Consider the following 70,273-nt stretch of genomic DNA (forward strand, 5'->3'; position numbering starts at 1 on the left):
AGATGGAACCGTTCAGTGTGAACTCTTTGGGGTCCTCCTTCCTTTTTTGAGCAATTTTCTTGAGCTTTTAGGGCCTCCGTTTCCCTGTTTTAGATGGGATTAAAAGGACCTGTGTTGGGCTGGAGCTGTGGCTCAGTGGCAGAGCGCTTGCCTCACCAGTGTGAGGCACTGGGTTTAGTTATCAGCACCACATATAAATAAATGAAGAAAATAAAGGTCCATCAACAACTAAAAAAAATTTTTTTTATAAAAAGTACTTGTGTTAAGTAGTAGCTAGCAATGAGCAGTGAATGCCTCCCAAGGTCACAAGTGTTCCTTAAATTACTTTAGGGTCTTCTTCAAACTACTTCCAAAGTAGACAAGAAAGAGGAGGGTTATAGTTAGTTTGCAGGCCACTAAAGTAACCTCTGACCAGCTACTGACCCCAGCGCCCACGACTTACTTGTAGGTGAAGCGCACCCCTCCCCGCCCTGAGATAGCCACCTTGACAGTTCTGAAGGCGACCAACCAAGGTCAAAAACTCCACCTCCCGAGGTGAAGGAGGAGTTAACACCTGATCAGCAAAGAGTACAGAAGGTGGTCCCCAGCTCTCCTGGTGAACATAAAACAGTAATAAATCTGGAGGCAGCATTGTCTCCTTGGTCATTGTCTGCACAGAGATGGCCCACTCTCTTGAGAGTGTTCTCTCTTGAGCCTCACTTTGCTTATACTTTACTTTCATCTCATTTTCTCTTTACTTTCACTTACAATAAAGTTCTCTTTTGGTGTCTTTCAATTTTCTTTCCTCGGAACACAAGAACCTAGGTTTGCAGTTTCGGCTCCCTGCTTTTCTGTGACACCTGCATTAGGCGCATGCATGTAATCCTAGACTGAGGAGGCTGAGGCAGGAGGATCACAAGTTCAAAGCCAGCCTCAGCCACTCAGGGAGGCCCTAAGCAACTTGGTAAGTCCCTGTCTCAAAACAAAAAAATAAAAAGGGCAGGGGAGGTGGCTCAGCTGTTAAACACCCCTGGGTTCAACCCCTGGTACCCCACCTCTCATTCTCCCAAAAATGTACCGGCCTTGATAAGGGGTCTGGGAAAGTTAAGTGACTTAAATACATGCATTTAGGACTTAAGTACATGCAGGGCGCATAAGAAGCACTCCAAAACTGTTAGCTCCCACAGAGCATGCACCAGCACTGCCTCAAGCACACGACAGAAATCAAAGCAAGCAGAAGTCGTTTTCCCACAGGGCGTGGGAATCGTCAGGAGGAATCTGATTGGCTCAGCTTTGATCATGTGGCCACCCTTGAACCAATCTCTGTGGCCTGGGTAATGAAGCCATATGATTGGTCAGGCCTGGGTCATGTGCTCACCGTTTTGAGTGGGAGGGTTAGTATAACACCTGGGACTGACAGACACCACCCAAAACTCTTAAAGTGGGCAGAGAAATTCCCCCAAAAGAAAAAGGGTATAAAAACTTGTGAACAGGTGACAGGTTACCAGCCATCTCAGCATATTTGTGTCACTTTGGGTTCAGACTCAATAATGCTTCTGGGCATTTGAAGATCCTTCTTCCCATTATCTATTGTTGCAGAACAAATCCCAGATTTAATAAAATACAACGATCACTCATGGCTCTGTTTAGCCATTCACCACCTACTGAAGGACTCGCGGGTGTCTCCAAGAAAGAGCCCTTGATGATGTCATTCATATGTGAAGGCCACCTGCCAGCAGAGTTCCTTTTAGCTGGAGGAGGTCAGTCTTTGGGCCTTTCAGGCCTTTAGCTGATTGGATGAAGTGGACCCACGTTATTGAGTGTAATCTGGTTCACTGGAAATCCAGCTGATGCAAATGCTAATCTCATCCCCAAAACACCCTCACAGAAGCAACCAGAATAATGTGGAGCCAAATGTCCGAGAACCACCACCCAGCCAAATGAACACCATGGAATTAACTATCATAAGTGGTCTCATGAGCTGGAGGGGTGATGCATGCCTGTAATCCCAGCGACTCAGGAGGCTGAGGCAGGAGGATCTTGAGTTCAAAGCCAGCCTCTGCAACTTAGTGAGGCCCTGTCTCAAAGTAAAAATACAAAGGACTTGGGATGTGGCTCAGCAGTCTAGCACCCCTGGGTTCAATTCCTGATATGTATAAATAATAAATAGAGAGAGAGATAAATAAATAAATATATAAACAAATGGTCTGGGGATGTAGCTCCTGGGTTCACTGCCCTGGGTTCAATCCTCAGTATTGCAAAGGAGGAAAAAGTGGTTTCATGAGGGGCTGGGGTGTAGACCAATGGTAGAACACTTGTCTTGCATGTGAAAGCCCTGGGTTTCATTCCCACCCCTGGAGGAGGAGAAAATGCAAATGGTTTCACAGGGGGATTTAGCTGATAGCCATTGGAACCAACTGGTGCCATCAAGCAGTTGTCTAAGGAGCACCAGAGATCATCTCAGGGATGGTACAAACAGACTTTTTCTTAGTCTTTCTTTTTGAAACCGGGTGCCAAACAATTCTATTTTGTAATGGCCTCCTTGGATTCCTCCAGAGATAAATCCTTGGAGGATATAGATAGGAGGGAACATTAGTGATTAAGGTTGCTGGTCTGAAATAATGATCGACCAGCACATTTAGCTTGCATTTTATTCCTTTCTGTGTGAGCCTCACCCAGTATAATAGCCACCTTTTGAGGAAATAGGAGTGATCCTAAGGTTCCTTCACTTGTCCTTTATTTGTTTATTTATTTGTCATTTTTTTGTGACAGGATCTCACTATGTTACCCAGGTCAGCCTTGAACTCTTGAGCTCAAGTGATCCTCCAGCCTCAGCCTCCCCAATAGCTGGGACCACAGGTGCACATAACCATGCCAGCTTAGGTTGTTCATGTTTTTCTTTTCTTTTCTTTTTTCTTTCTTTCTTTTTTGTTGTACTAGGGATTGAAATCAGGAGCCACACCCCCAGCCCTATTTTGTGTTTCATTTAGAGACAGGGTCTCACTGAGTTGCTTACTACCTAGCTTTTGCAGAGGCTGGCTTTGAACTTGCTGTTCTCCTGTCTCAGCCCCCAGAGCTGCTGGGATTACAGGCGTGCACTACCTGCCTGGCTTACCTTGTCCATTTTTGAAGGACATTCCAAGGAGTCTAGATAGCCCTTTTGTGAGTGTAACTCGGTGGTAGAGCTCTTGCCTAGCTTGCTGGAGGCCCTGGGTTCAATCCCCAGCACAAGGCAGGCAGGCCGCTGGATTCCCTCTGTTTCCAAAGCATCCACTACTCCAAGAGCATCCCCACTGTGTGTGTGTTTGCTCTCTGGTGGAGAGATTGACAAGCGCTAGTAATTGCTAAATTTTGCCCTTTGGGTGAATTTGCCTCAGGCAGAGAACTGTGTGTGTGTGTGTGTGTGTGTGTGTGTGTATGTGCATGTGTGAGTGTGTGTGTGTGTGTGTGAGAGTGTGTGTGTGTGTGCGCGCACGTGTGTGTGTGCGCACGTGTGTGTGTGTGTGTGTGTGTGTGTGTGTGTGTGTGTGTGAGAGAGAGAGAGAGAGAGAGAGAGAGAGTTGGTACTGATGATGGAACCCAGGGTCTCTGTCCCTGAGCTCCACCTCCAGCCCCTGATAACAGTATTTTAAAGGACATCTAAAATGAGTGATAACATAACCTGGATGGTTACATCCACTTTCAGCTTTAAATCGCGCTGTACCAACAGGCAGACACCTCTGAGAAATTTGAGTAAAGGAAAAAAATGTTCTCCCCAACTGGAGGTAAGACAATCATGAGGGTCCCCTTCCGGAAGGGGTAGGGGACTGGCAGGATGCAGGGCATTGCACAGTGAATGGGAGCGGACCAGAGGAACCGCGTGTCAGAGGAAGTCCACCAGCCGGCAGGAAGTGCTGGGTCCCTGAAAGTCAGGGGCAATGTCCCTACTGTGTGAGGAACTAGGAGGACAAGCAAGGGCCAGGGGAAGTTCCCGGGGTTTTGTGTTTTCTGCTCTGCGAAGGGGAGCCCAGGGCCACTGGCCGGCTAAGCAGGTGAACCCACCCATCCCGCCCAAGCTTCCAGCTGCAGTTTGGTTTGGTTTGGTTTGGAGGGAGATGCTGGGGATCGAACTCAGGGGCACTCGACCACCGAGCCGCATCCCCAGCCCTATTTTGTATTTTATTTAGAGACAGGGTCTCACTGAGCGGCTTAGTGCCTGTTTTTGCTGAGGCTGGCTTTGAACTCGCGATCCTCCTGCCTCAGCCTCCTGAGCGGCTGGGATTATAGGCTTGCGGCACAATGCACAAGCTCCAGCTGCAGTTTTGCAGCTGCCCAGGACTAGGAGAATAATGAATCTTGGCCCCTGTGATTATTTACTTCCTGGCATAGAAATAGCTCTATTTATTTATTTTGTTTAAATAAATTTTGACACTGGGGATGAAACCCAGGACCTGGTGCACGCCAAGCATGCACTCTACCTCTGAACCACACCCCTGGCCTATTTTATTATTTTAACAACTCATATGACAGAATTAAAGTGAACCAGATGAATATCTGGTGTGACAGTGTCCAAATAGGGTTTCCGCTGAGTTGTTCTCATTTTTTTATGAGTAAGATAACTTAGTTGGGCTGGGGATGTGGCTCAAGCGGTAGCGCGCTCGCCTGGCATGCGTGCGGCCCGGGTTCGATCCTCAGCACCACATACCAACAAAGATGTGTCTGCCGAGAACTAAAAAATAAATATTAAAAAAAAAATTAAAAAAAAAAAAAAAGATAACTTAGTGGCGGTATCTAATGACATCTTTTTCCTTTTTTATGTTGAGCCCCTAAGACATGAGCTTTTCTTCCTCCCCAGTTCAGTAGTCCTACTTTGGAAGGATGGGGTACTGGAGACTGAGCCCAGAGGTGTTTAGCCACTGAGCCACATCTCCAGACATTCTGTTTTGAGAAAGGCCCTGGCCAAGTTGCTGAGGCTGGCCTCAAACTTGCAATCCTCCTGCCTCAGCCTTCCAAGTCTCAGGGATTACAGGCATGGGCCACCATACCAGCCTGGCTAATTTTCACATTTGAAAGCACAGGTAGGGTTTGGATAATGAGAATGCTGCACTCCCCAGTCTGTCTGGAATAGAGCCTGAGAATTTACATCTCCAAAAAGTTCCAAAACGATGCTGAGCTTGCAAGGAATTTCCCTGGAGAAGCTTTGTTCTAAAGAAAACATGATAAGGCAACAAACATGTAGGAATTTTCTGGATAAAACAACACATAAGAGTTTTGAAGAATACTACAGACTTGAGTTTCCTTTCTGTGTCTCAACTGTAAGACAGTCTCTTGGGAGGGAAAGCCCAGGGTTTGCAGTACAGAGTGACAATTTATGACGTTCACCTTTTCTTTTTCTTTTTTTTAAAATACTATTTTATTTTATTTTTATTTTAATGTGGTGCCAGGGAGTAAACCCAGTGCCTTATATATGCTAGACAAGTGCTCTACCACTGAGTCACAACCCTGGCCCTGAAGTCCACCTTTTCTTAAGGGAGAGAAAAATTATTGCAGAAGGAACCTACAAAACTCCTTTCTGTCTGTAAGGATTGCCTATGTGTGTCCAGAAACATCTGCCCAAGAGGTACCTCTCTAAATGGTGATACCCTCCAGAGATGGCAGCACCCAGGTTCAAACATGAAACCCTATGGGGATTCAATCAGGTCAAAGATCCTTGGCCATCTTTTCACTAATCAATTGCCTGTGAGTGGAGGGATTTGGGCTTTAACCATGGCTGGATGCAATGTTGCACGCCTGTAATCCCAGCAACTCAGGAGGCTGAGGCAGGAGGATGGCAAGTTTGAGGCCAGTCTCAGCAATTTAGCGAGATCCTGTCTCAAAATAAAAAAGGACTCAGGATGTATTTTAGTGGTTAAGTATTTCTGGGTTCAATCCCTAACACTGGAAAAAAAATGTACAAGTATTTGCACCCCAGTATCTGGCATGCAGTAAATGCTTAATGAATAGACATGTTGATTACTGAATTCATTCCTTCACTCAATCTGTGTAAGAGCATTTTATTCTAGGCTGAGCTCTGAGCTGCTGAGTTGCTTAGGGCCTCGCTAAGTTGCTGAGGCTGAGTTTGAACTTGCAATCCTGCCTCAGCCTCCCGAGCTGCTGAGATTACAGGCGTGCGCCACTGCACCCGACTCCTCTAGGTTTTTGAAGCCAGTTTTCTGCCAATCTTGAGTCAAAACCTTCTTTCTTGTCCTCCATTCATTTGCTTTCCTAGAACCTTCCAAGTTCTAGGATGCGGCCCTGCACTATTCTAGCTGCCCTTTCCTTGGGGCTCTCTGTGCTCTCTCGCCCTCTCGTGGCCAGTCTTGAATCTGCATGGAAAAATATGCCTTGAAAATTCTCCTGGAAAAGTGCTGGTAGCCAGGTCCAGTGTGGAGCGCCTGGAATTCCAGCTAGAGAAGCTGAGGCAGGAGGATCGCAGGTTCGAGGCCAGCCTGAGCAATTTAGCAAGGCCCTCCCACCCGGTGCAAGGTCACTCTGGGCTTTTCTCTCTTTGCACTGGACCCTGGGAGACTGCCCTGTTTATACTTCACCCACCAGCGTCCCTTGCCCTCCGCTTTCAGGTTGGATTCTGCAGATGAAAAGCAGGAAACTCAGGGGCGAGTGGAGAGAGACGGAAGCATCTATTTCCTGGGCACTCTCCCTGCACCCTGCAGTAGCCACAGTCCTAGCGCCTCTCTAAATGCGAGCTATCCCTGGGGCCTAGTAAGCAGCCCCAACCTTGTCCCTCTACCCTGAGGGTGGTATGGCTTGGATCTCGCAGTGGTTGGGCCACCCAGTAGGGTTCCTTTGTGGATTCCTCCACCTCGTCCATCCCTGTAAAAATTGTCCCTCTACAATTGCTCCCAGTGAAATTCTTTGATGGGCTCTTCCCCGCCGGGATCCAGACTGAATCACAGCATAAATTTAGGATGAGCCCAGGAGAGAAGCGGACCCTAAACCCACCAATAAGCACTCAGAATGGCTCTTTAGAAGGAACTTGAGATGACCAACTGGCTGCCAGGAGGGTTCTGGGAGGCTTGAAGCTGGTAGGACTCATACAGGATCATCATGATACTTCCCTTGGAGCTATCCTTAACTGTCCCCAATCTGTAGATTTCTCATGTCCTTGGTTAACCTTCTCGTTTTCTGTCTCCCTCTCCTGAAAGAGAATAATGTGGTTCAGAGAGGTTAAGTCACTAGTCTAAGGTTACACAGCAAGTGATTATAATACTAACTCCCTTTTGTTTGTTTTCAGCTGTGACTCATTTATGTGATGGTCTAGAATAGGCAAAACTAATCTCTGGCTTAAAAAAAAATAGTTGCCTCTGACTGAAGTAGAATATGTTGCCTAAAAAGGACCATGAAACACTGTTCTGGGGTCATGGAAGCATCTTGTCTTGATTTGGGTGTGTAGTTTACATGGGTATATTTATTTGTCAGGACTCGTTGTGCTCTTCCTGTAAGATCTGGGTATTTTTACTTTAATTGAAAATTAGGGGCCTCCTGGGCGCAGTGGCACATGCCTATAATCACAGCTAGTTGGGAAACTGAGGCAGGAGGATTGCAAGTTTGAGGGCAGCCTGGGCAACTCAGTGAGACCCTCTCTGGAAACAAAAGTAAAAAGGGCTGAGATGTGGGTCAGTGGGAGAGGGTCCCGGGTTCAATCCTTTATACTGTAAATACGGGCTGAGAGTGGGGGTCAGTGTTAATAGACACCCCCCAGCACCCCTGAGTCTGTGAGTTTGATCCCAGCACCACAAAAAAGAAAGGAAGGAAGAAACCGCAGTACCCACTCACCCACAATATCAGCCCTAAAAATGACTGATATTAGAATTTTAAGTCTAATATCAGTCATTTTTAGGGCTGTATGAAGGTCTACCTAAAAGTCCTTTGACCAATAACAAACTCTCACAACTAACTTTCTTCTTTAATTTTCTTCTTTTTTTTATCCTTTTTTTTAAAACCAGGGAATTAACCACTGAGCCACATCCCAGCCCTTTTATTTTATTTTTTATTTTGAGATGGAGTCTAGCTTCTGGCTGCTTTACAAGCATTTGTTTTTTAAATATTTTATTAGTTATAGATGGACACAATGCCTTTATTTAATTTATTTTTTTATGTGGTGCTGGGCCACAACCCCAGCCCCACAACTATATTTATTTATTTTTGGTGGTGCTGGGGATTGAACCCAGGGCCTTGTGCATGGGAAGCAAGCACTCTACCAACTGAGCTATAGCCCCAGCTCCTCACAACCACTTTTTGAAGGACATGATGAGAGTAATGATAAAGATAATGATGATGATGGGAATGATGACGGTAAGCAAATGTGGGCTGGTTTTTCATTTCGTTTGTTCTCTTGAGCATTTACCATTAGAAACGATGTGTATTTCACACTATGGAGAGCCAAGCATGAATGACTCTCCCCCTAGTGGGCAGGCAGATAATTAGAAAAAACAGGGCAGTCCTAGAATGTTAGCTGGTGACAGGGCCTGGGGGTGGGGGGCAGTAAAGCAGAGACAGAGATGGGGAGCGTTGGGCAGCAGAGGGACAATGACTGGGCCACACGACATCCCCTGGAGAGAAGGGCCCAAAGGACACAGGCCTGAGGAGGTCGCTAGCCTAAAGTCTGGCTAGGGGGCTGGTTGGAACCGTGGGCTGCAAGGGCTCCGTCCAGGAGTGGCCCTGACCTTGGAGGTGGGAACCTGACAGGCCTCTGTCGCTCTCTTGGTGATGGGGGGGGGGCATCCAGGTGGTTAATGACTGACTTAGGCCCGGGGGTCTCTAAGGCAGGAAATGAGTCAGCCCAGGTCAAGGGCAGAGCTCTTGTCCCCCTGAGGGTTTAATAAAGTTGCAGGTGTGTGTGTTTGGAGAGAGGGTGACCAAAGGGTTAATAAGGTGAGGTGGGGGCTCCGGCTGGGGACCTTGAGTGATGGGGGTGTCCAGCGGCGGGTGTGGCTTCTCGGGACTGGAAGCCTTTAGTGGGGTGACGATCGGTGTAAGGGGGTGCGGCAGAGGAGGGGTTAACGGGGGCGGACCTGGCGGGGCGGGGCCTGGGCCCGGCGGCCGGGGCCGGAGACCCGGGGAGTCGCCGCCGTCCTGCCCCGCGGGGGCGCCCGCTGGGTCCCCGCGCCGCGGTGGAGCGGGAGCCGCGCGCAGCAAGAGGCGCCGCCGGCCGCCCCGTCCAGCCGCCGCGCAGGTAGGTGCAGGTCCCGGCGCAGCCCAGCTCCTGGCTCCCGGCCCCTCGGGGGGCTCCCGCGCCGTCCCGGGCCGCCCCTCTCGGGTGCCGGCTGTCCCCGAGCTCCGCCGCTGGCTGCCTCCAGGTCGGTCCCCAGCGCCCGCGGGTGTCTGACGTCTCTGCGGCGCTGGTCCCCGGCCTCGGCGTGACTCGCCCTCTGTGTCTCTGCACGTCTCTGTGCCCGTTCTTTCTCCCGGCCTCTCTCTCCACCTCCTGTCCCTCTGTGCCTCTGCGTCCCTTCCCTGTCTCTGTGGCCTCTGTCGCCCTGCCTCTTGCGGAAGGCTTCATCTCCGTGGGTCTCCCTGCCTCCGTCTCCATCTCTCTTGGGATCTGAACACCTACCTCCGTGCCCTTCGCGTCTGCCTCTGTGTGGCTCCCTCTCCATCGCTGGGGTTCCTCTCTACCTTGCACCCCGTTTGTGGCATCTTGGGTCCCGTGGTCATCTCCATCCAAATCTTAAGGCATCCTGGAACTTTCTGGGGAGTGGCTTGGGACTGAGGTAGGGGGCAGTGGAATTATGACCTGGGACAAATGGACTCCAAGTGACACTGTGACTCCATTCCCCCTTCACAGTCACCCCACTGCTCCTGAGCTCCCACCCACCCCACCCTCTGATTTCAGGAATTCCTGGCTGAGGGGTGGACTTCCTCCCCCACTTCCTCCCTTCCAGGATTTGGCTGGGCAGCTCTTAACTCCTTCCTGCCTCTGCCTCACTCCCCTTCCCCGTAAATGGGACACCCCTACCCAAAACCAGGCTGAAGGGCGGCTCTAGAAAGCAAAGTGTGATGGTCTGTGGGTGTGTGTGCAGCCACCTGCCGGCATGCTCCAGCTGCATATGCATTGGGGAATTTGTGGGCACAGATGGAGAAGATGAGGGTCACCCCTAGGACCCCCTGAAGGACCCCACCTGCCCTACTCCACTGGAACCCACTAACAGAGATCCCACCATCTTTGTCTCTGAATGAACTTGACTTCATATTTGGGGTGAAGATGGGAAGATTTTCCTTTTGGGGGGGGGGAATCCCAGTAGAAAAGGGTGAGAGAGATGGAGGGGGCGGGACTCCCAGGACTCTAGGAATCCTGTTAGTAAGAAGACTTGAATGTGGACGACTTTCAGTGGAAGGACCCAGGACATTGGAGGGGAAGAGGAGGGATTTGAGATCCTCACATCAAAGCTCTCAGCATATTCCCATCCATCCCTCCAAGCAGATGAGTCTTGAAATCTGGCCATTTGCAGTGTTCACAGCTGAGGACTCTAAAGGACCCTCAGAGCCATCTAGGCCAAGCCCCCCATTTTATAGATGGGGAAACTGAGGCCCAAGAGCAGACATCCCCTTAGTGTGTCAGTACCAGGCTGGGGACTCTTGTTCAACTGAAGCCTAAATCTGGAGATCTGGCTTTCTTTGCCCAAGATCCAGAGAATTGGCTTCTTTTACTGTCACTAAGTCAGATTAATTAAGAAGGTCTTGGCAGTAAGAAGGGAGGGGTGTCAGGGTGAGCATGAACAGCCACAGTCCAGAAGGGAGGGTTTCAGGAGCAGAGAAAAGAAAATATTTCCATATTTCCAACACCATGCTGGCAAGGGACCGAGAGGGGCCGCAGCAGCTTGGGTTTCAGAGAAGGAGGAAAGAGAGGAAGAGAGGTGGGGGAGTGGGGGAGTGGGGATCTCGACTGTCCTGACCCTCCCCACGAAGCCCACTGTGCCCTTGGGACAGGGCCTATAATTTGGTTTGTGTCTAGACAAATAATAACTCAGCTGGAGCAAGCAGGGAGGGACAGGGGAGCCCGCTGAGCGAGGGTAGGGAGGCAGCCAGCTTCGTGTTCCTGGGGGTGAGAATTTGGGGGCAGGCGGAGAGGCCAGCATCGCCCCGGCCTCCGGGAATGAGTATCTCAGACTCCCGCAGTCTTGCCTTCAGGCTGCTGGAAGGTTAAAAAACGGAACAGATCAGGGGGAAAAAAGAGGAAGTGGGGCTCACCTATTTAGAGTATGTTCCCATTTCTGTAAAAAATAAAAGGGAAATGCGTATTCATGTTTGCTGGGCAAAGATAAAAATCACCCAGGTTTTAATAATAGATTATGAAAGTCATAGAATGTTTTTTCAAAAAATCATAGAGCGTTCTAACAATAGAACTTTAGAATCTTGGAATGCGAGTGTCCTGGAATATTGGAAACTTAGAAGGGCGCGCTCACAAAGCCGCCGTGATAATAATAATCGCATAGGGAGCGCGAAGGCTCTAGAATGTTATAATAGAACTAAGCCGTGAACGGGCTGAAGATAGAACCTGAGGATCTGAGAACCACTGGCGTCTGGAACATCAGAGGGGGACATCTGAGCATTCCAGTACCCCTGCTGGGTGCCGAGGGTACAGGGGAGGATAGAGACTGCCCCCCAGGTAGAAATGGGGAAACTGAGGCCCAGCAGGGAGGTTGGGGTGGCCCGACTGTCCCCTGGTTTCCGCCAACCGGCCGCCAGGGCACCAGGTGGGGAGCGAGGCTCAGTGATCACATTTCGTCCCTAATGAGCAGACCGGAGCTGGCCAGTCCCCTGGGGCTGCTGGGGGAGGGGGGTAAGCAGGAGCCCAGAGAGGAGGCTAAGCGGGAGCCGGCTGGTGGCGCGGGTTTGGGGACAAGGCTGGTGAGTGTTGAGGGGGGGTGTGGGGGGGCGGCATCACTTCTTCCTCTTGTCCTCTCCACTCTCCAAGTCCTTGAGCTTCCTGGATGTGGGGTGGCTGGCCAGCCCAGGGAGTTATTTGGCCTGAGCAGCTGAGTGGGGGGGATCCGTCTCCCCTGTCCCCCAGTGTCACCCCACCAAGAGTTTCTCTCTCTTGCTCTTCTGTAAGGAGAGAGTGAGGACCCAAGTGGGGGTGGGGGTTGTGGGAAGCTTCCTGTGGGCTTGAGATTTGGGGGTTTACCTTCCCAACAAAGCCTGAATAGGGGAGGTGACATAGATTTCAGGGTCTTGGCCCTGGAACTGAGCAGGTGAGGGTCACTGAGATACTGCAGGTCACTTGCTTTTTTTGTGGTGAGAAGCTCCATATTTTCCAGAAGATTCTCAAAGGGGTCAGAGACGTCTTTCCCCCCAAATGTGAAAAATGACAGAAATGCAGAAATAAGAAAAGAAAGCCATTTAGGAAGGAAAGTGCTTAACCGGCTCATTTTCTTGGGCCTCAGTTTCCCCCTCTGTCTCAGAAAGAGGTCAGAAATAGCTGTGCACCCGGTTGTCACATACGGGCCTGTGGCATGGTGGAATTCTAAGAGTCTGACATTTTTTGCTGACTTTGGGGGGGTTTCATGGTGGACAGATGCTGGGTGGAGGAGGACAGAGGGTTGACTTGGAACACCCTCCTTCTGCCCAGCACCCCCAAGACGTAGGTTGGCTGGGGAAGGAGAGGGGTGGGCAAGACTGGCTCTCGGAGGAAATTAGCAATGGGAAATGTATTTCCTCTGACTGCCGGAAATGTCTCCGGTCTGTCTCAGCAGAGCCCTGGGGTCTAGGGAGGGTGGGGCAAGGGGCTTCCCGCTCTAGTGGGTGTCCCCTGCCATTACCAACTGCCTCACGCCTGTCTCTGGTCTCCAGTGACTGTGGAGTAATAATTGTTCAAACGCTGCACGCTGCAGTGGCTGGCCAGTCTCCACTCAAAAACTGTGCCCCCTTTTGCAAAAGGACACACTGAGGCTCCCGAAGGAAAAGTAATTTCAATATGTCACAGAGGAAGGAGGGAGAAATCAGGGGCAAACAGAGGGGCGACCCTGGGGTAGAGAGAGGGAGGGAAAGGGAACCCAGGAGTGACAGTATTTTGAATGACTTGGTCTGGGTGGGGGCTTCAAGAGGAGCGAGGGACTGGGTTGTACTGGTCTAGTCAGGAACAACCACAGTCCCTGCCCATTGCCACAGGACTTAGAAGTCTCCGTCATGAGTCTAGGGTGGGGACAGCAGCTACTAGAGGACCCCACAGGGGGCAGGAGTTACTGAGCAGGGCTTAGCACTGACCTTTCCAAGTCAATTAGGAAGCCATAGATCCTGCCTTTTCCTTCCTCCCTCCCTGGAGCCCCCACAGGGACTCCTCTGAGCCTGGGGTGCAGCCTTACAGGGGAGGATAGGGAGGTGTAGTGGGGGATGGGTCGGCCAGCACTGAGGTCCTCCTTAGGGCCTCTGAGTGGCTAGAATGGCTTCTGTGAGTACTTATTGAGCACCAACTGTTTGCTGGGCCTGTCCTGGGTCCTGGCCATAGGGAGTCAACAAGACCCACAAGGTCCCCGCCCTCCTGGAAGGCCCATCCTAGACAGATGGACAGATGCAAACAGACCAGCCACGGGAGATGTCAGGAGAGGGTCCTGGGGTGGTGGGGACAAAGTGGAGAGGGATGCCCTCAGAGCCTGGAAAGATGGGAGAGGTAGCCGGAGGAAGCAGCAGCCAGACGGAGGGGAGAGTAAGAAGAAAGGGTCTGAAGCTGGGAGGAGGGTCACGGAGGAGGTGGGACTGGAGGAGGGGACAAGGTGGGCTGGGCAGAACCTTGCCATCGGGGCCAGGAGTTTGGATCTTACTGCAGGTCCATTTGGAAGGCACCGGAGGGTTTCAAGCAGGAAAGTAGCAAGCGCTGGTTTCCACGTTACAAGGTCTTTCTGGCTGCCAGGTGGGAGGTGAGCCAGGCGGAATGGCAGTCAGAAAGCAGGTGGCGCAGGGCTGGCATTCAGGAATGCGCGTCAGGGTGGTCCATCTGTTCCTCTCTCTGGGCCTCAGTTTCCTCCTCTGTCCAGTGCACTCAACCAGTGTTTGTTTGTTTGTTGGTACCAGGTGCTTAGCCACTGAGCCACATCCCCAGCCTTTTTCCTAATATTTTATTTAGAGATGGGGTCTCGCTGAGTTGCTCAGGACCTCATGGAGTAGCTGAGGCTGGCTCTGAACTTAGATCCTCCTGCCTCAGCCTCCAGAGCTTCTGGGATTACAGATGTGTGCTACCACAGCTGGCTAACCAGCGGTTTTCTTTTCTTTTTTTTTTTTTTTTTTTCTTTTTGGTACCGGGGATTGAACTCATGTGCACTCAACCACTGAGCTACACCCCCAGCCCTATTTTGTATTTTATTTAGAGACAGACAGGGTTCCACTGAGTTGCTCAGTGCCTTGCTTTTTGCTGAGGCTGGCTTTGAACTTGCGATCCTCCTGCCTCAGCTTCCCAAACTGCTGGGATTACAGGTGGCGCCATCGCACCCAGCCTAACCAGTGGTTTTCAAAGTGTGACCTGGGGATTCTTCAGAGGTGGCCTCTTCATCCACCTCATTTCACCCAGAACATGGGGCGCTTTCTTCTTTGGTGTCTTAGATTTCACTTACAATTAGGATCTTTTTTTTTTTTTCCCCTTCACATTAAAAAAAATGAACCATGTGCAGACCTAGACCCTTCAAAGGAATGGCTTTCAAAGTGCCTGTAACTCAGGACATCGCTGTCCTTCTCTCTGGGGCTGACGATGGTTGGGGACATGGTCCTTGACTGTCTTTTGCCTTGAATTTGGATCATCTCAGAACCAAGGAGATGGTGGGCCTGTTTCTCCCTTGAGAAGGTGGAGAAGAGACAGTGAGGCACATGCTCCCTGGGAGACCGTGGCTGGCCAGCCTCCACTCAGGACTTGCCCTTGCTCCCTCACCCTGACCTTGATCAAGTCCAGAGGAGGCTCTGTCCTTCCCCCAGCCCTCTGCTATGGTTCCCAGTCCCTTTTCTATCCAGTTATTCTGGAAACGGAACAAATTGGAAAAACTGGTCAAAGGGCTGAGAGCAGAGACCCCCCATCAGGACCCTGGACAGGTCTCCAAATGACTCAGTGCCTCAGTTTGCCAAAAAGGGAGAATAACTACTCTCCTTCTGCCCTTCGGCAATTCTTCAAAATTTAAATGAAATAATGATAGAAGGGCTTGGATCAGGGCCTGCCTGTGGGTGTTCTTACACCATTACCATCATCATCAAGAATGGGGTGCCCTTCCTGGGTCTCAGCACCAAAAAATGGGGTGCCCTGACACTGTATCCATAAATGTTTACTTATTAGGTGTCAATTAAAAGTAAAATAAAACTTAAAAAAAAAAGAACAAGGCTCCTTGGTCAGGGCTAGGAGGCTGGTCCCAGGCCCAGTTCATCACTGCTTTGCTGTGCAACCTTCAGGAACTGACCATCCTCTCTGGACCCCTTCTTTTACCTATGAAGGGATAGGGTTGGACCAGTTTGGTGTTTCCTGAAGTATGATTCATGTGCCTAATTTTTGGCATCTTGGAGGAAGTTCTAAAATCTGAGTCGGTCTTTATTTGAGTATCTGTTTTGGCGGGGAAACCTGGCTCTTCAAATCAGTGTTCTCAGCGCTCTGTTGCTTAGGATGGGGTTCAGGCCGACGCTGTCCAGGGTCTGCCTTCTGTCATGTGCAGGAGTTGGGGAGGGGGATGGGAGAAGTGGGTGGGATGTCCACGCTGCCTCATCACTGTCCTCTGTCCCCACAGGCCCTACAATGTCAACTCTGCCTGGAGTCGTGAGGTAGGGCCACTTCATCCCAACCCCTCCCACCTGGCAGGCCCCAGCTGGAGTCCCTCCTCTGCCCCCTGACCCTCCTCTGATCAGCCCCTCCTCACCTCCTTCCTGTTCCTAGCAGCCCTTCCCAGTCCTGGCCTCCCTACTTGCCCACAGGACCCTCTACTTCTTGGTGACCATAGTGATTTCCTTATTTCCTGCCAGGATCCCGGGAGATGACAGCACTCCTGCCGGTACTGCCTCATCTTTTCAATTCTCCTGCCATCTCAACGCTGTCCCATAGATTTCCTGTGCGTTCTAGAACATTTCATTCCACCAGTACACTTAACTTCCTAGGTCCTCTATAAGCATCACCCTCTTACCACCACCGGTGGATGCCTTCATCTCCTCCACGACCTCTTCCCCCATCGGGTTGTCCCCTAGCCCAGACTTCCTTATTTATGCCCTGCTTGGTTCTACCGACACCCCACAGATAGACCTCTATTGATCCCACCATTCCCAGATCTTTCTTTCGGGGTAGCTCCTCCTCTCTCCTCTCAAGCTTTCTCCTTCCCTGCCAAGCCTGCCTCAAGGTCCTCCCTTCTGGGTGACAGCCTCCCACCATGTTCCCCTGAGCCTCCAAGGAGGGGCTCAGGGGGCCCGATGGCCTCCCGCCCCCCACGGCCGGGAAGCCCCGTGGGCCAGGGGAAGCGCCTCGGAAGCCCTGGTGCCGAGGATGGGCAACCGCACATGGGAGGGCTGCCACGTGGACTCGCGCGTGGACCACCTCTTCCCGCCGTCCCTCTACATCTTCGTCATCGGCGTGGGGCTGCCCACCAACTGCCTGGCCCTGTGGGCCGCCTACCGCCAGGTGCGGCAGCGCAACGAGCTGGGCGTCTACCTGATGAACCTCAGCATCGCCGACCTGCTGTACATCTGCACGCTGCCGCTGTGGGTGGACTACTTCCTGCACCACGACAACTGGATCCACGGCCCCGGCTCCTGCAAGCTCTTCGGCTTCGTCTTCTACACCAACATCTACATCAGCATCGCCTTCCTCTGCTGCATCTCGGTGGACCGCTACCTGGCCGTCGCCCACCCGCTGAGGTTCGCGCGGCTGCGGCGCGTCAAGACGGCCGTGGCCGTGAGCTCGGTGGTCTGGGCCACGGAGCTGGGCGCCAACTCGGCGCCCCTGTTCCACGATGAGCTCTTCCGAGACCGCTACAACCACACCTTCTGCTTCGAGAAGTTCCCCATGGAGGGCTGGGTGGCCTGGATGAACCTCTACCGGGTCTTCGTGGGCTTCCTCTTCCCCTGGGCGCTCATGCTGCTGTCCTACCGGGGCATCCTGCGGGCGGTGAGGGGCAGCGTGTCCACCGAGCGCCAGGAGAAGGCCAAGATCAAGCGCCTGGCCCTCAGCCTCATCGCCATCGTGCTGGTCTGCTTCGCGCCCTACCACGTGCTCCTGCTGTCCCGCAGCGCCGTCTACCTGGGCCGCCCCTGGGACTGTGGCTTCGAGGAGCGCGTGTTCTCCGCCTACCACAGCTCGCTGGCCTTCACCAGCCTCAACTGTGTGGCCGACCCCATCCTCTACTGCCTCGTCAACGAGGGAGCCCGCAGCGATGTGGCCAAGGCCCTGCACAACCTGCTGCGCTTCCTGGCCAGTGACAAGCCCCAGGAGATGGCCAATGCCTCTCTCACGCTGGAGACCCCACTCACTTCCAAGAGGAGCAGCGTGGCCAAAGCCATGGCGGCCACCTGGGCAGCAGTTCCGCCCTCCCAGGGGGACCAGGTGCAGTTGAAGGTGCTGCTGCCCGCACAGTGAACCTGCCTGGGCAGAGCCCCATCCTCCCATCTTTTTCCAAACCCCTTCTCCCCTAGTTCTGGTGTATGCAAATTGTATGTAAATAAGGCTGTGTTAATATTCATAAAATACAGGAAAATAGGAAAAGAATGGAGTCTGTGTGTCCCTGGTCAACCATCCTCCCACTCTGTGACCCCCTAACAATTCCAGTGAACTGTCCCCAGCCCTGTGCTGGGCAGTCTGGTGAACAGCAGTGACCCTTGTCCCATGGGCTCTCAGACCCTGCCACCGGGGTCTTGGAGGCCTTCCTGGAGAAGGGGATGGGTAAATTAAGTCAAATATTTGGTTTTCAAAAGGTGAAGACAAAAAGGAGAAAATTAGGATTATTTACAGCACGGAAGTAAAAATCTGTGACTCAAGGGGAAGATGGAGAAATTTACTGACTATATAGTCATCACCTTTGCTCTTGTGACACTTCCTGCCCCCTGGTCATATCTGGGAGACAGTGATAGAGCAATTCTGAGATTCTAGATAAAAAGCATTCTCCAAGTCAGGACTGAGGAAGAGGAATATCAGAAACCAAGTGAAAGGCAATCAGGGTAGATTGCCTGGAGGCAGTGTGAGCAGCACAGGCTTAGGCAGGAGGCTCCACAGGAGAAAGAGTACATTCATTCATTCCATCCACAGAGATCTATGCCTGGCCTTGGGCCAAGTTGGGCTAGGGACGCAGCAATGGGAAAGCCCTGGCTCTGCCTGTCCTCACTGGGCTCAGAATAAACAAGTACAAAAATGAATACAAGCCAGGCTGGGGCAGGAGGCTCACTGGGCCCAGAAGTTGGAGACTAGCCTCGACAACATACAAATCCCCATCTCACTGAGTGTGGTGACACATACCTGTAATCCCAGCTGGGGTTGAGGCAGGAGGATTGTAAATTCAAAGCCAGCTTCAGCAAAGGCCAGGGACTACACGACTCAGTAAGCCCTGTCTCTAAATAAAATACAAAATAGGGCTGGAGACATGGCTCAGTGTTTGAGTGCCCTGAGTTGAATCCCTAGTACCAAAAAACAAAACAAAACAACCCATTGAAAAACACCACTACCTCTAATGAAAATAAAAATCAGCTGAGCATGGTGGTGCAGGCCTACAATCCCAGCTACTCTGGGGGTGGAGGCAGGAAGATCTAAAGTCCTAGGTCAGACTGGGCAATTTAGCAAGACCCTGTCTCAAATTAACATTAAGCGGGGTAGGGGTGTAGCTCAGTGTAGAGGCTTGCCTGGGATGCACAAGGTTCTGGATTTGCTCCGCATACTGGGGGAAAAAAAAATGTATGGAATTGCTAAGTGGAAAGGTGAAGAATAAAGCCAGTTGAAGGGATTAGAAAGTGACTGGGATCTGATCTAAACTGGGGGCAGAGGAGGGCTCACTGAGGAGGATTATTAGCAAAGACCTGAAGGAAGTGAGACCATCAGCCCTGTGGGAAGAACATTCCAGACAGAAGGAAGAGCAAGCCCTGGGCTAAGAGCATCTGGATTCTAAGGGACCATAGCTATAGCAGTGTGGCTGCCGAGGGAGGCAGGGCAAAAGGAGTGGGAGATGAGACTGGAGGGGCACAGGCAGGGCCCGCCGGGCCAGTAAGTCTCTGCAAGGACTCTGTCTTTTACTCATGGGGGCCATGAGGGGCTCTCAGCAGAGAACTAGTGTGATTTAAGTCAGGATCCGGCCGGCTGCTGCATGGAGCATAGAATATGAGGTGGAGGTGAAGGCAGGAGCCCGGAGCCCAGGGAGGTGACTGCAGACTGGAGGTAGGAGACCTCAGTGCTGGCAGGGAGGGAGGGGGGTGGGCTGAACAAGGAGCAGTGGCCACCTTTAGGATTTATTTTGAAGGAGTACTTGGATGGAGGAGGTGCAGAGGCCTGTGGGGTTGTGTAATATGAGCCACTCACCCATTCCGGGAAAGGGTGTCCCGGAGACCTGAGTGGAAAGGGCCTCTGGGAATGATCCAAGGCCTCAGTCCAAGGCAGTCAGTGGGGAGGCTGGGCCAGGGGTCCAAGGTCTTGTGGATGGTGAGTCAATGCTGGGGCCACCCTGGACTCCCTCTTCCCTCCACATCTGTGCATTTGTTCCCACGCCCCAGGGTGGCCAACGCTGCCTGCCAGGACTGATGGTGTCCCTCTTCCTCTCCTGGCCTCAGGGGTCACTAGGAATGACTGTTATTCTATAACCAGGCTGGAGAGAAGGAGGAAGCAATGGCTTTGATAGGCCTGGTCCCTCCCAAGAGATCTCTCTCCCTCCCCCCTCCCAAAGGGTGTGTAAACAGGCTGCTGAGATGGAAGAGTCCCCTACACACACACCCTTGCCCCAGAAGTTCCAGAAGAGGTTCCTGGAAACCCTTTGAGGAGAAAGAGAGGAGTGGAGGGGAAGGAACCTAATGAGGAAATGTGGAGGGGGCTGAGGTGCAGTAGGGACGAGCAGAGTCCAGAGGGGAAGGAGTTAGGTTTTGGTGTTGGGGTATCATGAGGAAGGGCTTTCTACTGTCCCATCACCATGAAGCTGCTGGGATAGAGCAGTCGGGCTGGGAACTTCTTCAACACATTTCCCTAGGAGAATCTGGTGGAAGCCTCAGTACCCTCCTCTCACCAAATGCTCATTCATTCAAGAAAATGTTTTTAAGCACCTACTATGTGCCAGAAACTGTATTAACAGCTAAGAAACAGTGGATTATACATCAAAAAGTCACAAACAAGTTTCCAAACCAATCATGGGGGTTCTTGGGCTCCATGAGATCAGAAGGTGGTCTGGAATTCTTTCCATCCTCTGTCCTTGGTTGGCCAGTCTGTAAAATAGGAAGAGGGCTGGTCCCAAGTGGATGATGGGCTTTAAATAGGCCTCGGCTCCCTCAATTTGGTCCAGAGGGATGCTGGCATGGGTTGTTTTTATGGAGTCCACATACTTGATTTAGGGTATCTGGTTCACACAGTGCCTCCATTACAAATGAAGGAACCCAGGTCTCTGGGAGGCAGGAACTTGACAGCACGCTCAGAGAGTCAGAGGATGCTGGGGAAAACTGGAGGGGCCCTGACCATCCTGAATGGTTTCCTTCACCCCGTCCTTCTGCCTCCCCTGCAATCACTCAACCACCCACCAGCACTCCACCACCCAGCCATGTCTTTCAACCCCTTCCTGACCTTGTTTATATGATTTTGCTCCCTGCTGGATAAGGGAGGGCAGTCTGGGACTTGTCCTTAAACTCCTTCCTGAGCCATCTCCCTGGGGACCCTCACCCCCGAAAAGAGGAAGTGGGGCAGCTTGAGAAAGGGTTTTATTAGCCAAGATGCCGCCATCAACTCTGCAGAGGGTGAGAAATCTTGCGCGCCACCCTCTGCCTCTCTCTGGGCCTCAGACAGTCAGTTGCCTGGGGAAGGGACAGAGGCTAGCTGCTTCTGGGTGTGGAATGCCCCTCGGGCTGGAGTCAGCGATATTAACGCTCATACCCCTAGAGCAATAAGGGCTGCTTACTGAGTGCTTTCTATGTCACTGGCACCATTCCATGCACTTAATGGGATTCACTACTATGTTTTATATTCAAGATTCGCATAGAAGCCTCACAACAATCCAATAAGGCAAGTGCTATTGGGTCCCATTAAGTAAACAGGAACAATGATGTCCAGAAAGGTTGTCACTCCTTCATTATCACACAGCAAATAAATGCCGTTTTTCCTCTCTGTACTCCCAAGGAGGGCTCTAACTTGTGCAAGACGGTGTAATTGGGGCTCATTAGACCTAATCAGTCTAATTAAGAGCCTTCTTTGGGCGTGAAAGGCTCCTCAGTACGTGACATCACGCAAGAGCGCAGTGACATCACGCCACGCGGGACTCGAGACTCCATCCACGCTCCCGCCAGGAGCCGTTTAACGGCAACATCCACAGTCGCCTCATTTCCGCCCTAATTTGCATATTCAACGAGCAGACGTCGAGGCGCCAGCGTCGACGCGGTGGCGTCACGGAGCGCCCCTGCAGTTATCCCCGAGCGTGCGTACGCACGCACGCAAGCACGCGCGGCCGAGAGGGCGGGGGAGGAGTGGAGAGGTCGGAGGCGCCCCGCCCAATCGGCAGGATTGCGCGTGCCCAGTGCGACCGCCAAGATGGTGGTAGGCGCGTTCCCCATGGCGAAGCTGCTATACCTGGGCATCCGGCAGGTCAGCAAGCCGCTTGCCAACCGCATTAAGGAGGCTGCCCGCCGAAGCGAGTTCTTCAAGACCTATATCTGCCTTCCGCCGGCTCAGCGTGAGTCCGACCCCTTGTCCCTCCAACCTTTCCATTCTCCGACCCCTCTCAGGTGGTTGCTCAGGGGATGGACTTCTCTCCATGACCAGTCACAGCCCGAACCGGCAAAGTCCTACAGCCAATAGGGAGGGCTCCTGAAAGAGGGACCTGGTGGTAACCCAATGGTGAGGACAGGCTTGGAGTAAGAGGTGGGAAGGGGCGTCACCGCGCGAGATTAGAATATCAGCCAATAGAGGAAGAAGCTGTGGAGACTGACGTCAAGGCCAGCCAATAGTGTGGGGAATGGGAGCAATTTGGGCGGGGCTTTCCAGGACGGCGAGGAGCTAGGGGCGGGTATACGGGGTAACCAGTGTCGGGTCTTTTGCCTAACCATCCTTCGGTGACTTTGCTCTCAAAGCTTCAACCCTTGCCTTAATTTCCCTTCTGCCCCGGAAGTGGGAGATACTTATATATCATTTATTAGAACATCGGCGTGCTGTATAGTGTTACTTCGTAAAATACACCTAATTAAAGGCGTGGTGGTGGTGGTGGGTTAAAGTCTTCAGTTTGAGGGTTTGACTTGAATCTGGCGAAGGGGAATTTAAATCAGAGTGGACATTCATCTGTGTATTCATTAATTCTCTGATGCACCGTCCATTCATTCAGTATACAGATCGACAGGCCTTTTGCTAGACACTAGGAGATACATGTCAGCGTCGCCCATAGTGGTCAGGGAGCAGGGAGCACTTGAGTTCATTGGACCCAAGGGCTAGAGGGGAGCTGCCTGAGCTGAGTTAGAAGGGCGTTTGAGCAAATGCCCAAAATATAAGCAACTTTAAAAAGATGATCTATGTGTCATAGGCCGATGGGGGCATAAAATAAGAGACTTTAATGTAAGTTACTGTGTTAGGGAACCAGCATTTCACCAAATATTACCCATTACTTCATTTAGCTTGTATTTTATGATCATCTATTCTGTTCCAGAACTTGTGCTGACAGAGCTTGAAACAGCAGGGTCCAGGTGGACATGGTGGCACACACCTGTAATCCTAGAGACTGGAGGCCAAGGCAGGAGAATCCAGTTTGAGGCCAGCCTCAGCAATTTAGTGAGGCCCTAAATAATTTAATGAGACCCTCTCTCTCAAAAAAAAAAAAAAAACCCACAGGGTCCAAGATGGTCCCAGTTACTATCTTTAAGGAACTCTGGGTCCAGTGGAGACAGACCCATCCTCCAACAGTGACAACCCAGATGAGCCAAGCTGGAATGGGGGAATCTCCTTGTGTACTGACCTGGCATGAGGTTCAGTGAGGGCTTCTTGGGAGAGGAAATATCTGTACTGGGACTTGAGGATTGAGGAGAGTTGCCCCAGACAACACAAAGGCGTGGTGGTGGTGGTGGGTTGTAGTCCCTTGTTGAGGCCAAGGGTAGAGCGTGTGCCAAGGCCAAATGGTTAAGAGGAGCCTTTTTTCTCCTATAAAGTCGAGAATTCTTTTTTTTATATAATTATTATTTTTAATACTATTTATTTATTTATTTATTTATTTATTTATTATTATGTGGTGCTGAGGATCAAACCAGGGTCTCCTATGTGCTAGGCAAGTGCTCTACTGCTGAGCCACAACCCCAGCCCAAGGTTGAGAATTCTTGATCCTTTGGTGTTTGATGGAGCCTCTGTCAGGGTTGCAGGTCTTAGAAAGGAAAAAATGTTAGGTCCCATAGTTACTTACCAGAGTGCTTTCATCTCATCTATCCCATTTGACCCTCACAACTAATTTGTCCTAATGTCAGGAAGCAGAGAGGACTTCCTCCATTGTATGAAGGAAAAGCTGAAGCTTGGTGGGGGGCCAGAAGTGAATGCTGAGCTCATACAGGAGGCTTGTACCAGAGGCAGGAGTTGGACTCTGGACTCCCATACCTCATCTGTTTCCTGCCACTGCCTTTCTTCCAAATACTATGACATGTCTTGCACTGTGGTTTAGAAAATGACTTCTGGAGTCAAACTGACATGGATTAGAATCCTGGTCCCACCCCTTCTCAGGCTGGTGCCTTTGGGCAAGTCATTGAATTCCTCTGATCCTGTTTCTTCTTCTGTATAAAGGATATTGTATAATAGCAACATTTGTTGGGCAGTTACTTTATTTCAGGCTGAGTGCTACCAAGCACTTATGGGATTAAATCCTTACAGATCATTATGTAATACTTACTAGAATTATTCTCATTTTATGTACATACTAATATAAAATATATATATATATATATATATATATATATACATATATATATACACATATATGTGTGTATATGTATGTGTATGTGTGTGTATATATATATACACTTTTGTGTGTGTGTGTGCTGGGCATTGAACCCAGAGGTGCTTAACCACGGAGCTACATCCCAGCCCTTTTTATTTTTTATTTTGAGACAGGGTCTTGCTAAATTGCTTAAGGCCTCGATGAATTGCTGATGCTAGCTCTGACCTTGTAATTGTCCTCATCCTCCCAAGTCACTGGAATTACAGGCATGTGCTATCATGCCCAGCTATATATGCTTTTATGTTATAAATAATATTGTGTTATTGTGAGAATTCATGAGTAAATGTTAAGTCAGTGTTTGGCACCAAGTCAGGGCTGTTGTGTATGTTATAGACGTAACAGAGAAGAAAAGCACTGGGTTTGATCCTCAGCACCACATAAAAATAAATAAATAAAATAAAGATGCCCATCTACAACTAAAACAAATTTTTTTAAAATAATATTGATAGCAGTATTACTTAATATGTAGGTCTTTGGTTGTTCCCAAAGTTCCCTTTTTAACAATCGTTTATTTTTATTCTTAATTTTAATCCAGGGTCTGCTCAGGGATCATGTACTACATTTGATTATCATGCCCTTTTCATACCCTTTAATCTACAATAGAGTTGGGCAGTCCAGCCCACTACTTGTCTTTATAAATAATATTTTTATGGTACTAGTGATTGAACTTAGGGGTGCTTAATCGCCGAACCACATCCCCACTCCTTTTTATTTGAGGCACAGTCTTGCTACATTGTTGGCTTTGAACTTGTGGTCCTCCTGCCTCAGCCTCCTAAGCCACTGGGATCACAGGCATGGCATGTGCCCCCATGCCAGCTGTAAATATATTTTAAGTGGTAACACTGGCAGGTCTGTTTGTTTCCATATTTGTTTGGCTTATGTAGGAGTCATGGGAGCTTCCCTTCTCTCTCTCCATGGTTTGATAATTGAGCCTTTGAAAGACCCATAGACGATTAACAGAAGGTATTGGCATAAAATTGATCTGGCACTGGGGTGCAGCTCAGTGGTAAGGCATGTCTTTAGCTTGCTCAAGGGCCTGGGTTCCATCTCCAGCACCAAAACCAAACCAAACCTATTATAATGCACTGGACATCACATGAAAAATAAGTGAATTCTTATGAAGCTGGTGAAATCGAAGTCCTTTCCATAAGAGAGGGCAGGCGAGCTTGAGTGCAGTCCAGGAAGAGCAAGTGCGTGTGGAAACTCAGATGAATAGGTGATGGCCTGCCTGGACTGGACGTGAACCTCGGAGCTCCTCGCCTGGCTGCTGTACCTGGAGCATCTGCCTTCGGTCAGATGGAGGAGACTCGAGAACCCCTCCTAGCCTCTGCTGCTCCTCCTGCTCTAAGCCATCAGCGCACCAGTGTGGTGTATTTTGAGATGTTAGGTCCTGGCCGCCTTCACCCACGATGCTAAGCTGTTTACCCTCTGGCCCTTTACAGAGACAGTTTGCTGACCCTGCTCTGGAACGTATCAATGCCCTTGTGTTTCATGACATTGACCCCGGGAGCCAGTTGTCCGTTAGTGTGCCACTGTCTGAGCTTCCTAAGTGCTTCCCCTAATGGTACTCAACTGTGCGTCTTTGGCAGGAGTACAGCGGGCGATGACATGTCCTGAGGCCAGCCTGGGTGGGGAACGGGCTGGTGTTTGTCTGTGCCGTCATTTGTGGAGGTAACTTGGATCCCTTAGTTACAGTGTTGACAGTGAGGGGAGCCCTTCCTCTTCCTCTTTGGGGGAGCGGCCAGTAGAGGGGTTGGGTGGTGGAGCTGGCAGGATGTCTTGGGGTGGTGGGAGAGAGCAGACTGCAGGGCCACTGGACAGAAAGGAGCCGGAGCTCGATTTGGGTCAGGACCAGTGGAGATGATACTAGACACTGGAGTGCCCTGGCTGATTGTAGTCACACCTTTTAAATTATGTCCTTGTCATCTTCACACTGCAGATTGCCCTTTGCTCCGATCTCTGGCCAGGGCAGTAGCAGAGTTGGAATTTCCCAGAGTCAGTGGCAGCTGTGTGCTCTGGGTCACACCCCACTCTGGACATGACCAGCACATCCAGCGCCTGCCTTTGGCTGAGGCTGCCTTGACTCCGCAGGATAGCCCCTATGGTCTTCTCCTGCCAAGGCTAGAGCCGTGGCTCTGGCTGATTGAGCTAAAGCAGGAAGTGCAGAAGCAGGAGCCCGGCTGCTGGGAGGCAGAGATTTCCATCTGCATTTTCTTGGGTGCTGAGGATGGAGCCAGGGCCTCCTTGGGAAGCACTATGCTGAGCCGCACCCCAGCCCCAGATTTTACTAATCAGAGAACTCCTGGCAGAGGAGTTAAAGAGGTTGCTGGTGGCCAAGCTGGTGGTGGGGGGGATGTGAAGCCCCCTCATGATGTCTCCAGGGGAACTGGGCTGTCTCTGGGTAATGAGAAGCGTCCAGTTCGTTTCTGCTTATTCCTTTAGAGTGCACCAGTCATTTGTCCATTTAACACACACACTAGGTAGAATAGTAGTCAACTTTTCGTCTATAATAAAATACCTGAGGCAGGCCAGGGAAGGGAGGGGAACCAACCCTCTTAGAGCAAAAGAAAGCAGGGAAAAGAGCCACGAAGGGGACTGAGCACCAGAGCCATGGATACCCGGGGGACATTTCCAGTTTCATATGGCCTGTGGGGAGGGACCCAGGCTGTGAGGAAGGTGGGCAGGAGCCTCCTCTGCACACCTGGTGCACCCCAGGCGTAGCTCCAGACGGTGGAGATTGACCCTCTATGGAGAATTCCTCCCTTGGGCTCAGCCTGCATTCTCTTGAAGGTCCTGGAATATAGCAAGTTGGGAAGGAACCCAGGTTTGCTGTGCCCTGAGTGCCTGCAGTCCCATAGGCGCCAGGTCACAATGAAAAAATATGTGCCATATCCAAGAGCAGGCACCACGAGCAAGTGGGAAGAAACCACACGCGCGTGGAGAGCTGCAAACATGGTGGATCACAGAATTCTCAGATGTGGAGCTAAAATATTTTCATTTATACATTTAAAAGAATAAAAGAGATAATAAAACTCAGGTTAAATAAAAAATTCCCAAATTCCCAAGGAGTTAGAAAGAGAGCCTCATAGGACTTTTAGAAATGACAGAACACAGCTCAGGGGCTGGGATTGTGGCTCAGCAGTAGAGCACTTGTCTGGCATGTGTAAGACCCTGGGTTCGATCCTCAGCACCATATAATTATAAATAAATAAAATAAAGGTAATGTGCCAGGGCTGGGGGTGTGACTCAGCGGTAGAGCACTTGCCTAGCATGTGCAAGGCCTGTGTTTGATCCTCAGCACCACATAAAAATAAAATAAAGGTATTGTGTACAACTAAGAAAATAAATATTTTTTTTAAAAAAGGTATTGTATGGGCTGGGGATGTGGCTCAAGCGGTAGCGCGCTCGCCTGGCATGCGTGCGACCCGGGTTCGATCCTCAGCACCACATACCAACAAAGATGTTGTGTCCGCCGAGAACTAAAAAATAAAAATATTAAAAAAAAATAAAAAAGGTATTGTGTCCAACTGTAACTAAAAAAATAAAATATTAAAAAAAACATAGCTCAGTAGGAAGGGCTAGCACCCTAGCCCTTCCTACTGAGCTATGTAGTACAGCACTTGCTTAGCACACACAGATCCTGAGTTCCACACCTTGCAGAGAGGAAGGACTGGACACTAGAGTAAACATGGCTGCCAAGAGGGGGGGTGAACCAAAGAGACATGATCTGAAGGAAAAAAGTGGCTTTTGATACATATCTCTATCCCAGTGACTTGAGAGGCTGAGGCACGAGGATCACGAGTTGAGGTCAGCCTCAGCAACTTAGCAAGACCCTATTTCAAAATAAAGAATAACAAGGGCCAGGGATGTAGCTCAGTGGTAAAACACCCATGGCTTCAATCCCCAGTACCAAAAAAAAGTGGCTTTGTGGTCTGCTTTCCTGAGATGTCCAGAAGGACACCTGAAGGTCCTGACTGTGGCTGGATGTTTTTATTTTTAACAGTCTCCAGACTGGACAGTGTTTGAAGATCATTTCTGTACTCTATTTATAATCTCCAGAATGTCATATCAGTTCTGTTGTGCACCAACACACACACACACTTAGAAGGAATGACATTAACAGTATTTTAAAATAAATATTTATTTATGACCCCCCCATATTTTTGCTCATTTGAAAGAAATTTTCCTATTCAGACTTTGATAAATGAATTTGGAAACACGTGGTGTGATTACAGCTGTCACAGCAGGCAAAGACAAAGTACTAGAAATATGCTGCCTTTTCTCTTTTTTCTTGGCCACTGGGGTCAAACCCTGGATGCTCTACCCCTGACCCGCTACGGCCACACTCCTTTTAGTTTTTTATTTTGAGACAGGGTCTCCCTGAGTTGCCAAGGCTGGTCTTGAACTTGTGACCTCCTGCCTCAGCCTCCTGAGCAACAGGGATTACAGGCGTGTGCTCTTGCACATTTTTCAGTCCCACTTTTTTTTTTTTTTTAATGTGGTGCTGGGTATTGAACCTCAGTCCTACTTTTTATTATGCAGAGGTATTTGTTGGAATTTGCTCATGCACTTGATATTAAATCTTCAGTCAGTGGTGTTTGATCAGAAGTGTTTGTTTATTTGTTTATTTATTTATTTTTATTAAAAGATATTTAAACTTAAGTTTTAGGCGGACACTATATCTTACATTTACGTGGTGCTGAGGATTGAACCCAGTGCCTCGTGCATGCTAGGTGAGCACTCTACCACTGAGCCACAGCCCTAGCCCTTTATTTTATTTTTTAATATATGACAGCAGAATACATTTCAATTCATATTACACATATACAGCACAATTTTTCATGTCTCTCGTTGTACACAAAGTAGAGTCATACCATTCGTGTCTTCATACATGTACCTAGGGTATGATGTTCATCTCGTTCCTACCCCTGTGCCCCCTCCCTTCCCCTCCCTCCCCTTTGCCCTATCTAAAGTTCCTCCATTCCTCCCTGTTGTGGATCAGCATCCCCATATCAGAGAAAATACTCTGCATTTGGTTTTTTGGGATTGGCTAACTTTATTTAGCATAGTATTCTCCAGCTTCATCTATTTACCTGCAAATTCCATGATTTTATTCTCTTTTAATGCTGAGTAATATTTCATTGTGTATATATACAACACATTTTTTTTATCCATTCATCTACTGCAGAGCATCTAGGTTGCTTCCACAGTTTAGCTATTGTGAATTGTGCTGCTATAAACATTGATGTGGCTGGGTCCCTGTAGTATGCTGTTTTTAAGTTCTTTGGGTATAGACTGAGGAGAGGGATAGCTGGGTCGAATGCTACTTCCGTTCTCAGTTTTCCAAGGAATCTCCATACTGCTTTCCTTATTAGCAGCACCAATTTGCAGTCCCACCAGCAATGTATGAGTGTGCCTTTTTCCCTACATCCTTGCCAACACTTATTATTGTTTGAATTCTTTTTTTTTTTTTTTTTTTTTTTTTAGTTTTTAGTTTTAGGTGGACACAGTATCTTTATTTTTATGTGGTGCTGAGAATCGAACCCTGTGCCTCATGCATGCTAGGCAAGCACACTACCACTTGAGCCACCATATAAATCATCTTCTGAGAAGTTTCTGTTCAGTTCCTTGGCCCATTTATTGATTGGGTTATTTGTTTGTTTTTGTTTCTTTTCTTTTTTTTTTTTTGGTGTTAAGATTTTTGAGTTCTTTATCTACCCTAGAGATTATAGAGATTAGTGCTCTATCTGATGTGCATGTGTAAAAATTTGCTCCCATTTTGTAGGCTCTCTGTTTACCTCACTCTTGCTTTTGCTGAGAAGAAATTTTTTAGTTTGCATCCATCCAATTTATTGATTCTTGATTTTAATTCTTGAATTCTAGGAGCCTTATTAAGGAAGTCGGGGCCTAATCCGACATGATGTAGATTAGGGCCTACTTTTTCTTCTATTAGGTGCAGGGTCTCTGGTTTAATTCCTAGGTCCTTGATCCACTTTGAGTTGAGTTTTGTGCCAGGTGAGAGATAGGGATTTAATTTCAGTTTGTGGCATATGAACTTCCAGTTTTGAGCAGCAGTGTTTTTAAGAAGCCCCTTGTTTATGTGAGAGATGGTCGATTAGCAACCTGAGAATACCTGAGACTCTGCTTGCCTGGGCTGCATGCAGTACTCTGAACAGAAGAGGGCGCCCGTCTCAACCCTTCAGCCACTGGGGCAAGCACTCTGGGGATGGCACTTGCCGGCTGAGAAGCTCCGGAGGCCACCTGTATAGTTGACCTTGGTATATCTCCATATGCATTTGTTTTGATCTGTAGTTAATTGAAAACCCAGGTGGCAATTTTTTTTTTTGGTGGAGATTGAACCCAGGGGTGTATTACCATAGAGCTATATCCCAATCTTTTAAAACAAAATTTAATTTTTTTTTAACTTTAAGATGATCTCACCAAATTCTTGAGACTGGCCTTGAACTTGCAGTCCTCAGCCTCCCAGGTAATTTGAAGTCCAGGTGTGCACCTCAGTCCTGACTCCAGCGAATCTTAGGCTTTGCAGTAAGCTCTGTTGTGGGATGGAGGTCAGCATCGAGGGAGGAAGATTGTGTGGGGAGGAACGCCTAGGTGAGAGAGCCCTCAAGCAGAAGTCATGTTCCTGAAGCCCCAAGATCCTCCCCTCACATGCCACCCTTGCTGTGGGGAGGTCATTGATGGAGTATCGGCTTCTACACTCTGAGGGAGGCGGAGGGTGGAGCTAATGAGACAGTAGAGCAGTAGGTGGTGGTGCTGGTAATGGGAAGCACCGGTTTTCAAGTCTTCACGTGTACTAAGTTATCCCCACTGCAGCCCACGAGTAGATCACCGCCATCCCCACTTCCTTCCAGAGGAAGCCACTAGCTGGGCTGCTGAGTAGCCTGCCCGAGGGCACACAGGTGGTGCTAGTGGCACGAGGATTCCAGGCCAGGTAGTCTGGCCCTTTTACATAGGTAGCCAGGGTAAGTAGCACAGCCAGGACTTGGACCCAGGACTCCTTGAACTACTGAGCACACTCTGCCCTTGGCCTCTGTTAGCTGCTTCTTCTGAGCCTCTGAAGTCCCAGGTTGTCTTCTCTGCGAAGTTGAGCTGGCCTCTCCAGGTCTGGGCGAGTAGAAGCATGGCTTATTCTCTGGGTGTGTCCATGCTAAGCTGTTAAGAGCCTGTATAATTCAGGCACTGTACACACCTGTATTCAGTCACTGTTGTGTGCCAGGAGCTGTTCTTGGCAGTATGGCTGAATCAGTGATCACCAGAACACAGAAGTCCCTGCTCTCATGGAACTCCCGTTGACGGTGTTAATTACCTGCCCAGCAGTCCCAGGGCCACACAGGGAGATGCCACTGCCCAGCATTGCTGTCCAGTTCCTAGGCTGTTCTCGGTGGCTCAACCTGGCCTGCAGCCCCACCCTTCCTCCAATCATGTGGACCAGGGAATATAGCACTTCAGTTGCCCAGACTGGTGGCTGGAGTTAGCTCCTCCTGAGCGCCTTGGACCAAGAGTGGGGAGATGGCATCCCCCAGATGCTTGGCAGGCAGACCAGTCATGTCCATGGTGATAGTGCACCAGTGTTCCTGCTGCCTCCTGATGGAGGGTGGAATGGAGGGACTGGGCCAGGTCTGCAGGAGCAGGCTGTCACCGTGCTCTGTGACCACACCTCTGTTAACGCCTGGGACGATCTGAGGGTGATTTTCTAGCTGGCTGGAGCCCATTCAGGGACCTGCAGCTGACTCAAAGCTGTGTTTACCCGGATGATAACATATTAACCCATAATAACAGCTCTCATTTAATATGCGGTCCATTATCTCAACAAATGATCTTAGCCATCTTATTAGGGAGTATATGATCATCCCGGTTTTATGATTGAGGAAATACCTCAGAGAGAGGCGACTTCCAGGAAGAAACACTAGATAAGATATCAAGTCCCACCAACTCTCAGCCTCCTCCACTTATGTTTCATTATTAATATTTGATTTTTGTATGTATATTCTTTGTTGAGATACAATACCTATCTAATGCAAAATGAAGATCTAAAATACAGTCTGAGGGGCCGGGGTTGTGGCTCAGTGGGCAGAGCGCTTGCCTAGCATTCGTGAGGCACTGAGTTCGACCCCTGGCACCACATAAAATACACAAATAAAATAAAGGTATTGTGTCCATCTACAACTAAAAAATAAATAAATAAATAAATAAAATAAAATGCAGTCTAAGTACTGATAAGTGCATATACTCATGCAATCAGAATCCAAGATTTAAAACATTTCCATTAAACATTACTCCAGAAAGTTCCCTCCTCCCTGCCTGGCACCCTGTCTGACCTCTCACTGTCCGTTAGTTCTGCCTGATGTTATGCTTCATATAAATGGAATCACACAATGTGGAATTAATGTCTGATCTTGGTTCCCATGATTATTTTGAGCTATTTGTTTCTTCATGTATCAGTAGTTCATTTGTTGCTGTTAGCTGTGCTCTTTATGATTCTAACATGTGCACATGCCACTTTTGTTTAATCACTGTCCTGATTGTAGAGATTTGGATTGTTTCCTTTTTTTTTTTTTTTTTTTTTTTGGTTATTATAAATAAAGATCCTGGTGAATATTCATGTACAAGCCTTCTTTTTTTTTTTTTTTCTGGTGCTGAGGATTGAGCCCAGGGCCTTGTTCATGCCAGGCAGGCACTCTACCAACTGAACTATTGTCCCCAGCCCCTCATGCACAAGCCTTCTTACAGAAGTTTTCATTTCTCTTGGGAGAAATGGCCTAGGAATACAGTTTCTGTGTTTAAATGTTAAGAGTATATTTAATTCTATACAAAATTCCCAAAAGTGGGGCACAGTGGTACATACTTGTAACCCAGTAACTTGTGAGGCTGAAGCAGGAGGATGGCAAGTTTGAGGTCAGCCATTTAGGGAGACCTGTCTCAAATACAAAATAAAAAGGATGGGGGCGCGTGGAGCTCAGGGGTAAAGTGCCCTGGGTTCAATACCCAGTCCTGGGGATAAAAAAAAAAAAGAGAGAGAGAGAGAAACTATCAAAGGTGTGCCTGGGGACTCCAGTGTTCCACACCCAGGCATGATTTCATGTTTCCACAATTTAATTTTAGCCATTCTGGTTGGTGTAAAATGGCAACTTACTTGCTTTTCTTTGATGAGTGGAGATACTGAGTACTTCTTCATGAGGTAATAAACATCTGCAGCTCCTGAGGAGCAGGAATCGAGGAGCATCATGGGTGGGTGGCTCTGGCTCGGGTCTCTCAACCCAGAGGACAAACCAAAAATAAAACTTCAGACAAGACACTAATAACCACAGATATAAAAATCTTTAGGGAAAGTATTAGCAAATCAAAGACAGCAATATGCTAAAAAAAGTAACTTACCAAGACCAAATCCTGACTGATACCTGATGGAGGGGGTGCACCCAGAGCTGCACCATCAGGTATCAGTCAGGATTTGGTTGACTTCACAAGACAAGTTGATAAAATGCTCCCTCACCCTTTATTTTCTGCCAGATTTCATGTAAAAATATCCACCTAGGCTTGTACTTTTTTCAGAAAAGATTTTTTAAAATAGTTTTTTATTTTTTAGTCGTAGTTGGACACAATACCTTTGTTTTATTTATTTTTATGTGGCGCTGAGGATTAAACCCAGGGCCCTGCACACCCTAGGCAAGAGCTCTACTGATGAGCCACAACCTCAGGCCCAAAGAAGATTTTTAACAATAAATTAAATTTCCTTAGTGGTTTAGGGCCATTCTGATCTTCTGGTTCTTCTTGTTGGTTTTCATAAATTTTGATTTTGAAGCTTCATACCATTTCATGGTATGAAATGTTACTTGATTTTGCTGAGGCTGGTTTTGAACTCACGATTCTCCTGTCTCAGCCTCTTGAGATGCTGGGATTATAAATGTGTCACCACACCCAGCCTCTTTGCCCGGTTTCTGTTTGCAACTGAAAGGCTCAGGGGTCACTCCAGGAAAACTGGGCTAACTGGGCTGCACAAAATAACCACACAAGAGACACAAATACCTTTTTCTTTGGGGTCACTGTGATCCTCCTCTGACCTTAAGGGTCCGCAGAAAGAGAGAGAGCGAGAGCACGCGCTGACCCCTTTTATTGAGGAGAAGCTATTCAAATGAGGCAAGGGGTCAGGTTTCAGGGAGCTGAGTCCACTGATGTCCACTGTCAGCAGGTTGACTGACACCTGGGTAGGCCACACCCAAGGGCACAGTAAGAGAAGGGGACACACACAAGGCACTTCCATGGAACATTCTATCCTAAACAGGACAAGGGATTATATCACAAAGGAACAAGTGAGCTCGCTTCACCCACGGGGCTGTAGCAAGACACACCCATGCACGGGACACCGACCCTCGAACCCAAGAAGGGTGGGGAAAGCTCTGCCATATTTCTGTGACCAAGCATCTCAGCACCCAGCCGGGGAGTGTGACTCAGTCAAGTGCAAGGTTGGTCTCCCACACCTCTTGTCATTTCTTCATTGACCTATGGATTATTTAGAAGCATGTTGTCTAATTTAAATTTTTTTTTTTTTTCCGTGGTGCTGGGGATTGAACCCAGGGCCTTGTGCATGCAAGGCAAACACTCTACCAACTGAGCTAGAGCCCAGCCTTGGAGGCCTCTCTAGAGTTCTTATTGTTATCAATTAATTTAACTACATCATGGTCAATAAATGATGCCTGTAGCAGAAACGTCCGTACGGGGTGGTGTGGAAGGGAACATGATGAGAGTACCTGTTCCCCAGCCGTGACTGCTGGTCTAGTTCCTGCCTTTCTGCTTTGTTCATTAAGAAGTGGTTAGTGGGGCTGGGGTTGTGGCTCAGTGGTAGAGTACTCGCCTAGCATGCATGAGGCACTAGGTTTGATCCTCAGCACCACATAAAAATAAAATAAAGATATTGTGTCCACCTTAAAAAAAAAAAAGAAAAAGAAGTGGTTAGTGAATGCTGATACTTATGTCCCCAGTGCTGGGGACACAGCTATTTTCAAAAGAGACCAGGTTCCTATTGCTTTTTTGGAGTTAAGACTCTCCTGCTAGGAGACATAAAACAAACAAGGTAAGAAAAGTAGCATATGTGGCACTGAGTGTGGTGGCACATGCCTGTAATCCCAGCAGCTAGAAGGTGGAGGCAAGTTCAAAGCCAGTCTCAGCAACTTAGTGAGGCAGTGACATGCTATCTCAAAAAATAAAAAAGGGCTAGGGATGTGGCTCAGTGGTTAAGTGTCCCTGGTTCAATCCCTGGTATAAAAAAGAAAAAGGAAAGTTGCATATATATAAGTACATGTGTATGTGTGTGTGTGTGTGTATATATATATATATACACACACATATGTATATCTATGTACACATATATACATGTACATATACACACACACACACACACACATACATATATATATTAGTTGTAGATGGACACAATACCTTTATTTTATTAACTTGTTTGTATGTGGTGCTGAGGATCGAGCCCAGTGCCTCACGTCTAGGCAAGGGCTCTGCTGAGCCCCAGTCCCAGCCCTGGAAAGTTACACATGTTAGGTGGTAATAAGTACCAAGGAGGGGCTGGGATTGTGGCTCAGCAGTAGAGCGCTCACCTAGCACAGGCGAGACCCAGGTTCGATCCTCAGCACCACATAAAAATAAAGGCATTGTGTTGTGTCCATCTTCACCTAAAAAATAAATATTAAAAAAAAAAAAGAACCAAGGAAAAGATGATGCTGGGAAGAAGGGTTCAGTGCCGTGGGGTAAGGCATTTGCTGGAGCAAGCTGGGTGTAGGGTGCCGCTTGAGGAGATAAGCATTTGATTAGAGACTGGAGTAAAGTGGGAAAGTGTGGCTCTTTGGAGAAGGGCAGTCAGGGACAGAGAGATGAGAGGCTGGTGTGGCTGGGCATGGGCGGAGGGGAGGAGAGTAAGGAGCCTGAGGTTGGAAAGGGAGCAGCCAACCAAAGGCCACACCCAACCACCTTCCAGAGGTGTTTTCTGTGTAATCAAGCATGGTGACATGTGACAGTTTGACTCACACACGGTAGTACGCCACTCCCCTGTTTTGGACCCTGTGCTTTGGTCTAGTGGGCACCTTGAATTCCATGTGCATCCTCTTCAGAGCTCCCACTTTTTTTCACAGCAGCTGGCGTGTCCTGGGTGCACCAGGCCCCTGCTGGTGGGCACTGAGGTGGGTTCTGGCCTTGCAAGCCCAGGAAATGCTGCCCTGGGCCTCCCAGCCCGCAGGGCACTTGGCAGGCAGCTGCCTGTGCTCCCTGCCCCAGGAGTTTTCAGGGGTCTTTTCCTGATCTCCACTTCACCTGACTTGCCAAGGAATCTTGTAGGTTTCCCTCCCTTCCCTTCCAGTGGAATAGAAATTATAGGGGGAAAAGTTTGCAAAGAAAATCAAGGGGCTGGGGCTGGGGCTCAGCGGTGGAGCGCTCGTCCAGCACATGCAAGGCCCTGGGTTCGATCCTCAGCACCACATAAAAGTAAATAAACAAAATAAAGGTATTGGGTCCAACTACAACTAAAAGATAATTTTTTTTTTTTAATTAAAATCAGCCCTTGGTCCCTCTCTGGTCATATGGTAGCACATAGTTTGAAATATTGATGGCAGGAATGCCATCCCCAGCCCACCTGGTTAAGGCCTGTATTTCTGGTGAAAATGTACTTTTTATGTTAATAATTGTGCATGAAATTGTGCAGTGTAGATGGGCATGGTGGCACACTCCTGTCACCCCGCCAACTCAGGCGCCTAACATGAGAGGATCAGCCTTAGCAACTCAGCAAGACCCTCACCAACTTAGTGAGACCCTGACTCAAAATAAAATTTCAAAACATTTTAAAAGGCTGGGGGATGTAGCCTAGTGGTAAAACACCCCTGGGATAAGTCCCCAGACCACCCCTTAAAAAAATTGTGTACCATGGTGTTTGGGTCAGTGGTATATTATAATAATCATTCAATCAGATTAAAATTTTAACTATGAAAATTTTAAAATGAAAATTTGTCTTTGATTTATAAAAACATTTTTGTTCAGAGAAATATGATAGGACACTGAGCATAAAAATGTACTGCATGAGGGTAGGGTTTTGTAGAGAAAGCAGAATGTGGGTTGAACTTCAAAGAGACCAAGGAACTGTGCACACCCTCTTAGAGAGAGGGCGTTGATGTATTTTTAAATGGCTTTCAAGGGGAAAGAGGAGAGGCCTCCATCTTCCTGAAGAGGGGTGCGGCGTCCAGAGCTGCCGGCTTGTCCTTGGCTCAGATCTTTGCCATCCCAGCCCGGGACTGGTTTGGACTGAGGCTCACAGCTGAGCAGAACCCTTCTCTGTACCTCAGTGGGAAGTGTGGTTTTGCCTAGCAACCCGAGCCAGGTCACGTCAGAACGGACTCATGACCTCTGTCTACTGGCCACAGCCCCAGACAGGCCTCCTTTCAGTGTGCCACTCGCCCCTCAGCTGTTCCTGGAGTTCCTGGTCACGCCTACAGTCTCTGGTCGGCTCAGGATGGGTCCCGGGCTTCGCTCCTTTCTCAAAGCAGGGGTGTCCCTGGCTCAGCCTACACCTTGGAGGCCCGGGTCTCAGCCTCCTGCTGGCGGTTACTTTCGTCTCATGCTTCCAGCTCGGAGCCTGCGCGGACTCAGTCCCCTTCAGTCTGGACCCCTGGTCCCTTTGTCCTCGTGGCTCTGGCTTTTTTGTACCCTGCATGCGCCCCACAGGTTAAACAACCCACAATCCTGGGTACTTATTTTGAAAAAAGTGTTAGTTATTTTTTTTAAGGCCCCAAGTTCACATGGATTAACGTTCAAGTGTATTTAGGGAGCCAGGTACAGTGGTGCACGCCTGTAATCCCAGTGGCTCAGGAGGCTGAGGCAGGAGGATCCTGAGTTCAAAACCAGCCTCAGCAACTTAGCAAGGCCCTAAGCAACTCAGTGAGACCCTGTCTTTATTTTATTTATATATTTATTTTTTTGAGAGAGAGAGACAGAGAATTTTTAATATTTATTTTTTAGTTCTCGGCGGACACAACATCTTTGTTGGTATGTGGTGCTGAGGATCGAACCCGGGCCGCACGCATGCCAGGCGAGCGCGCTACCGCTTGAGCCACATCCCCAGCCCTCAAGGAAGCTTTAAGAGTTTTTATTTATGTGGTTTTTATCTGTCCACATTTGCCTAATTTGTTTATAACTCTTTAAAAAATAGCAGTAACATGTTACATATTCATGTATATGAATTTATTATTATTATTATTTTTTGGTACTGGGGATTAAACCCAGGGACACTTAACCACCGGGCCACATCCCCAGCTCTTTTTTTTTTTTTTTTTTAGAGAGGGAGAGAGAGAGAGAATTTTTTTTAATATTTATTTTTCAGTTCTCAGCAGACACAACATCTTTGTTGGTATGTGGTGCTGAGGATCAAACCCCGGCCGCATGCATGCCAGGCGAGCGCGCTACCGCTGAGCCACATCCCCAGCCCAAGAGAGACCCTGTCTTTAAATAAAATATGAAAAATGGCTGGGGATGCGGCTCAGTGGTTAAGCACCCCTGGGTTCTACACCGGTACCAAAAAAAATATATATATAGAGAGAGAGAGATTATGTAGGGAAGAATCTCTCCCACCTGTGACCTTGGCACCCTGTTCCCCTCCAGGAGGCAGCCATTGTTATTTTGTGTATTTTTCCAGAAAAACAAAAATGAAAAACAGAGCACAAACCTTGTACTTCAATCAGATGCTGATATGTGCAGCTTCCTTTCTCCAGGACCATAGGAGACCGTGTGCACGGTTCTCTGGGTGACGGTTCTCGGGGTGAGGTTGACACGTGATCCCGTGAGGTCCTCAGCAAGCACTCAGAGCAGCTCAGTTCAGCGGCTCCCAGCAACCCTGTCATTCTATAGACTGAGGGTGGTCTGGTGGGGGCTTGCCCCGCCTTTTACTGCTGTGTGTTTGGAGAAGGAATCACTGGCCAGCGAGGCCATCTGCAGGAACTCCTGGGAGCAGAGGCACCACCCTCAGGTGTGGAGGGATCTCCACTTGCACTGGGGCTGGAGGGAGGCGGCCCTTTCCTCACGGTCTAGCCACCTGGGGGCTGGTGCTTGAGTTTAATCTTTTTACTTGCAACCAACTTTAGACTTACAGAAAAATTACAAAAATAGTACAGAGAGTTCCTGCAGACCTCTCACCCGGCTTCCTTGATGGCCATGCCTACCACCTCATACAATGAGAGGATCCAGGAAGTTGGCACTGGAACGCCACCATTAGCCTAAGTGTACACCGTTTGGGATTCGCCGTGTTCCCACTGATACCATTTGCTGTTGAGGAGCCTGTCCAGGGTCAAGAGTTTGCATTTAGTTGTCTTTCCTCAACTTGAATCAGCTGATGCTTGTATTTATTTATTTATTTATTTATTGGTCTTTCATGACATTGACCCTTGACTGGTTCATTATTTTATAGAAGGTCTTTCAATTTGAGTTTGTCTGATATTTTCTTATAGTTGGAAAGAGATTCTGCATTTTTCCAAGAAGACCACAGTGCCTGGTCCTTCTCGGGTCACATGACATCACCATGTCTCACTACTGGGAATCTCAACCTTGATCCCTTGGTTAAGGTGGTGTCTGCTGGGTCTATCCACTGGAAAGGCACTGTCTTTCTCTTTGTTAATAAAAGTCTTGAGGAAGACACTTTGAGACAATACAGATAGCCTGTGTTGCCCAATAATTTTAGTTTCCATGCCTGGATCTTGTCTGAACAGTTATAATTGTAATATTTGCCCAAGATTCATTTTCTCTTTCCTTCTACATACATATTTCTTTTTTAAAATATTTTCTAGTTGCCAGTGGATATTTTACTTTATTTATTTATTTATTTATGTGGTGCTGAGGATCGAACCCAGGGCCTCTCACATGCCAGGCAAGTGCTCTACCAATGAGCCACAACTCCAGCCCATACATACATTTATTTTCTTTCTTTTTTAAAAAAAATATTTTTTTAGTTGTAGTTGGACACAATATCTTTATTTTATTTATTTATTTTTATGTGGTGCTGAGGATCGAACCCAGGGCCTCACACTGCTGTACTGCTGAGCCCCAGCCCCATACATATTTCTTTTCTTTCTTTCTTTCTTTCTTTCTTTTTTTTCCTGTGCTCCTGGAGATTGAGTCCAGGCCTCCTGTCTTCTCCCTCTCCCAGTGAGAGCTTTCTATTTTGAGATTTATTGGCCCCAGCCCGGGCCTAATTGTAACAGCAGCAGTGGCTGCCCATCCCCTGTGTAACGTTCAGACAGAGTAGGTGACATTCAGTCTCGTTGATCACACAGCAACCCTGTGGAAAAGGGCAGTGTTGAGCCCATTTTATAAAGGAGGAAACTGAGGCTTAAGAGTCGGAGCGTTGTGGGGACTCTAGCCTGGGAGGCCCTGGCTTCCTGGCTTCATGTCACAGGATTACCAGCAGCTTACCTTGAAGGAGCCCAAGCAGTGCTTCCCACCTTGACCTCAGGCTGCACCCGGGGACACAGAGACCCAGTGATGCCAGAAGGTCGTGTGGGGGAGTGGACTGGGGATCCACCCCAGGGCCTTGCACATACGAGGCAAGTACTCTACTACTGAGCTACACCCCTAGCACTTTTTATTTTGTATTTTAAGACAGGGTCACCCTAAGTTGCTGAGGCTGGCCTTGAACTTGTGATCCTCCTGCCTCAGCCTCCCTAGTCGCTGGGATTAGTCGTATACCACCAAGCCGGCTCTGAGGCTCCTTTTCTTGAGCCTTTGCCTCGTGTTGCCTCCAGTCCTGCCTCTGTTCCCAGAGAGGAAGACCTTCCACAGGGCTGGGAATTGAGCCAAACAAGACAGCCCCGTGAGCTCCCCTGCCACATCAAGGGCCTCCCTCCACAGGTAGCCATAGAAATCCCTCCTCACCTATGGGCTCCAGCTCTTTAAAAAAAAAAAGGCCGAGGAGCTGGGCACAGGAGTGTCCACCTATAATCCCAGCCACGTGGGAGGCTGAGGTGAGAGGATTGTGAGTTCAAGGCCAGCTCGAGCAATATAGTAAGACCCTATCTCAAAATTCTAAAAATTTTAAAAAGAAGACAGGAGGGCTGGGGCTGGGGCTGAGTGGTAGAGCGCTTGCCTGGCATGTGTGTGGCACTGGGTTTGAGCCTCAGCGCCACATAAAAATAAATAAGTATACAATTTGATTTTTTTTTAAAGAAGTAGACAGGAATTTTCTGTTCAACATTTTATTTGAAAATTTTCAAATGCAGCAACCTGGGAAGGGTTTTACATGGAGCACAGTCTTGCTCGTCATGCCCATATCTGATCATTGGTCCATTCATTAAATTAGGCAGCCAGGTGCAGTGGCCCACACCTGTAATCCCAGTAGCTTAGGAGGCTGAGGCAGGAGGATCACGATTTCAAAACCAACCTCAGCAACTTAGCAAGGCCCTGAGCAACTTGGCAAGACCCTGTCTTGATATAGGTAAAAAGGGCAGGGTGTGGCCCAGTGGTTAAGTGCCCCCCCCCTTTCAATCCCAGGAGCAAAAACCAAACAAAGTGAGTTAGGCAGAAGGTGATTTATTTAATGCAACAAATAAGGCCGCACAGTTCCTGGAAAGGCTGGAACTGGCTCTGGTAGGACCTTGGGGGTGACCCGCAGGGGGCTGCTCCTCCAGGGCTGCCCAGTCAGCCTCATGCTGCTCGGAGGCCAAGCAGCTGTGACATTCCTATGTTGGTGACAGGACCCTAGAATTTGCCTTGGGAACACCAGCGTCCCCAGCCCACACTTGGCAGTGCAGCCTGACAAGCTGCACTTGGGAGCCTGTGTGCCGCTTCTCCCCCAAGTCCCAGGACACGGGTCTCCTGCTATGCTCCCTCCATCCCAGGGCCTCTCACAGCCTCACAGCCTGGCAGCCTCACAGGACAGGAGGGCCAGACTTGGGGCTCTGTGTCCCCGCGAGGAGCTATCTGCTGCCCGCTTAGCGCTGCTCTCAACCACACTGTCATGGTGTCCCCGAGCACCCACCCTTCCTCCCACGGACCTGTGGCCTCCTAGGTTCGGGGAAGCCAGGAGACAGGCCTGCAGGTCAGGAGGCTTGCTAGGTGGGAGAAAGGACAGAGAGGCTCCTGGGTCACTGGGGGCTGAGCTCAGCAGCCGGGGCCTCTGGCACAGCGGTCCCCTCGCTCAATAAGATAAATGGCCCCTTCCCTCCAGCCCGCTTCTCGAGCCAGGTGGGCTTTGCAGGCGAGGAGGACTGTTGGGGATGCAAATCAAGTCAAGATGGCGCCTGGCAGTTTGCCAGGAGGAGTGGTTTGTGAAGCACCGCCAGCGAGCCACTAAGCTGATGAGGATTCCTTATTGGCTGCCTGCTGTATCTGGATGATGCTAATTGAGTTAAGCTGTGTGTAATTAGTTGGGTATATGTACCTCTGCTGCCTCGCAGAGGAGCGACTCCCGCTACCTTGGGTGCCCGCTACTTTGAGTTCTCACTCAGTTCCCGCTGAGTTTCCCTGCAGTGAAGCAGTTCCCGTTTCAACCTTCAAGTTGCTTGTCACCTCCCGGTTATTTGCCCAGTCGGACTGCGGCAGAGGCCGAAGCCTGGAAACATGAGGATGACACCTGAGGCCGGGCTGTGGGAACCCGTGGCCCATAACGTAGATTCTTAGAAAGGGGGCCCCCTGGTGAATCCCGAGTCCTCCAAGCAGAAGGCCTGGTGGGGCAGGGTGGCTGGCGGGTCGCCTCCCGGGGCCTAGAACTTCTGGCTGTACTTCCTGCAGTCCTCTAGCTCTGACTTGGTGGCATCCTTGGGGATGACCAGGAACTTATTGACTCTGGGCGAACAGCACCTCTGGGAGTCACGATGGTAGGGGTACCGCAGCCCACAGCAGCTCCACTTGCCGTCCTTGGGGTCCAGGGCCGCACTGCCACAGCGCCTCCAAGTCTCCAAGTAGATCACCTGCATGCTGCCTGGGGGCCAGAAAGGGCTCAGCCAGGGCCTGGCAGGGCTGGGGGTGGGGCTGCCAGCCTCTGGCACCTTGCCTAGTTAAGCTGCTCTCTCTCTCCGGGAGCTGCCTCTACCCCCAGACTCCGCCCGCCACCTGGCCACACCTTCTCGTCCTCCTCCCTGGTTGACCCAGTCCTATTTTATTTTCCTTTTTTTTTTTTTTTTAATTTTCTGTGGCTTTATTGAGTTGTAATTGATCACGATAAACTGCACACATTTCAGGAGTATGAAGCGTTTCAGTTTTTTTGGTGTTGGAGATGGAGCCCAGGGCCTTGCAAGCGCTTGAACATCGAGCTATACCCCAGCCCAAATTTAATAAGTCTTGATGGACAGGTACACCCGTGAGACCGCCACCCCACCCCAGCTGTCCCCATGCCTTTGTTATCTCAGCCCCTTCCTCCCCACTCCCCACCTGCACAGCCACAGGTCTTCTGGAGATTTGTTTGCATTTTTTAGAAACCTATACAACTGCCCTTACATAGTATATATTTTAAAAACACTTTCTTTAAAGAAATACTGGTCATCGCCAGACCTTATGGTGCCGTCCTTGCTCATAATCCTAGCAACTTGGGAGGCTGAGACAGGAGGATTACAAGTTTGAGGCCAGCCTGGGCAACTTGGCGTGGCCCTAGTGACTTAGCAAGAACCTGTCTCAAAATAAAAAGGGCTGTGGATGTGGCTCGGTGGTAACATGCCTCTGGGTTCAATCCCCAGAACCCAAAGAAAGAAATGCTGTTCAGACTACACCAAGTTGATTTTTAATTTGTAATCATAGACCAGCAATTTTTAAAAACATGCTCAGAAGACTGTCCTATCCACGGCCACCTCACTCCACTGCCTCCCCTCAGAAGGCCCAGCCCTCCCACCACCTCACCCCTATATTCACCCTTGGATTCTTGCTTCCAGGAGGTCACAGTGGGCAGGAGCTGTCCCTTACAGCATGGCTGCAGCAGGAGGCAGAGGGCTGTGGAGGAGAACCAGTGCTGGGTGTGGGCTCTGCCCGACCCGGGGACCAAGGGGGGCCAGGTGGGAGGGGGCTACTACCTGAGAAGACGAGGAGCGGGGTCCTCCAGCTGGCTCGGGCCCCGGGCTGCATCACTGCTGCTGCAGGCCTGTCTTGCCGGTTCCCAGGGTGGCACAGCCCCTGCCACAGCTCGGCTTCCTGAGCAGGTCCAGAGGCCCTCGGATTCCTGTTTGGGTCTTTCCTGATTAGCCTCCCAGGAGCCTGTCACTCCTGTGGAGATTAGTCAGAGTGACCCTTCAGGGTCGTGGGATCCATTCTGTACCACTTCCGTGCCTCCGTCCACCACAGGCCCCACCTCGTGTGTTCCTGTGCTTCTGCAGGCCAGCCCCTGTGTGTCCGGTGCTCAGGGACACCCACCCAGTAACTGAGGGCAGAGTGGTCCTTGGCCTGGAAGCTGAAGGAAACTCCTTCCTGAATGAACCAGGTATGGGGGGCCGGGCAGGGGGCTTCCTCCTGCGTCTGGACCGTTCCACAGATCACAGCTTCCTCTCTGGGAGGAGAGGTGATGGTTTCTAGAATTGGAGCTGTGCTTCCAAAGACAGACACTTAGCGTTTTCTTTTCTTATTTTTAAAAATAGAAGAACAATTCATGTGCACTGTAGACACCTTTTTAAAAACACCAATAAGGAAAAGGGACCACTTCACCGTCCCAGCATTCAGTGATCACCACAGTCAACTTGTGGCACTTCCATGAATTGTTGTTTCACTCATCAGACCCTCTCTGAGTGCCCACTGGGCTTGGCTTTGTGCTGGACAGTGCCGAGGACACAGCAGTGACTGAGACCATGCTGTGTTGCCCTGTGACGGCTCCTCCCTAGACAGCCTAGACAGGCCAGGGCTGGTCCCGGGAGCCCAGGAGGCTGGGACAGTCCAGCTAGCAGAGGGCTTCCTGAGCTGGGGCCAAGGGCTCAGGTCTGAGAGGACCCCCAGGGCTCTTTTCAGCACTGAAAAGAGCCCTGGGGGTAGGAAATGCGTTCATCATAGGGACCCTTGGGTCACTTTAGGAGGGCTGATCCGTGGGTCATTTTAGGGGCCTGGGATTCACTCTTGAGTCACTGTAGGCCATTGAAGGATTGTCCGCAGGACAGTACCTGGATCCTGTGTTCGTTTCAGTCTGGTGGCTCCAGGTGTGGGGTGGGGGGAGCGGGGGGGGGGGGTGCTGGGTGGGTCCAGGAGCGTGGGGAGGAGGATGAGCCGGGAGAGGCAGCCAGCCTCCTGGGGCTCGGATGAGTGTCGGAATGTGCAGTTAGGCAGCCCGTGGCGGCCCACACCTGCAGTCCCAGCAACTCGGGAGGCCAAGGCAGGAGGATCACAAGTTCCAGGCCAGCCTGGGCAAAACTAGTGAGACCCTGTCTCAATTTTTTTTTAAAACAGATGGGAGAGGCAGGAGATTTAGCTCAGTGGTAAAGTACCCTGCATTCCACCCCCACTACAAAATTGATAAAAATCAAGTACTTGTATGGGGCATGAGATTCAAAAGGAAGAAATCCCACCACTCATCCTTCCCTGTTTCCCCTCGATTCCTCCAGCCCCGGCAGGCACTGCTTCACCAGGTCTTTTTTGGCATTTGCCAAAGAGAAGGTTTCCATGTTTTATGACTTGCTGGCTTCCTGGGGGGTCGGGCTGGGTGCTCTGCTCTGCAGTGGCAGGCCCCCCTCCTGCAGGGCGCACAGCGTCTGTCTTCCTGCAGCCCCTCTCCGTGTGGTGACGTCACTCTCACCATGGCTCCATGCTGAGCTACCCTGGTGAGGAATTCATTTCCTCCATTTGCAAGGAAGCGGCCCCTGGGGAGGTGCCTGCCGTCCCTGCATCCCTGCGTCCTGCCCCCTGTCTTAGCAACTTGCTTCCTGAGGAAGGAGTTACATCCCAGCCACCTAAAGGTCCCCATGCAGGAAAACGGCCACATGGCACAGTTGACTGTGGCCAGAAACTTGGCTGTCCTGGACTCTGGGTGGAGATGGCCTCCTTTCCCCTGGGCCTTTCTGGCACTCGCTAGTCAGCCACTGTGTTGTGACTAGAGTGTCCACGGTGCCCGTGGCCTGGAGCCCTGGGGCTGGGAACATTGGAGCCAGGAGTTTGGGCTATTGTTGATGCCCCTGGACGAGGGGCAGCAGTAGAGTGAGAAGCCACTGTCCCCTGAGAAATGCCAGTCACTGGGGCCGGGGTGGGGGTGGGGAGTCTCTGGTGAAGACAGAGGAGGGGCACCTGAGCAAGAGGGGTCTGCGGCCTAGAGGAACAGACATCTCCTGGCAGCAGGGGGTGACGCATGGCATCTGTGCTGTGCCCCACCCAGGGCTGGGGACACTGTGACTGAATCAGGCCCAGGCCCTGACTTTATAGGCCTCACAGTCCAATAGGGGATTCAGACTTGTCACCACATAGTGACAACCCAGAATGTTCGGAGCAGGGGTCTGGGAGTCGGGGGAGGCTTCCTGGAGACAGCTGAGGTGGGGTGCTGTGGTGTGGCGGACAGATTAAGGGACAAGTCTCGGGGCAGAGAGACCCACATAACCCATGGGCAGAGGTCAGACCAGGAGGTAGGATGTGTTTTCAGAAACAGAATCCTAACAGGGCTGGGAGGAGGCCGCTGAGCGCACTCACCTCCCGGAGCTTCCTCACCCCCCTCTCGCTGCTCTTTTTCCAGTCCTGCCAGTGGGATTTTGACCTCTTTCCCGGGGCTCAGTTTACACACCCAGGAAGTGACAGAACCAAGATTGGGGTCTAGGTCTGCGTCTGCAAAGTCCTGTCTGCCATGTGTGACTCTTGGCCTGAACCAAGGTTTGTGCAGGACCCTGGGCTCCTGGGCAGTCCCTCCGCAGGGCCATCAGGTGGGTGGGAGGACCCTCGTCCTGGAGAGGAGGAACGAGGGCTGAGAGGGGCAGTACTGTGCCCATGGCCACATGGCAACACTTGGACTTGACGGTCAGTGAGACTTTTTTCATTGGGTACACAGGCAGGAGGTGAAGGAGCGGCCGTGACATGGTGTGATAAAAGTCCCAGCAGAGTGACCATAGCGTGGGTGAACAGCCTGGGCAGGTGTCGCGGTGTGGATGTGAGGTGAGGTGTGAGGCGTGGATGTGGATGTGGATCTGAGACAATGCAAGAACGTTCAGGGGTAAATGATCAGTTTATGAGAACTGTAGCCCAGCAGTGGATTAATCCACTTGAGTGGATGAACTGGGGAACTGCCAGCAGGTAGGATGTGGCTGCAGGATGTAGGCACTCGGGCATGTCTCTGGGGTCTCAATTTTGTCCCTCTTGAGCAGACCCCCCTCTCTGCATCCTGGATGTCACGTCCTGAGCTGTTTTCCTTCCGCACGCCCTCTGCCGGGTCTTCGTCACCTCAGGCCCAGAGCTGTGGCGTCAGCCAGCCCTGGATGACCCTCTGAAACCCTGAGCAAAGTGAACTTCTCCTCCTCCGCATGATCCTTGTCAGGTCTTTTGGTCACAGTGACAGGAAAGCTAACTAAGACAGCAGGTACTGCCGGGTGCCTTGGGAAAGCCACCTGTTAGTCCTCAGCTCCTGGGGAAGGCAGTCTCCTTTCAGTCCTCAGGCAGGACAGGCATTAGGCAGTGAAGGTGTAAAATTAGTAACAGGAATGGTACACGCCATTGCAGTGCTTATAATAGCATCCAATACAGTAAATTTGAGGAACGAAGGAAATAGGAGCCATTCATTCCCTAGACATTTCCCTAGTGCCTTCTCAGCCAGTTCCCAAGCGGGGGTCTCTGGGAACCTGCCCTTCCTGAGCCCACAGCCCTTGTCTGGGAGCTGACGGAGGCGCTGCCTGGAGAGCAGGGAGAATTCGCCAGTGAGGCCTGAGGGAACCTGAAACAGCGAGACCTGCCTTTTGGCAAATGGCAGCTCTAGCTGGAACGTTTCTATAATTATTGGAGAGGAAGACACTGGATCTATGTTTAAAAACCAATTTAACCCAGAATAGTCAGTGTCGGGATAGGGAAGCCCAGAAGCTTTGGGCGCCTTGAAGACGCGTCTGACCCAGCCTAGGGTTCAGGGAGGGCTGCCTGGGAGAGGGGCAGTCCAGCTGGGATCTGAAAGATGAATTGGGACAAGACAGGAGAAGAGAAGTAGAGGAAGGGTGTCCCAGGCAGAGGTGAACAGGACAGCTGGCCCAGTCCTTGCAAAGTGTGTGGCTCAGTGAGGGAGACAGAGCTGTCACCAGGGATGCCCAGGGGTAGAAGGGCTGGGGTGTAGACATAGGGCTAGGGGATCCCAGAGGGAGGTGAGGTGGGGAGCTTCCTGAGGGAGAAACACCTGAGCTGTGCCACTGAAGGACAGACAGGAATGAGCAGGTGTGCAGCAGAGGAAGCCGGTAAAATGAACAGGTTCTTTGAAAAGAGCAATACCAGGGCTGGGGTGTGGCTCAGTGGCAGACCACCTGCCCAGCATGTGTGAGGCACCAGGTTTGATTCTCAGCACCATGTATCAATAAATTAAATAGAGGTCCATTGACAACTTAAAAAAATTAAAAAAGGAGAAAACATCAATACCAATTGAGGGGGGAAAGGAAAATACAAATTTCCTAGAAAGGAATGAAAAATGAAACATCAGGACAGATCCCAACTTTAGGATAACAAGAAAGTTATGAACAATTTAGCTAGTAAATTTGGCAACCTAGAGGAAATGACCAATTTCCCGGAAAAGCAAAGTATTGATACAAGAAGAAATAGGAAATCTTGAGCCAGGCACAGTGGTGCACACCTGTGATCCCAGGGGCTTGGGAGGCTGAGGCAGGAAGATCACAAATTCAAGGCCAGCCTCAGCATTTAGGGAGCCCCTAAGCAACTCAGTGAGACCCTGTCTCTAAATAAAATTCACAATAGGGCTGGGGATGGGGCTCAGTGGTTGAGTACCTCTGAGTTCAATCCCTGCTACCCCACACACACAAAAAAAAAAAAAAAAAAAGAAAGAAAGAGAGAAAGAAAAAGGACATCTCAATAGTCATATACCTGTTAGAGACATTGAATCCATAACTAAAAACCTTTCTGTAAAGACACCTACAGGCCCAGATGGCCTCACTGGTGAATTCTTCTAGACATTTAGGAAAGAAATGATAATATTGCCCAAACTCCTTTCGGTAAAAACATCCGGTAGAATATTGATATCAAAACCTCACAAAGCCATTATAAGACAGGGAAATTTTAGGCCAAAGTCTCTCTTTCATGAATATGGGTTCTGTTAGACCAGGACACAAGAAAAGACCACTGACTCCAATTAAAATCAAATTAAAGCAAGCTTATTATTTCCACCCGCCGGGCTGCCTCTCCCACCCAAAACCGAGGGAACAAGACAGCAGCCGCAGCTTTCCTGCAGCCCAGCTTTATAGCCCAGAAAGTTACAAACAAAGCGGGGGGTTAGAGATAGCAGAACTCGACAGCATCACACGAATGGTAGTTCACATTTTTGCTGGCTGGTCCCAACATCAGAATTTATGAAGGCCATTAGAGCCTCAGAGAGGGTCGTTGTCTGGCCAGGGAAGGCCAAGATTTGTGAGGCGTCACTAAAGTTTCAGAGAGGGCTGCTGTCTGGTCAGAGAGCCAGGCAGGGGTGAGTTCAAGGCATGGGCAGGCATTCCAAGCAGGTTCAGAATTTGCAGTAATTTATAGTAAAGCCAAAATTATCTTTTCATGGCTTTGTGACGAGATGGCTCCCAATTTTAAGAAAAGATCAGGTTGGGTCTATCAGTATCCTAGACAAAAATATTAGCAAATAAAATCCAGCAATATAAAACAAGAGTAATCCATTATGTCCTAGTGGAATTTATTCTAAAACTGCAAGGTTGTTTTGAAGATTAATTGACCTCAGGAATAGCATAAAGGAGAAAAGCCATATTATACAGGAAAAGCAGCTGATAGAGTTTACCACCTGCTCATGATCAACTCTTACAAACCCTTACAAACACTCCAGTGCTGGGGTAAGACAAGGGTCCCCTTCTAGTCAGTACTGTCCTGGCGGTTTTAGCCAGTGTGATTACGCAAAAAATTAATTAATTAAGCACACAAAGATTGGAAAAGAAGTCAGTTGGTTATTGACTAATGACATGATTACGTATGTGAAGAAGCAAAAGAATCTGAAAACAAACTCAAGTGATTTTAGCAAGGTTGCTGGATACAAGATCAATATATAAAAATCAATTGTATTGATATACATTGTCAATAAGCAACTGGAAAATGAATTTTAAAATGCCATTCACAGCATCAAAACCTCAAAATATGTAGGAATAAATTGGATAAAAGATGTGAAAGAACTCTAACTCCAATACCACAAAATACTGCCAAGAGGAACTAAGGAAGACCTGGAGAAGTGGGAGTGTTACCCCATGGACCCCAGGACGCAGTAGAGTTATTAAGAATGTCCAGCCCTACGTGGTGAGGCCTGCCTATAATCCAGAGGCTCAGGCAAGAGGATGGCAGGTTCAAAGCCAGCCTCAGCCGTTTAGCAAGGCCCTAAGCAACTTAGCAAGACCCTGTCTCAAAATAGAAAATAAAAAGGGCTTGGGATGTGGCCCCTGGGTTCAATACCTGATGTCCAAAAAAAAAAAAAAAAAAGGAAAGGACACCTCAACAAGATGTCATTATATACCCATCAAAATGCTGAGGTTAAAAAGATCGACAGCACCCTGGAGGTCTCAGACACTGCCTGTGGAGAATGTCAGTGGCTGCAGTCCGCGGGACCCGGCACTGTCTACTGAGCTAGAGCTGGGTTTTGTAGCAGTCCTGCTCCTAATTACGACCCGAGAGAAATGAGTGCTTGTAAAGCCAAAGAGCCGTACCCACATGTCCATGGCAGCCTTCATCAAGAACCAGAATTCTGGAAAGAGCCAGATGACCATCGACAGGAAACTATGGCATTCTGTAGTCGACTCCTGAGCAGCAGGAGGAGGTGCAGCCCTGTCGTCTGACTCCTCCCAGTGCCTGTGCAACTTCAAGAAGGGGCAGCACTGAGGTGCAGCACTGGAGTTAGGAGTGAGGGAGTCCCCTGCCAGACGGGTAGTGACTAGCAGGGTGCCTGGGGCCTGCTGGGCACTGATCTGGGGTCACGGGGGACCAGGGTTTCAGCTCTGCCAACATTGGCAGCCAGGTGATTCCTCTAATGTTTTGCAGTGTCCAGGAGGGAACTCAGCACTGCGCGTGCTAGGCACGCACTCTGCCACCTGGCCACACCCCAGCCCCAGATGAGTCTGAGTTGTGGGGCTGCCCTGGGCAACACAAGATGTCGAGCAGTATCCCTGACCTCTCTCCACTAGATGCTGGTCGCATTTACCAAGTTTTGGCAACCAAAACTGTCTCCTGACTAGTCAGTGTCTCCGTGTGGGAGGGGACAGACAGGGAGTAAAGTCACCCCTGTGGGGAACTCCTAGCTTGCACAAATGTAAAATACCATGGAGCTGACCTGACGGCCAGTGAGTGTTCTCCCTTGGTACTAGTGATGGATTGAACCAAGTGCTCTCTACCTCTCAGCTACGTCCTCAGCCCTTTTTATTTTTTATTTTGAGAAAGGGTCTCAGATTTCTGAGTTTACAGGTGTGTACCATGACGCCAGTGTGAATTTTTTGTATATAATTTCTCAGTTGAAAAGTCAGCCCTAGGCACATGTATGAATGAACGTATGGAGCAACACTACATCGTGTACAACCAGAGAAATGAAAAGTTGTGCTGCAGTTGTGTACAATGAATTGAAATGCATTCTACTGTCATGTATACCTAGTTAGAATAAATTAATTAATTTAAAAAGTTTTTAAAAGTTTGCCAGGCGTGGTAGTACATGCTTCTAATCCCAGCTACTCAGGAAGCCAAGGCAGAAGTTTGCAAGTTCAAGGCCGGCCTGGGCAACACAGCGAAACCCTGTCTCAAAATAAAAATAAAAAGAGCTGAGGAAGTAGCTTAGTGGCAAAGCACCCCTGAGTTCAATCCCCAGTACCAAAAAAATAAAATCTAGGCCCATGCTGTCAGCCTCTGACTGTGACCTAGTTACACACACACGAACACACACACGAACACACATAGAACAAGACCAAAAGTTCTGGGAGCTGCATCACAGAGGCCTCCTCTCTCACTTAGTCGCCCACACTGAAGAGTTGGTGGGTGTTATTTTCATTTTTTGGATTTGGCAGAGGGCAGACTGTGCAGAGTATAAGGGACCTCGTCTTAGCCACCCCGCAGCCCGTGTGGTCAAGCCTGATAATGTGTGAGGGTGATCAGGGTCTGGGATAGGGGAAGAGCTGTGGGTTTCCTTCCTGACCATGTCAGGAGCCCAGGGAGACAGTGAGAAGAATATTGAAAACTAGCTGGACACAGTGGGCGCACCTGTCATCCCAGCTACTCGGGAGGCTGAGGCAGGAAGATCGCAAGTTCGAGATCAGCCTGGGCAACTTAGCAAGACCCTGCCTCAGAAATAAAAAAGGATGGGGACAGTTCAGGGATATGTTGCTTTCCTAGCACGCATGAGGGGCTGGGTTCAATCCCTAGTACCAAAAAACAATACTAATAATATTATACAGGAATAAAACAGGCGCAAACCACCTGTAAAACAGGAGGCAGAGGAGGACAGGCTGCCTCGGGACCAAGTGCCTCTCTTTTAGAGTGGGCTGGGGGACCAAGAGGAAATGACCGTGTGAATTCAAGCCGGCTTCAGGTAGAAAAGACTCAGGCAAGACAAGTAGCAGGCACCTACTACCAGATGTCAGGGAGATGATGCTGGGTGCCTGTGCAGGTTAGGGCCGTGGTGCGGTAAGTCTGATGTGGGCCTAAGGATGTGGGTGGCTTCACATTTTATAGTTTGAGTACTTTGTTTTCATGTAGGGTGTCGCTTTTATTAGTAAAAAAAAAAAAAAAAAAAATGGAGGAGGGTTTGGTTTCTTTGTTTTTTAACCAGTTCTTCTGCCTGCTACGGGCAGGACACTTGCAGGAGGCAAGACTGGGACAGGGACCCATTTATGCATTAAGCAGAGACATAGTAAGTTAGTACCGTCCATGTGCACTCACTCAGTGACCAGCAGGGCCCCTCCCAGCCTTCTGCTCCTGGGACCTGACCTCAGCTCCAGCAGAATGTCCAGTCCTCCTGCCACCCTGCCCCTGTGAGGCCAGGGGAGTAGCATGGACCTTTTAGTGCCTGATAAAGTTGACAATGAAAACTCAGCCTGATGAGGCAGGAGGACCACAAATTCAAGGCAGCCTGGGCAACTTAGGGAAGTCCTGTCTCAAAATAAAGAGAGCTGGAAATGTAGCTCAGTAGTAGAGTGCCCGGGTGCCCCGGCAGTCAGTCTGTCTGTGGTCTGCACGGTGTGGAGGCGCTGCTTCTCTGTGTGACTGCTGACACCGTCAAGCAGAGCGGCTGCATCTTTCATTTGACTCTTGCAATCCACAGACTCTAGTGATTAGGCGCCTATCAACGTCCAGTTTACAAAATAAAATGAATTTACAAAATACCATTAAAAAGAACAAGCGCCTCTTTTGCAGTTTGAAATTTTACATTCCTTTTGGCCCTTGAAGCTTGAATTTCCAGTTCTCATCCCCACAGAATTTCATCTAATCATATCAGCAATCAAATTGTGTGTAGAAATTTACATTTTAATTTCCTGTGACTATAGGTTCTAAATGCTACCATATTTTCTTCTGGACTGAGTGAATTTAATTATTACTAGTACACAGTTTCTTAAAACATTCATATGTTGTTATACATTTTCATGAGTAATTATTAAACATCAAAAGGAAAATGTAGGGGCTGAGCTTGTGGCTCAGTGGTAGAGCGCTTGCCTACCATGTGTGAGTCACTGGGTTCAATCCTCAGCACCACATGAAAAAGTAAATAAAGGTGTTGTGTCCACCTACAACTAAAAAGAAATTTAAAAAAGGAAAAATGTAGCTGGGCATGGTGGCACATGTCTGTCATCCCAGCAACTTGTGCAAAGTACCACAATTTCCAGGCCAGCCTGGGTAATTTAGTGAGATCCTGTCTCAAAATAAAAAACAAAGCTTCTCATTCTCGAGACAGCCCACATTCTCCCTTGAATGTGTATCTACTTTCTTAAATAAACCTCTGTCTAGGCCAATCATAAAAGGGCTGGGAAATGCATCTCAGTAGTAGAGAACCCCGGGTTGAATCCCCAACCACAAAATAAAAATGAATGATCCTGGTGGTGTCCTCCTGAAATTCCAGCTACTTGGGAGGCTGTGGCAGGAGGATCCTGACTGAGTTCCAACAAGCCAGCTGGGCACCTTAGGGAAACCCCCATCTGGGGGGGGAAAAAAAAGAAGAAGAATAAAATAAAAGAATAAAAGGTGATTGCAGTGTCAAGTTCTTGTAGTCCCAGCTACTCGGGAGACTGAGGCAGGAAGATCTATTGAGCCCAGGAAGTCAAGATCAGCCAAGGCAGCATAGCCAGACCCTGTCTCAAAAATAAAAAAGTAATATATGTTGGAAAGGAGTCTCCAGAGAAGCTAGACAGGGCTCAGTGACATCATTACCTGTACCCTTGGATGAATATTCATTATTGCAGGAGCCAGGCAAAGTCAACATCAATTCTGCTTTGGTTTTAAAAGCACAGGTGCTGAGAATGTTCCCTCCTAAAGACTCAGCCAGGCAACCCGGCGCCACTCCACCTGAGCTCGTTCTGCGGTGTGTGCCAAAACCTCATGAAGAGCTCATAAGGCAGCTCCACCTTCAGGGCTGATGACAGTCTAGGACTGGAGCCACTGGCAAAAAGGACTAGTTATCCCGCAAAGGCACCTTAGCATCCACTCCCACATTTCAACTGGCCTTCCTTGGGAGTCAGGAGGTCCCCCGCGCAGCCTCAGCAGCCGCAACTCTGCATTTGGGGAAGATAAGGGAGGGGGGAAATTTCCTGGGAAATGGTGGGGCGGCAGTGCCCGGAGAGAACAGCCCCAGCCCCGTGCCCTGCATGGTGGCTTAAGGGAAGGGCCAGCGGAGCTCAGCATCCGCCCATTGCATGTTCTGGGTGCTTTGGGAGCTCCGGGTGACCCTCCAGGGGCGGGGCATCTCCCTGAGAACCTCCCTCGGTGCAGGGTCTCTTTCGCTGTATTGTACTTTAAAAAGATGCCCTCGGGTCACCCCAGGCCAGGTGACTTTGCCATCCCTCAGTGACCCCGGGAAGGCACCGGCCTAGTTTAAAGCCACCCTGCTCCGCCACTGCAGGCTTCTCTGGCCGTGGGTCGGGGTGGCTGCAAACCCGACACCGTAGCGGAGGGGCGGGGCTTGCAGGGCCCCCAGCCTCCTGACGCCTCTCTTCCCCCGCAGTGTACCACTGGGTGGAGATGCGGACCAAGATGCGCATCATGGGCTTCCGGGGCACAGTCATCAAGCCGCTGAATGAGGAGGCGGCGGCGGAGCTGGGCGCGGAGCTGCTGGGCGAAGCCACCATCTTCATCGTGGGCGGAGGCTGCCTGGTGCTGGAGTACTGGCGACACCAGATGCAGCAGCGCCACAAGGAGGAGGAGCAGCAAGCAGCCTGGAACGCGCTGCAGGACGAGGTGGGCCGCCTGGCCCTGACACTGGAGGCGCTGCAGGCGCAGGTGCAGGCGGCGCCGCCGCAGGCCGCCCTGGAAGAGCTGCGGGCCGAAGTGAGGGAGGTGCGGGCCCAGCTCGCAAGGCCTGCGACCCAGGCAGTGGCGCCCCAGGCAGTGTCTTCGTCCAAGATGTAGGAGGCTGCGGAAACCTGAACTTGGATGTGGCCATGTGTGCCCCAACGTGGCCTTCTCCCTGCACCAACTCTGCCTGAGCTGGCCCTGGGGAAACCACCGGGATCTTAATGCAACTTGGCATCCGGTCACTCCCACTGACCAGGCGGTGGAACCTTCCCCTGGGACCAGCCCCCAGCGAGTGAAGCGTTCCTGTGGAGCCCCTCCAGCCTTTAACACTGCTACCGTCCACACTGTTCAGCCCCACTCAAACCACCCCAGCCTACACACAGGGTCTTGGCCAGCAGCCGTGGCTGTACTGTTCTGGCAAAAGAAAAAATGGAACCTGAGCTTAAGCGGAATCATCTTGTCATTATCTTATCCCCCAGGTACTTGATCAGCACGGCCTTTCCCAGGCCCATCCAGCAGAGGAACCCTCTTGCCCCTTGTCAGTTGGTACCGACCACAGTGGGGAACTGGGCGGCTTTCTCTCCCCCCACCTAGAAGGTCAGCTACAGCTGGGCTTCCCTTTCCCCTCGGCTTGATCCCGAACCTTCCAACAGAACCCTCATCCATTAGTCTGTGGCACAACCCACTAACCCACTGTCATGGCTCTGCAGGGTCTTTCTTCTCTGTAGAGTCCCCAAGATGTCCATTCCACGGTGGAGAATGTGATCCTGGTTGGGCTTCTGTCTTTCAGTCTTAACCTGCCACCTTCCCTGTCCTCAAAGTCCCTGGCCTTGGGCTGAGACCTGTGCCCTCCCCCATCTTCCCCACAGCATTCCTCAGGAGCCTCTCCCACCAAGGATTAGTTCTGCAGGTCCCCATCTGCTCCTGCTGTCCCTGGGCTGCTCCACAGCCCCGTGTCAGGACCCTCCTGCCTCAGGGCCCCAGGACTCTCTGTCCTGCTGGACAAGACTGCCAGGTGGTCTCGCCTCTATTTTAAGTTTCCAGGACACTGGCACACACTTAGGAATGTGATGGCTTTAAACCTCAGGAGCATGTTCTGTCACAGTTCTGGAAGCCGGAAGTCAAGGTGTGGTGGAGCCATGCTCCTCCTCCTGGCTTCTGCCTCCATGTCCTATGGCCTTGTCCTCCTAGTAAGGACACCCGTTAGCTGAATTTAGGGCCCACCCTGAATCCAGGATGATCTCGCTTCAAGACCCTTAACTTACCTACAAAGACTTTTCTCCCAAACGGGGTCCCATCCACAAGTTCTAGGCCATGAACTTATCATTAGGGGGCCCACCATCAGTTATGCTTCCCCATCCCAAGATTCATGAAGAGCCTACAACCTCCTGGGTCCTATGGCCTCCCCACCGGGTGAGAGGAACAGCCCAGCAGCTTCCTTCACCACTCGGCTTCTCTTTCCCAGTTCACACCCAGAGAGCCATCAGCATTCTGTGTGACTTCCTGGTTAGGACACCCCCACGCCCTGCGAAGGTGGCATCTTAAAGATGCATCCCAGAACCACAGATCTCCAGAGTAAGCCCAAAGCTCGTTAACATTAGGAGAGAAGCTGGGAAGGTTCTGGTGGGAAGGGGACCAGGAGTCGTCGTATGAGCTCGTCCCCACCTGGGGACACTGAGGCCCAGGGGAAGCAAAGAGATTTGTCTAAGTGCCCCAACCCAGGAGGAACCAGCTGCCCCAGGAGTGGGCAGAACCCAAGGGAGGGAAAAGCCTCTGTGCTCTGGGGCCCAGGTCACCTGACTGCAGCTGCTCCAGGTGGAGGAGGAGGACGATGATAGGCAGGTTACTGGGCAGAAGAGGGGAGACGCCTCTACCCAGAGGCACTGGGGACCTGCCATCCCCTCTCAGAGCAGCCCCAGATTACACCCAAGATCTCAGCCTCCGTGAATAGGGCAGGTTTGCCCACTGTGCCCACTGCCACGCAGCTCCAGGGGAGGGTGCGAGGGGCGGGACTGGCCTCCCTCTTCCCACTTTGCCAGGGGAGTAGAAACCACCTGGATGCAGAGCTGCCCCAATAGAAGACCAAACCACGGGGGTTCTGAGGCCGAGTTTGATTCCTTCTAGAAAAGGGGGAGCAGCTGGTGTGGAGGAAGCCGAGGAGGTAGGTCCCTTCAAAGCTGGGAGAGGCCTAGGTATGTGAACAGATGGGGAAAGGCCAGGGCAGAGGGTGCTGCGGGGAGGGGTGGCGGTGGAGCCAGAGAAGGAGGCCCCTGCAGGTCCACCCGCCCTGACATCTTGGTGGAGGCCAGGGGCTCTGGGCACCCCTGGTGTTAGTATGCACAGTTGTTATCCAGCAGGTCAAGTGCACCGAGCTCTGGGTAGATGCCGGCAGCGTTCTAAGTGCTTTGAGTGATCCCTATGTCATTGATGAGGAAACCGAGGCACAGAGAGGGAAAGTCACCTGTTAAAGTCGCCCAGGCAGAGAAGAGGTGAAGGTGGGATGTTAACTTGGACAGTCCAGGCCTGAGCCCCAGGTCCTGACCCTGGTTGAGCTGGAGCCTTCAAACTTGGCCTGACATGTCCCGACAGGTGGCCGGTGTGGGCAGCTTCCCCGCTGTGGTGGTGGGTCCTGTGGGAGGTGGGATCAGAGTGTGGAAGTGCACAGAACCCCCTCAAAACGCCTGAGGCCAAAAGGTGGTTCTGGGCACTGGTTTCCTGCTGGCTGCGATCTTGAGATGTGGGGAGAAGGTTAGAATAAATGTATTTATGGAGCTGGCTGGTCCTCAAGTTGATGCATCCTTTTTTAATATATTTTTTAAAAATCCCTGTTAGCCTTTAAAAAAAATGTACTTCATTTATTCTCTCATTTTGGAATGTTCCACTGAATTGCCCTCTGTATGTCCCACCCTGTTCTGCCCCACCCTGGGGTCACGGTGGTGACTGAAACAGCCCCAATCCCACCTTCACGGGGCTCAAAGCCAGTGGGGGGACAGGTGCGACTTTTCTCTCCCCCTCCTGTGGATGTTTAGGAAGGGGCTGGGCTGAATCCAGACGCCCCTCCCCAGTGACTCAGGACCTCAGAGTCTGGAGACCGGAAACCTATTCACACCACCTCAAGTCTCATGTCCTGAGGCTCTGCCCCTCCCATCTCCTGGCAGACCCCGTTGTCCCCTGCGTTCATTTCCCTGTTCAGCAGACCCTCACCTAGAGGAGCCAAGATGGCTGAGAGCCACCCCAGGAGAAAATGGCCTTTACAAAAGCTCCAGCCAGGTCCCCTGGCCCACAAGGTCCCCCTGAGCTGGCTACAGTGAGGTTGGGTGGCCAGGAATGGGACCCCAGCCCCAATGGCTTGGGAACATGGACAAAGGGAGAGAAGCACACTTAGAGGAGGACGAGGGTGTCCTCGTGCGCCTGTGAGGACGCCTGCCTGTCTGCTGAGCATGGTGTGTGGGCTCGCAGGGCTGCAGCCTCCATCTGGGGATCAGCCCGAGCAAGACCAGGCTGGTGCCTGCCGTCTCGGAGCCAGCTCTAGTGCAGGAGCTGAAGAGCCAATCCAGTGTTGGGCCCAGGAGCTGGGGACAGGAATGGCTTTGTGGATCAGATGGTCAGGGGGAGCAGCTTGAGAGGAGCCCTGAAGGCAGCTGCAGGGAAAGAGAGTTTACTGTGGAACAGAGGAGATTGTGGCTGCCAAATAGAACAGAGTTGGCAGACGATGGTGGCCCCTGAGCCAGCCAGCTCAGGCTGCCTGCTGCCTGTCTTTATACATAAAGATTTATTAGAACACAGCTGTGTTCACTCGTTTTCTCATTTTCTACCCTTTGTACTACCGTAGCAGAGCTGAAATAGTTACTTTCTGGCCCTTTACAGAAAGCCCTTACCAACCCCACAATAGGACAAAGGCAGAGGGCTGGGTGAGGGGTCAGGCAACGAAGCCGGCCCTTTGGCCTCAACAGGCTCCACGCTGCAGGGTCACACCAGCTCCGGAGCACCCCATGGGCTTGCTGAGGCCTGCAGGACACATAGCCACCCCCACCACTTCCTTCACCCCACTGGAACTGTCCCCACCAACTGCACGTGCCTCTGAGCCTCCATCCAGACACCCCCCCCCCCCCCCCCCCGCAACCAGCCACCGCAGGAGTTGGAGAAGCCAGAGCCTTGGCGCATGCCTGTGACTCGGGAGGCTGAGGCAGGAGGACTGCAACCTCAGCAACTTATGAAGGCTGTAAACTCAGTGAGACCCTGTCTCCAAATAGAGAATAACAAGGGCTGGGGATGTGGCTCAGTGGTTAAGCACCCCTGGGTTCAGTCCCCAGACCATTAAAAAAAGAAAAGTTTATGTAATCCCTCAAAAACATACATATTTATTGGCAATTCTTCCTATATATGTATTATAAGTATTGTATAATCCATGCATTGTGTGACACGGTACATAATGAAATATATATTTTTATGTAACATGACACTGTATACTACTGTTGTATATACACATAGGTATCTCGCTGGAATGAAGGTCTCACTAATTACCCTGCAGTGCAGTCCCATATTTCCTGTTTCACTGTATCCATTTCATGAAGAAGAACTACCGATGCACATGTATTCTGTACCTGATAATGTGAGGCAGAGGCGGAGGATCCGCGGAGCCCACAGGTGCCAGGCCAGCCTGGGCAGCGCTGTGAAACCCCGTCTCAAAAAACAAACAAACAAGAAACAACAACAAAATAGGGCTGGGGGTAGCTTGGAGGTGGAGCACTTCCCCAGAGTGCTCGAGCCCTGGAGTCCATCCCCAGCACTGTAAAAACAACAAACACACACATTATGTGTAATAGAGGTCATGGGTTACATGTCACTACCACACACAGCTTAAACCTAGATAGAGCAAAGGATCCTGCACCCTGGGGGATGCCCTGGGCCTCGGTGAGCTGAGCGAGCAGGAACCAGGGGAGGAGCACAGGAGCAGGAGCCAAAAAGGAGAAAGGGCATGGCATCCTGCGTGGAGACCCTGGAGGTGAGCAGGAGGGGTCTGGGCCCATTCCTACTCCCCCCCCGGGGAGAGCAGGCAGGTTCTGCCAAGCCGTGGGCTGTGGGCCGCTCACCCCATGGACTTCAGATTCTGGGGTGAGCACCTGGAAGGAAGGCAGTTCCACACCCTGAGGCGCGAGCTCCGGCAGATGGAGAGAGCCCTGCAACGCAGGCGCCCTCTTGTGGGCTGATGTTGCTGGCTGTGATCTGTGGCCAGTGGTGACCAAGGTGAACGTCTTCAACTTCATCATCACATCACTGAGCGGTGCCCGCCCCGGGTACTGATGTTCCTCATCTCAATGTTGACTTCTCCACCAGGCCCTCTCCTGGTGCCTCCATTTTGGACATCCTGGGGGAAGAGGGCAAATAGACAAATTGGGACCCAGGTCCAGGGACTCCCTTGACCCCGGCGTGGCAGTGGCTCCCAGAAGCACCAGCCCAGGAGCGCACCAGGGGGCACTGTGGGCTCTGTCCTGCCCAGGATGCCGTCTTGCGCTTCCATCTGTGTTTTTCTACGTTGTACAGACTTTTCATAAAAGTTCAGCCAATTCAAAGAAGCCAAGGTCCCCTCCCTGGAAGGAATCCTGTCTGTGTTGGGGGATCCCGGCCGACCCCATTCAGGAGCAGTCTGGCCTTCTGAGGCCTACTCAAGCACTGCTGCCTCCTGGGCACCAACACTGTCCACTTCTTCCTCTCAAAATCAGCAGCTGGCACCCGCCTCCCAGCAACAGCTGTGCACATTTGCTCAGGGAGAGAGCAACCCATGAAAACCCGAATATGCTGAAAACCTCCCAGAGGCTGCTCAAAGGAGGCAGAGCTGCGCTTCTGTAGGGTCAGGATTTCTAGAGCTCTGCAGAACAAAGATGCTGGTTAACAAAACTGTTTGTGCACTGGAAATTTGCTGAGAGAATGGATTTCAGGTGCTTGTACCAGAAAAAGAAAAGAAAAGGCGATTTGGGAGGTGATGGATTTGTTAATTTACTAGCCTGTGATAATCATTTCACCCTGAATATGCAAATGTGATGCATACCTTAAATGTGTACAATTTTTAAAAAAGAGTTGGAAGCCAGCACGGTGGTGTGCCCTGTCATCCCAGCAGCTCTGGAGGCTGAGGCAGGAGGATCACAAGTTCAAAGCCAGCCTCAGCAAAAGTGAGGTGCTAAGCAACTCAGTGAGACCCTATCTCTAAATAAAATACAAAATAGGGCTGGGATGTGGCTCAGTGGTCGAGTGCTCCTGAATTCAATCCTCAGTACAAAAAAAAAAAAGAGTTGGAAGCCAAAAGTAAAATATAAAACTAAATGAAAACATTCATAGTTAATATTTGAAAAGCTAAAGTCTCTGTGGAGCAACAGAACTGTGGGCACTGGGAATTATCACACTTTAAGACTTTTCAAAGCTGAGCCCTGCACAGTAGAACTTCATTCTTGTCTTGATCTGCACCTCCCTGCTTGCCTGCGGGCTGGTCGTCTTCTCAGCCCCTTATTGGATATTTGTCTGCTTGTTAAAGTGCCTGTTTTCACCCTCTGACCATTAACACTTCTTCTGGTGTTTTTTGCCTCACTGAGGTTTTCCATTTTAAAACAACGAAATCACTGGGGGAGGTGGCACCTGAAATCCCAGCTGCTCAGGAAGCTGAGGCTGGAGGATCACAAGTTCAAGGCCAGCCTCAGCAACTTAGCAGGACCCTGTCCCAAGTTAAAAAGTCTTAAAAGGAGTGGAAGCCTGGGCCTGGGCAGCAGCTCAGAGCTTCAGTGCTTGCCTCGCACGAGGCCCTGGCTTCCACCCCAGCACACACATTTATTCTTTCTGTCTTCATTTGACAAGGGCACCTCTGCCTCAGGGATTTATATCTTCAACCCACCTTTCTAATGTTTTAATTCAAGTCTTCTTTGTACTTAAGTCATTCACTGAGAGCACTTTGTTTTGTTTTCAGTACTGCGGATTGGACCCAGGGGTGCTTTACCACCGAGACACATCCCAGCCCTTTTTATTTTATTTTTTTTTTTAATTTTTAAAACACTTTTTGGGGGACTGGGGTTATGGCTCAGTGGTAGAATACTTGCATAGCATGTGCGAGGCCCTGGGTTCAATCCTCAACACCACATAAAAATAAATAAAATAAAGATATTGTGTCCATCTACAAATAAAATATATATTTTTTTGATACAGGGTTTTGCTAATTGCTGAGGCTGGCCTTGAACTTACCATCCTCCTGTCTCAGCCTCCAAGATTGCTGGGGTTACACTGTGCCTGGCTCTTTTCTTTGGTTTTGAGACAGGGCCTCACTCTGTTGCCCAGGCTTGCCAAGGAGTGCTGGGCTCAAGTGATCCTTCTGCCTCAGCCTCCCAGTAGCTGGGACTACAGGTGACACCACCACGCCCTGCAACCTTTGGGTTTTGAATGACAAGAGCTTGAATATATTTCTGATCTCTTCCAAAGTATATCTGGTCAAGGCAGCCGACTCACTGTCATTGTCAAACTTAGCTAAATCACTCTCGTGACGTTGTGCCTTGGTGGCATCTTGTTTTTGAGGTGCTGTCACCAGCCTTGGCAACTTACGAGACCCTGTCTGAAAATAAAAAACATAAAGGGCAGGGGACATGGCTCCGTGGTTAAGCACCCCGGGTTCAATCCCCAGTATTAAAAACAGAAAAAAGTTAAAGATTGAGAAGAGGCGGGCTCCACGCCGGCTCCAGGTGCTGTCCCCCAGGACCTTCCCTGTGCAGCTCTGGGGACCCTGAGCCCTGACCCTTTGTGTCCTGCTGGGGCCCAGCAAGGCCTGTCTGATCAGATTCCTCATGGGCAGGACCCTCTGGAATGAGGCGTCCTATGACCTACTGTTGCACAAGACTAGGTCAGAATGTCATAGGAACCCGATGTCGCCAGAGAAGGACCTGAGGAGTTCCCAGAGGGAAGGGGGAACCCGACCAGAAGGGTCTTGGCCTGCAGTTGGAAGAGCATCTCAGCACTCGCCAGGCAGAGGCATAGCCAGGTCCATTGAGGAAGTAGCCAGGCACTGAAGGGAGAATGCGGCTGTCCGAGATCCGAGGCCCTGCCTCAGCTGGGGGTCAAATATTCTTGGAAGGGCTGTAGTTAGGAGGAGAGTGGAGGTGGGGCCGGGTGGAGCTGCACAACTTCTCTTAGCTCTCCCTGCACTCGGGTGTTTCCTTTATTCCACAAGGTCACGGACCGAGGGCTGTTGCCCAAGATTTACAACTGCACTTTCTGCATCCCAGTGGCTCAGTATATCTAGCTCAGATTCTCTCTCTCTCTCTATATATATATATATCCTAATACCTATTTGAAGAGGATTTCTTTATGGCCAGCTAAAGACGGGGGAAGATTAGAGTTTTTTCTGTGATCTACCTTGGGAAAGAGAAATTCTAGTTTCTATGGCCTGCCTTCGGGTTGTAAACAGAAGCTATGGTTGAAAATATGTATCATCAGGAGGCTGAGGCAGGAGGATCACAAGTTTGAGGGCAGCCTCAATAACTTAGTAAGGCCCTAATCAATTTAGCAAGACCCGTCTCACAATTAAAAAAAAAAATAGAAAGGGCTGGGGATGTGGCTTAGTGGTAAACACTTCTGGGTCCAATCCCCAGTTCCCCACAACCCACCCCCACTGATATAGAGATACATACACACACACACACACACACACACACACACACACACGTGTATATACATCGCAGTGACCAGTGCAAAGCCCTGGAGAGGTGGGTGTCACCCTCAGCCAGGTGAGGGTCCATTTATGAATCCCTCTCCTGAGGATCTGAAGCTGAAGCAGAGGGGAGGCTGTTCTAGACAAGAGGACACAGCCTGTGCAAAGGTCCTGCTGCCAGAGGGCATGGTCAGAATATGTGGAGAAGCAGAGGGTGGGGTGCCACGAGGCTGAGGGCTGGCTGGTGCAAAACCTAGAGTCCCGGGCTAGTGGGGGCCCTGAAGTACTGGGGAGTCCTGCTAGGCTCTTCTGTGGGCTTATTATTAGTTTTGTCTACCCAGAATCGCAGAGTGGGGGTGGGGCCTATGGGAATGAGGATGAATGCGCCCAGGTTTGGCAGCCCTCTGTGTGGGGTTCCAGAAAGGGCAGGAACTTCTTCAGGAGCTCCCCTTGGGTCCATGTGCCACAAGCCTGACTCCTCCTTTCTCACCTCCGCCCCTGGCTGGGGCTCCACCTGGCAGGTGTGTGCCCTCCTCCCCCTCAGCTGCTCAAGCCCATTCAGCTTGTTTCAAAACAGCTTAACTGAGATACTCCTACACCAGACCTTTCACCTGTTTAAAGGAAACAATTCAGTGGTTTCTAGTATATTTTCAGATTGTGTGACCATCACAACTGATTTCAGAACATTTTCTTCATCCCAGAAGAACCCCAAGCTCATCAGCCGTCGGTCCTCATGTCCTCCCTCCCCCCAGCCCCTGGCACCCCCACCCTCCTGCCTGTCCCTGACGTTTCATGTCAATGCAGCGGCACCCTGTGCAGCCAGTGTGGCTTCTCCCACGTACCAGAAGCTTTTCCAGGGCCTCTGCCCGCAGCGTGTGCCCCGGCGTCATTCCCTTGGACGGCCGAGGTGTCATCTCATGAATGTCCTGCATTTTGTGCATCCATGCACCAGGATGGCTCTGGGGTGTCTGGAGGTTGGCCCCTGGGGATGTGGCAGCTCCGGACACTCGAGTGCAGGTCTCTGTGTGGACGTGTCTGAGGTGTCCCTGGGCGTGTGGCCACTGAGTGTCGCTGTTCCAGGGACGTCCACTTCTCCACGCACAGTGCCCTCGGCTGCCGGGAGGCACAGGTGCCAGCGTCTCCACCGTCCCCTGTTACTACCTGGCTTTGTGACCACGGCCATTCACTGTGGTTTTGACTTGCAGTCCCCGCGCATTCACCTGTCACCCAGCACCTGCGCCCACACGCTGTTCACCTTTGTCCCCAGGGCAGTCCTGGGGACATTTTGTGTAAATGCAGTCGGACCCTGTGTGGCCTGTGTGTCTGGCTTCATCACAGCAATGGCATCCCCCTGGTGGCAGTGTGTCCCAGAAAGAGCGACCCCATGAGAGACAGGAGGCCAGGACAGAGGGCGGGGCTCTGAGCACCTTTCTCCTGAGAACCAAGTCGGGGTCCCACGAGGACCGCGTCCCCCGAGACCTCCCAGGAGACTCCACTGCTTAAAAGTCCCAGCACCTCAGCGCTGCCACCCTGAGGACCCAGCCTGCCACATGGGAACTTGGGGACAGCTGTATCTGAGCCGTAGCAGGGAGCGGGCGCCTTGGGTGCCAGCAGAGGATCAGAGTCGCCTGCTTTGTGGGACTCGGGGACACACCTGCCCCAGGTGGGCGCAGCGTCATCTCCCTCCCGCTCCACGAGCCCTCAACCCCCGAGGGGCTTCACAGCTGCCCCGCAGCCTCTGGGCACATGGCCAGGTAGCCATTCCCCCCACTCCCCCACTCCTGCGTCCCTCCCCTGCGGCCTGTCCTCAGCCTCTGAAGCAATGTCACATCCCGATGGACCTCACAGCGGTGGCCCGCCCCGGAGGCCACTGGGTGTTCACACTCAGCTTCCTGGAGTGGATGCAGCGCAGGCAGCTGCTGTGGCTGAAGGGACCCAGCCAGGGGGACACTCCTGGGACCGAGAAAGGACTGGCCCTGTCCTGACTCCTGGTCCTGGATCCCTGACCCCACAACCCACTGTGAGGCCGTTCCGCAGTCTCGAGTGGCCTTGCCACCCTTATTTTGCTATTTGTGAAATTTATACAATAGAAAATCAACTTTTGGGCTGGGGATGTGGCTCAAGTGGTAGCGCGCTCGCCTGGCATGCGTGCGGCCCGGGTTCGATCCTCAGCACCACATACAAACAAAGATGTTGTGTCCGCCGAGAACTAAAAAACAAATATTAAAATCCTCTCTCTCTCTTAAAAAAAAAAAAAAAAAAAAAAAACTCTTAAAAAAATAAAAAAGAAAATCGACTTTTTCTTTTGTGGTGCTAGGGATTGAACCCAGGGTCCCACACATGCCAGGCAAGTGCTCTCTTTGTTTACTTATTTTATTTATTTAGACGCAGGGTCTCTCTGAGTCACCAGGCTGACCTTGAACTTGCTATCCTCCTGCCTCAGCCTCCCAAGTCACTGGTATCACAGGCTGCACTGCTGCACCCGGGAAATTGACTCTTTTCAAGCGGATAGTTCAGCAGCACTTAGTGCCTGCCCACAGCTGGCCACCACCCAGAAGGACACTCAGTATTATTGAGCTGTCATCCCTCTCCTCCAGCCCTGGCAACCGCCAATCTGGTTTTTCTCTATGGATGTGTCTACTTTGGATATTTCATTTAAGTGGAATCACAGAATGCGACATCATTGGGTCTGGCTTCTTCCATTTAGCAAGATTTTGAGGCTCAGCCCTATAGTGACTCGTCTCAGTGCCTCATGTTCAGGGTCTTGACTATGGCTGTGGCTTCATGGCACATACCCATGATAGAACATGGCAAATCATCCTGTAAAAAATTCAGTCTAGGGCGGGGGTGTGGCTCAGGGGTAGAGCTTGCCTCTCATGCATGAAGCCCTGGGATCCATTCCCAGGACCACAAAAAAACAAAAAAGTTCAAGGCCGGGCACACCTGTAATCCCTGCAACTCAGGAGGCTGAGACAGGAGGATCCGAAGTTCAAAGCCAGCTTCAGCTAGGACAAGGCGCTAAGCAACTCAGTGAGACCCGTCTGTAAATAAAGTACAAAATAGGCCTGGGGATGGGGCTCAGTGGTTGAGTGCCCCTGAGTTCAATCCCTGGTACCCTGCTCCCCCCCCCCCAAAAAAAAACCCAAAAAGCAAAAAAGTTCAGTTTGTTGCACGTGAATTATACCTCAGAAAAGTTGGTAGAGTAGAATTTGATACCATCAAGAACATGAGAGGACAAATCACAGAGTGGAAGGAAATATTTAGAAACCATGTTTCCAATGAAGGGAACCTGGGGATGTAGCTCACTGGAAGAGCACTTGCCTGGCGTGGGCGAGGCTGGGCACACACCACGTCCAACCTCAATTACTCCACAGCCTGAGGCAGGAGGGCCATGAGTTAGAGCCCACCCTGGGCCAAGCAGCAAGTCCCCAGCCCCCCATCCCGAAAACCAGAATCTGCAGACAAACTGATCTATCAAAGTCACAGTGTCGGTGTTCAGAAATCGGTTTATTCCCATTGTCAGCTCAAATAAAAAATGAAATTTTAATCGGATGCCTGTAATTCTAGCTGTTCAGAAGGCTGACGCAGGAGATTCAGGAGATTGCAAGTTCCAGGCCAGCCTGGGCAATTTGGTGCCTCCAAGTAAAAAAATATTAGAGAAAGGGTGGGGATCTAACTCCGTGGTAGAGCAGAACTGGAAAACAAGGGAGGGGTGAAATTTTACAATGACACCATCAAACTAGCATAAAATATATCAAAATATCTAACCCATACGAATAAACTGAACTATTCACTATTTCTAAACTATATTCACTATTTCTACTCGGTTATCTATAAAACATCAAGATAAAATTCATACGACCTAAATCAAGAGGGATGCCATGTGCATGGATCGTGTTGGGGGTGCTACTCCATCAATTTAGCTCTGAATGATGGGGGGGAGAGGTCTGCAAATTAACTGCCAAAAGCAGATCAACAGGGAAAAGACAAAATGTATCCCACACAGGCCAGAGCACTACCCTGAGTCACTGGCTGAATGGCCACAGGACAAGATTTATACCAACTTAACACAAAGGGGAGAGATTTGTGGCTCCCGTGGGAAAGTGGGGATGGTTCTGTTGTTGCAATGCTGTCTCCTTCCTGAATTCCACACGCTTTCAAGAGACTTTACTTGAGTCAGATAAGAAAAGTTCAGATTTCAAACGTTTTCACTTGAATATAATTTGTATGTCAAAATCTTCAGTATTCAGTATTTAATCAATATTCAATGTTGTAAAGGTGTCCTGACATCCTTAAACTGATTAATGGAGTCAAGATAATCCCAATTACAATGCCACAGGTGTGAACGTGTGTGTGCATGCACGTTGGCAGGCTGATTCTCACATTCGATGGAGTCTGACTTATGTCCAGGCCAAGGTCAGAGGAGACGCCCTGCTTGCTGCAGGATGGTGGCTCTGCTCCTCCTTCAGGAAGAAGCAGGGCACCTGCTGAGGACCCGGGTGCTTGTTGATCCTTGTCAAACCAGTTCCAGGCTCCTCTCCTCACCCTGCCCCTCTGGAGGGCCCCTCCTACAGGAGACGGAATGCACACCCCTCACCTGTTTTGTGCCCCACTAACAGAAGCGTGGCCTGGTGAAGAGCTGGGCTTCCCAGCGAACTGGCCTCTCCGGCCTGAATCCTGGATTAGGATCCTGCTGAGGTTCAAAGGCTGCCTCCATGGGTGTAGGGTAAAAGGAAGCCACATACGTGGGACACGGGTGTCTGCTGGTCATTTAAAAATTAACTAGTGCCGGGCACAGTGGTGCACTCCTATAATCCCAGTGACTCTGGAAGCTGAGGCAGGAGGATTGCAAGTTGAAAGCCAGCCTCAGCAATTTAGTGAGTCCCTAAGCAACTTTGTGAGACACTGTCTTTAAATAAAAAATAAGAAGACCTGGGGATGTGGGGGTGTGGTTATGCACCCCTGGATTCAATCTCTGGTACCTAAATAAATAAATAAAATTAAAAATGTGGTCATCCTCTCAGGGCCCCTGTGAGCCAAAGATGTTCTGAGCAGGGAAGTCAGGGTTGGTTTAGGCTTTAGAAAGACCTCTGGCTGCTGGTACACACCTGTAATCCCAGTGGCTTGGGAGGCTGAGGCAGGAGGATTGTGAGTTCAAAGGCAGCCTCAGCCAAAACGAGGTGCTAAGCAACTCAGTGAGACCGTGTCTCTAAGTAAAATACAAAATAGGGCTCAGTGGTTGAGCCTCCCTCCCCTCAAAAAAAAAAAAAAAAAAAAAAAAAAAAAAAAACCACCTCTGTCTGTCTTCTGGGGCTGAGTGGAGGAGGCAAGAGGGGGACAGGAGGCCTGGGAGGAGCTGGGGCAGGACCTGGGTTGCAGAGGAGCAGACTTGATCAGGGAAGGGACAGACAGCGGGCAAAGCAAGGAAAGAAGCCCCAGGGACCCCTCCTGGGAGCACCAGTGTCAATCCTGCCTCTCGCCAGGTGAGGCTGCACCTGTTCCCTCTGCAGAAATTGTAAATAATCCACATATCAAGGTGTGGATTTGATAAAGCTCAATAGATGCTGTTTAGTATGTTTGGATTTCTCTCTCTCTCTCTCTCTCTTTCTTTCTTTTTTTTTTTTTTTTTTTTTTTTCAGTGCTGGAGATTGAACCCAGGGCCTTGACATGCTGGGCAAGTGCTGAGCTGCATCTCCAGTCCCTGTTTGGATATTTTACAATAAAAAAATACTTAAAGAAAAAAGCCTACCAAGGCTGGGGGAGGGCGCGGAGATGAAGCTCTGAGAGGCGAAGCCCGTGGGAGCTCCCGACCTGAGGAAGAGGAGAGAGCGGTGGGAACACAGGAAGGAAAGGTGCGATTCAGCCAGGCCCTGGCACCCGAGTGCTGCCG

The 70,273-nt window shown here is 50.3% G+C and overlaps 2 protein-coding genes across 2 annotated transcripts; both read left to right on the forward strand.

Annotated features, from left to right (window-relative positions):
- The first annotated feature begins 9,109 nt into the window (after positions 1 to 9,109).
- Positions 9,110 to 17,625, forward strand: Gpr4 (G protein-coupled receptor 4). The gene is made up of 3 exons (XM_026403810.2): positions 9,110 to 9,190; positions 15,711 to 15,744; positions 15,943 to 17,625. The coding sequence occupies exon 3, from the start codon at positions 16,454 to 16,456 to the stop codon at positions 17,540 to 17,542; it is 1,089 nt and encodes a 362-aa protein (XP_026259595.1). The 5' UTR covers positions 9,110 to 9,190; positions 15,711 to 15,744; positions 15,943 to 16,453; the 3' UTR covers positions 17,543 to 17,625.
- Positions 17,626 to 20,860: 3,235 nt separating this feature from the next.
- Positions 20,861 to 58,471, forward strand: Opa3 (outer mitochondrial membrane lipid metabolism regulator OPA3). Its single transcript, XM_026403771.2, has 2 exons — positions 20,861 to 21,806; positions 55,411 to 58,471. The coding sequence occupies exons 1-2, from the start codon at positions 21,665 to 21,667 to the stop codon at positions 55,812 to 55,814; spliced, it is 546 nt and encodes a 181-aa protein (XP_026259556.1). The 5' UTR covers positions 20,861 to 21,664; the 3' UTR covers positions 55,815 to 58,471.
- The last annotated feature ends 11,802 nt before the right edge of the window (positions 58,472 to 70,273 follow it).

This window comes from Urocitellus parryii, chromosome 15, assembly GCF_045843805.1.
Source record: "Urocitellus parryii isolate mUroPar1 chromosome 15, mUroPar1.hap1, whole genome shotgun sequence".
Taxonomy (NCBI): domain Eukaryota; kingdom Metazoa; phylum Chordata; class Mammalia; order Rodentia; family Sciuridae; genus Urocitellus; species Urocitellus parryii.

What these genes read in the sequence shown, in the direction of transcription:
- Opa3 (XM_026403771.2), top strand. Translation starts at nt 21,665, where the DNA reads ATGGTGGTAGGCGCGTTCCCCATGGCGAAGCTGCTATACCTGGGCATC. An exon ending in CTGCCTTCCGCCGGCTCAGC is followed by an intron (nt 21,807 to 55,410) that starts GTGAGTCCGACC and finishes CTTCCCCCGCAG; the next exon opens with TGTACCACTGGGTGGAGATG.
- Gpr4 (XM_026403810.2), top strand. Translation starts at nt 16,454, where the DNA reads ATGGGCAACCGCACATGGGAGGGCTGCCACGTGGACTCGCGCGTGGAC.